Genomic DNA, 72,089 nt, shown 5'->3' with positions numbered 1-72,089 from the left:
ATTACAGCGATGGTGAACTTTTAGTTGCTTCTATCAATGATTCTAAAGTAAGCGAAGAATGAATACTTGATTCAGCCTGCACCTTCCACATGAGTCCCAATCGGGATTGGTTTACAATTTACGAAACAGTGTCTGAAGGTGTTGTTTTGATAGGAAATAATGCTTCGTGTAAAATCCCAGGTGTTGGAACAGTTTAAGTTAAGATGTTTGATGGAGTTTTCAGAACACTTAGTGAGGTACGACATGTTCCAGAATTGAAGAGAAATTTAATTTCGTTAAGTACTCTTGATTCAAAAGGGTACAGATATACAGCTGAAAGTGGGATTTTAAAGATTTCCAAAGGTTCCCTTGTTGTGATGAAAGGGCAAAGAAAAACTTTCAAGTTATATATTTTGCTGGGTTCTACTGTTACTGGTGATGCAGCTGTTGCTTCTTGTTCCTTGTTAGATGATGATATTACTAAACTTTGGCATATGCACCTAGGGTATATGAGTGAGAATGACATGGTAGAATTGAGTAAAAGAGGACTTCTTGATGGGCAAGGAATTTGCAAACTAAATTTCTGTGAGCACTGTGTTTTTGGGAAGCAAAAGAGAGTTTGATTCACTATAGGAATCTATAACACGAAGGGAATATTGAAGTATATTCATTCTGATCTGTGGGGGCCATCCAGAGTGCCTTCGAGAGGTGGAGCTAATTATATGCTAACCTTTATTAATGATTTTTCCAGAAAAATTTGGGCGTTCTTCCTGAAGCAGAAAAGCGATGTGTTTTTTGCATTTAAGTCTTGGAAAATTATGATTGAAAAACAGACGGGAAAATAGATAAAATACCTCCGCACAAACAATGGCTTAGAGTTTTGTTCTGATGAGTTTAATAGATTGTACAAGTCAGAAGGGATCATGAGACACTTGACAGTTCATCATACTCCACAGCAAAATGGCGTTGCAGAACGAATGAACAGAACGATCATGGAAAAGGTTCGATGTATGTTGTCAAAAGCCAACTTATCGAAGTCATTTTTGGGTAGAAGCAGCCTCTACTGTATGTTTTTTAATCAACCGATCTCCATCCGTTGCCATTGAGAAAAAGACTCCACAAGAGGTATGGTCTGGTAATCCTGCTAATTATTCCGATTTAAATATTTTTGGGTGTCCTGCGTATGCTCATGTTGATAATGGAAAATTGGAACCGAGATCCATTAAATGCGTTTTTCTTGGTTATAAAGCTGGTGTAAAGGGGTATAAGTTATGGTATCCTGAAAATAGAAAAGTTGTGATTAGCAGAGATGTTATTTTTGATGAAACTGCTATGCTACCTAACTTATCTCTTAAAGACTCTTCCAATAAAGAAAATCAAAAGTAGGTGGAGAATCAGATTAATATAGAGTCAACTCCTCAAGCCAGAATAAAAGTTGAAAATAGAGTTGCTTCTTCACCACAATACTCTATCACCAAAAACAGAACTAGAAGAGAAATTAAACCTCCAAAGAAGTATGCCGAGGCTGATCTAGTTGCTTATGCTTTAAATGTGGCTGAAGATATAGATGCGAATCAAGAGCCATCTAATTATTCTGAGGCGGTTAGCTGTGAAGACTCAGAAAAGTGGATGTTTGCTATGCAAGAAGAGATGGAATCACTCCACAAAAATAGAACATGGGACCTTTTGAAACTTCCTAAAGGTAAAAAGGTTGTTCGTTGTAAATGGGTGTTTAAAAAGAAAGAAGGGACTCTAGGAGTTGAAGAACCCAGATATAAAGCAAGGCTTGTTGCAAAGGGTTACAGTCAAATTCCAGGAGTGGACTTCACAGATGTGTTCTCTCCAGTTGTTAAACATAGTTCGATTCGAGCTTTGCTTGGTATTGTGGCCATGCATGATTTGGAGCTTGAGCAGTTAGATGTAAAAACTGCATTTCTGCATGGAAAAATTGAGGAGGATATTTACATGCAACAACCAGAGGGTTTTATAGTCTCAAAAAAAGAGGACTATGTTTGCTTGCTGAAAAAGTCCCCTTACGGTTTGAAACAGTCACCAAGACAGTGGTACAAGAGGTTTGATTCCTTTATGACTTCTCATGATTTCAAAAGAAGTAGTTTTGACAATTGTGTTTACTTTAAGAAAAATAGTGATGGTTCTTTTGTGTATCTACTTCTTTATGTTGATGACATGTTGATAGCAGCAAAAGATAAAAGGAGAGATAAGAAATGTCAAAACCCAACTAAGTAAAGAATTTGAGATAAAAGATTTAGGGCCAGCAAAAAAGATACTTGGAATGGAGATTCTCAAAGATAGAAAAACAAGTAAATTGTACTTAAGTCAGAAGGGGTACATTGAGAAAGTTCTTTGCAGGTTCAATATGCAGAGTGCTAAGCCTGTTAGTACTCCTTTAGCAGCCCATTTCAGACTTTCATCAGTTCTGTCTCCACAATCAGATGATGAGATTGAGTACATGTCACATGTTCCATACTCTAGTGCAGTGGGATCTCTCATGTATGCTAGGGTTTGTTCACATCCAGATTTATCATATGCAGTCAGTGCAGTTAGCAGATACATGGCGAATCCCGGTAAAGAACACTAGAAAGCAGTTCAGTGGATTCTAAGATACTTACGAGGTACTACTAATGTTTGCTTACAATTTGGAAGAACTAAAGATGGAGCCATAGGGTATGTTGATGCTGATTTTGCTGGAGACCTTGATAAAAGAAGATCTCTCACAGGTTATGTCTTTACAATCGGAGGTTGTGCAATCAGTTGGAAAGTCACTTTGCGATCTCTCATCGCTTTGTCTACCAATGAAGCTGAGTACATGGCGATTACTGAGGCTTGTAAAGAAGCTATTTGGTTGAAGGTACTCTTTAGTGAACTCAATGAAGACCTTCAAATCAGCACAGTATTTTGTAATAGTCAGAGTGCCATCTTTCTTACAAAAGATCAAATGTTTCATGAGAGAACAAAACACATTGATGTTCGATATCATTTTGTTCGTGATATTATTGCTCGTGGTGATATTGTTGTGAGCAAAATTAGTACTCATGAAAATCCTGCAGATATGATGACTAAGTCACTTCCTATAACCAAGTTTGAGCATTGCTTAGACTTGGTTGGTGTTCATTGTTGAAGTTAAACCTTTAAGGGGTTTTATGGAAGAGGTGGAGAACTTGTTTATTGAAAGTTCGCGATGAAGAACTTGTTCATTGAGAATTTGTGTCAAGGTGGAGATTGTTAGAATTAAGTGACCCAAATTCTTATTTAAATAAAATACGATGGAAAATAAAATAAAAGTAAAATCCATATAGAACTAGAGTTCTTTTATTTTATTTTAGAATAAGGTTTTTTAAACCTTATTAAACTTCATCTATTTTATATTGATTAGGATAAGGTGTTTCAATCCTACTAGAATATGGCTTTATAAGCCTATAAATAGACATAGTCTATTCCTCTTGTATTGATTCAAATTTTCGACATAGTGAATTTTCTTCTCCTCTGCCCGTGGTTTTTTTCCCGAAAGGGTTTCCACGTAAAATTTGTGTGTTTCTTTTTTTTTTTTTTTCACAGTATGTATGCTCTAACATAATGTCCAAACTCTTCATCAGCGACATCATATGATGGCAGCATCTTGCTAAATGTTTGCAACAAAGTGAACTTGATTCGATCCCAGTTGATATCAATCTCATCGATCGAATTTGAGACTAACCAGTTATAATAATTCCTTCAATTGGAAGGCACATGATTAAGACTATATCTTCCAAGCTAATTGAGTCTTTAGCACAAGGAAAATAGAAGGTAAAGGTATCTAGTCTTCACCTTTCTACCATGATTATACGTAGTGGTGATCGCATGTTTCGACACTCATAGATCTCGAGGTCTTCTTATATTAAGGTTAAAATTCCCAATGGTCAAAATTAAACGTAAATACATAACATTATTTACATGAAACTCGACACTCATATGTGTCAAAGTTTTATTCTCCAATAACCAAAATAAAGTACTGATACATGACATCAATTTACGTAAAACACCCATAAATGTCAAGATTTTCTTATATTAATTAAAATTAAATCCCGTAGTAGTCAAATTTGAATACAGATATGTTTAATTTACAAATAACCCAACACCCATAGTATCGAAGTTTGACATTTTGTACTGGATGCAATTTTCTTTACTTTATTGTAAATTTGAGAAATTTTAAGCTTGAAAAATCTGACGGCTTAACATACCATAATAAATATAGAAATACCAATATTTTCAAATTAAAAGCATTTTATTTCAAATGAAGTTGAACATTGAAGAAATGGTCAATGCCGTGCTGAAACCCCATTGACGCAAGATTTCAGTTGGCACACCAATCAAAAGTTTGAAAAATACAGTTTCAATGTGATGGGAGTGTCGCTTAAGCCTGAAACGTGTTCATTTGAAGTGGTATCATCCTGAATGCGGACCTAATATTGGAGTTGGATGCCTTTAGCTTGATGCCCCCACTTCTCCACTACTCCGCATCCAATCAATGTTGTGAAATGTAACAGCTGTGTACCATTGTTGATCTTGGAGCCCCGACCCCCACACACCACATTCCGCCTGTCAATGTCCATTCTCCAACCCTATCAATCTTATTATACATTGTTTCTCTTTTTAATTTTAGGTAATTTCTGTTATTCACCTTTCTATTCATGAATTTGATTATTTTAATATTTATATAATTTTAAAATTTGAAATTTTTATGCAATAAATATTATATATAATTTTATACTAACATGATATTAAAAAGTCATACTTTTTTAGTTTATAAATTTAACAAAAATCATTCTAGATCATAACTCAAATTTTAAAATGTAAAAATATATGAATTAGAATAATTAAATTGAAAATAAAGATTACATCTACAACTTACATATAATATATAACCGGTAATAAATTTTAATTTAATGATTTAATCATTATTATTCAAATTAATATCAAAATTTTAAGATTCAAAAAAAATTGATCAAATTAGACTAAATTCGTAACATAGTGCATAATATAGACTAATAATAAAATTTCACCTTATATTTTAACGTACGTGGGGAAAACTTAAAAAGTAAATAAAATAATAGACGAAAGAGGTTTAAAAACGACAAAGGATTAGCATAGTGTTTTAGGATAACATTGATGATCCTGGCTGTCGCTGCCGCTGGCAAAGGCATCTTCCGTTTGTGTACGTGCGCATTGTGTGCCAACTCATGTCGTTGCAATCAATTCCAATGCCAACCATTCTCTTAAGTCGGAGAAATCATAGCCTGAGGCCGGTTCTAGCTTCAATTTTTGTGAACTTGCTCTGCAAAACCACCCCAAACCATTAACTTGAATTGGTTTAAATATGCCATCAATCCCTATACTTTTCCTAAATTTGAAATTTAGATTCTGTACTCTTATTTACATGAATGTTATCTTTTTTTTTTTAGATTTTAATAGTTAGGTTTATTTGTTAACATCGCTAATTTTTTAGTTAAACTTGTTGGTGCAGAATTTTAAAATAAAATAAAATACTCACTTTGTAATCATATAATTAAAAATAATATTGTAATGAACTTAAATTTAATAAAATAATTTTAACAATAAATTTTAAGTTTTAAATCTAAAAAATATAGGGACTAAACCCATAGATTTGGAGTGAAAATATTAAGAAGTGAAATAAAATTTTAAATCTAGAGATTTAAATTTATTCGAGTTAAATTTTTCAAAAGTAGAAAGGAACATGTCAAAACAAAATTTTATTGACAAGGAGATTACATTTTAAAATGTATAAATTTGAGATTATATATATATTTTAAAAATCTTCCAAAGCAAAATAAGATAAATAAATATACTTTAGTATGATAATTTGATTTGGTAATTTACTTTAAAATTATTTTTTATAATTTAATATTTTTACATATTTTTTATTTTTTATTTTGTATAAATCTCTAGAAATTTATATATATATATTGAACTTTTGAAGAATATATTGTAATTTTTTCTTTAAATTACTCATTAATATTAGAGTCAAAAAAGAATGAGCAAATTAATCCTTGTATATTAGATTAAAAATAAATTAAAATTTTTGCTAAAATTTCATTTATTGTTAAAAATTTATCCATTTTTGAGTTAAGGGGGTAAAATGCAATTTAATTTCTAGTAGATGGGCCTCGATGACATTTTTACCATAAACGTAAGTTGAGAGAAATTGAATCTCAGGCCTTTGACCGATCTCAAAGGCGTAACACTACACTTAACCTTACCATATCCTTCTCCCTTGTCAGCTGCACTGCAACCCAGCGATATTACAGCCTGTTTTCTAATCAGCTCTCGACTTTCCTTTTTGCTTGCAGATCCCTTTGCCCCCTTACCCTTTTTAATATGCTTTAGTCGTCGCATAAGTCGGTAAACTCAACACCAAGTAATTCGCAGGGTTGCAACAGCAGCAGCTGGGAGAAAAGACGATCCAAAACCCTTCCTAAAACGAGCAAAAATAGTAAGAGTTATATTAATGGATCCGTGTCCTTTTGTACGGATCCTGGTAGGTAATTTGGCCCTGAGGCTTCCACTTTCTACAAAGCCCTCGCTTTCAAGGATCCATCCTTCTACTTCTCCATGTTACTGCAAGATCAAACTCAAGAACTTCCCTCACCAAGTGGGTTCAATCCCTTTGATCCATGCAAACACCCAAAACCCAGAAAGCTGCAACTTCTCTTTGCAGAAATCGCTCGCTGCGTGTTTCAGTTTAAGCAAGTTCCAGGTGGATAGGATCATCTCGAAAGGGGGTTCATCATATAAACTTTCCATCGAGGTTTATGCTGACCCTGATGGCAGTACCTGCGGATTGGCATCTGGGAAGTTATTGGGGAAGGTTACGGTGCCCTTGGATTTACGTGGAGCGGAATCAAGGCCGTCTGTTGCTCATAATGGATGGGTTGATATAGGCCGAAACAAAAGCAACAAGAATGGATCCTCTGCGCAATTGTTTTTAACTATCAGGACTGAACCTGACCCGAGATTTGTGTTCCAGTTTGGTGGTGAACCAGAGTGTAGTCCTCAGGTTTTTCAGGTTCAGGGGAGTGTTAAACAGGCCGTTTTCACTTGCAAGTTCGGTTTTAGAAGCTCCAGCGATCGGAACTTGGGATCAAGGTTTGCTTTTTCCTCCTGATCTCTGTTTTTTTTTTTTCAATTATTGTTTGGATTTGCCGTTTAATTTATTGTTGTCCAAGTGTTTCTCAAGGTTTTGTTTTGTCATATTATTTTCCAGGACATCTTTGCCTGAATCAAACACTTCAAGAAATTGGCTACCATCTCTAAAAACAGATAAAGATCAATCGGCCAAAGAACGAAAAGGCTGGTCAATAACAGTCCACGACCTCTCAGGCTCTCCCGTAGCAATGGCATCAATGGTAACCCCATTTGTCCCTTCCCCTGGCTCGGACAGGGTCAGCCGTTCAAACCCTGGAGCATGGTCAATTCTTCGTCCGGAATGTGGAACCTGGAAACCCTGGGGTCGCCTCGAAGCCTGGCGTGAGCCTGGTTTCACTGACGCCCTTGGATACCGATTTGACCTCTTCCATGATGATATTGTGGCCACAGGAACAACAACCACCGTCGCCAGTTCCACCCTCAGCACCAAACTTGGGGGAAAATTCACCATGGATATGACAACAAACATATCAACTCCATCAATAAGCCCGCAAAGCAGCTGTGACCTGGGGTCAGGCTCACGTCCCGGGTCAAGACCAGGATCGGGATCAGGGTCAGATTTCGGATTTGGGTTGCCCCTTTCCCCGCAGAGCATGTACCGGGGTGGATTTGTGATGTCCTCAACGGTGGAAGGTGTGGGGAAATGCAGTAAACCGGAAGTGGAAGTAGGAGTAAAGCACGTGACATGCACGGAGGATGCTGCTGCCTTTGTGGCATTGGCAGCGGCTATGGATCTAAGCATGGATGCTTGTCAGTCCTTCTCTCAAAAGTTAAGGAAAGAGCTGAGACAGCAAAGTCATAACTTTGTAGATTAAGGGTTTTTGTCGATTTAGTTGTTTTTGGATTGGGATTTGGGATTCTTTCGGCAGATTAGCTAACAGCAGTTTTTGAGCTGAATGTAAGGATTAGTTTTGTACAGTGCGGAATGACGAGGCATGAACCTTTTTTTATTTATTTTAAAAAACTTTGTGATTAGTGAATTTGTTGATTGTTTAATTCCTTGTACTTTCTCCTCATAGATATATGTGCTTTTGCATGAGAATCCTATGTTGAAAATGTGGAAGGAAAGGGGTAGTCAAGTAAATCCATTTTGCAAGATGCTGGGAGGGATTCGTGTACTTTCCCTAACTAGATTTTGTCAAATGAACTAGAAATCGGATAGAATCACCCCCTTTCACTTTAACAACAATGTCGATTATTAAAGCAGCAGATTAACTAATATGTTTACTTCAATTCATCAGGCTCCACTAAAACCCAATAAGACAATCTTTTATGTTTTTCGTTCATTTCGTTTTGCTGCAGATATAAGCAAGGGAACCAAATCAAATGGTTAATGAGTTTCATCATTACTGGAGTTTTTAGATTTACAAGTGTGGAGACATGAGAACAGAAAGCAGAAAGTGAAACAGCCTTTAGTTTCTATCCACCTTGTTGGCATTTATTACAACTTTGGTTTGATGTAATTATTGAATGTGCAGAGCATCCACTCCAATTTTTATTTTTAATTTTATAATATAGAATTAAAAGTTTAATATTCATGCCTTCAATGGTAATAATATATTTACATCACACAGTTAGATAATACAATTAAAACTAGCTATTCAAATAAAGGGTTATAATTACTTTTGGAAAATTCAAACTCAAATAAATTTTATGAATAAACAACCCGCTCTTTAAAAAGTTAAACAAGTATATGAAATCTACCCATTCCTCAATGAGAACAAAAATTTAAAATTTGAGAAACATAACCTTTTTTAATTTCTTTTATCCAATAAACATAAACGGGATTTTTTCTATAATAATATGAAAAAAAAAATTAAAATAGGATGTCTTTAAGATTATATACAAAAATGGATCATTAGAAGTGATGGAGGGTGGTGCATATGCGGCACCACCCTCAAATCTAACAGATTTACAGTTCAAAAAAAAAAGAATAGGACGAAAATAATAATAATAATAAAATATGGGTGGAGGTACCCCATAGGCGGCACCAGTGGAGGGTACCCCACAGGCAGCACCAGTGGAGGGTACCCACAAGGCACCGTGACTCACTCTGCACCGACGGGACTCGTCACACTGTCATAAATTTGGGCTGATGCGAGACATTTATTTTGTTTTATTGTGTTTGGGGACCTTAAAATGGTCCCCAATTTCTTTGTGTGCATAAGTGAAGAAGAAGAAAGGGGGAAGGAGAAAAGAAAGAGAAGAGAAGAAGAAGAAGAAGAAGAAGAAGAAGAAGAAGAAGAAGAAGGAGGAGGAGGAGGCGGCATTGGTGAGGGAAGAAAAAAGAAAAAGAAAAAGAGAAGGAGAAGAAGAAGAAGAGGGAGGAAGGAAAAAAAGGTAATATTTTTGTAAGGAAATAATTTTAATTGTTAATTTAAGGAAATAAATGATTTATATTAATTGTTAATGTTATTATTGTTGATTGATTTTAATTTAATTTTTAAATTTAATTTTTGCAAGGTATATTTTGGATAAAAAGAGATATTAAGGTATGTTTGTATTTATTTTAATTTTATATATATTCATAATTTATTTTTAATTTTATTGAAGTAAAAAATCCTATCTATGTTATGTACAAAAATATTTTATTATTATTTTATTTAATTTATTTGGTAAGTGTGTTTTAGGTTAATTAGATATATTTTTATTAATTTTATTTGGCATGTTATATTTTGATTTTTTTTATTTTTATGTGATGAGTTTTTTACAAAAATAGTATAAAAATATTAAAAGAATAGCTTAATAGTATATTTTAAAAATATATTTTAAAAATCTGAAAATAAAATAAAAAGGTCAAAATCAGAGTTTTTTACTAAATTAATATAAATATACTAAAATAATACATATGAAACATTATGTACTAAAATAATAAAAAAATAAAATATAAAAATAGTATATTTTGAAAAATAAAATCCAAAAATAAAATAAAAACAAACGGCCAAAATCAAAATTTTTACTAAATTAATATAAAAAATTAAAATAATACATTTGAAACATTATGTACTAAAATAATATAAAAAATAAAATACAAAAATAGTATATTTTACAAAATAAAATCCAAAAACAAAATAAATAAAACGCCAAAATCACATATTTTTACTAAATTAATATAAAAAACTAAAATAATACATGAAAACTTATGTACTAAAATAATATAAAAATAAAATACAAAAATAATATATTTTAAAAATAAAATCTGAAAATAAAAAATAAAAAGGGCCAAAATCAGAGTTTTTTTCTATATTAATATAAAAAACTAAAATAATACATTTTAAAAATTATGTACTAAAATAATATAAAAACATAAAATACAAAAATAGTATATTTTAAAAAATAAAATCTGAAAATAAAATAAAAATAAACGGCCAAAATCGAGTTTTTATTAAATTAATATAAAAAACTAAAATAATACATTTAGAACATTATGTACTAAAATAATATAAAAATAAAATATGAAAATAGTTTATTTTAAAAAGTAAAATCCGAGAATAAAATAAAAAACAAACGGTCAAAATCGAGTTTTTATTAAATTAATATAAAAATACAAAAATAGTACATTTGAAACATTATGTACTAAAATAATATAAAATAATACGAAAATAATATATTTTAAAAATAAAATCTGAAAATAAAATAAATACTAAAATATATTGAACTACATGCGGGTATATTATATATATTATAATTTAAACCAAAATATTTTACTTATTATCATTTTAAAATAATAATAAAAATATTTGTATTTGAATTGGGTATATTTATTTTTTTAATGTAGTATGACAAAAATATCTTTGTCGAAAAAACGGTTTGGTATTTTTTTGTAATTAAAAGCAATATATAAAATTTAGTTATTTTGACAAATATTTAAAATCCATCAAACATTGAAATTAATAACCGAAATTTATTTGAAATTGCAGGTATGGCAACGGCTTCATTGATTAAGGAAGATCCTCACATAGCTGACACAGTTAATAAAACAGTAATATATTGTTATTTGTTACTCACAGGTTCCATTTAAAAAGATTTATGTAATTTACGCAAATAAATTATGTTATTATAACTTATTTCCGCAATTTAACATTATCAGGAATCGTACCGCGTATTAAGGGGGCCGGGTGAATGGTTTAGGATATTCCCCGGATGAACGACTGATGCCGTACTTGGAGCTAGCTGGATTCGGGTCAGCAGCATTGATCCGGACGTTTGATTTCCGGTACGATTTAATATCCGCATTGGTTGAGCGTTGGAGCCCGGAGACCCACACTTTTCATTTGCCGTGTGAGGAGTGCACTGTCACTTTGGAGGATGTTGCACTGCAACTTGGGCTCCCAATCGACCGGAGTCCCGTAACGGGCGTAAGTGTGTTAGCTGAGCCGGCTGCACTTTGTTATAGCCTCCTAGGAGCTTCGCCCGGCGATGATGAGTCCAATTTATCGAGTTTGAAATTTACATGGTTGAAATCAAATTTTCAGCATTTACCAGATAATGCCACTGAAGAAGAGTTGATGTGGCAGCTCGAGCGTACATTATGCATATTATAGGGGGTGTATTGATTCCCGATGCGAACAACAACAGGGTTCATATTATGTATTGACCTCTATTAACTGATTTGCATAATGTTCGTTCGTATAGCTGGGGCTCCGCAGTTCTGGCTATGTTGTATCGTGAGCTTTGTCGGACGACAAAGCCTAATGCTGCAGACATAGGCGGATGCCTTATATTGTTGCAGTCATGGGCTCTTTATCGGATGCCATTCTTGGCATCGGTTAGTCACCAGCCATACGTATATCCACTAGTTAACAGGTGATAAATTTTAACTTGTTATTAATTGATAGTTTCTTTATAATGATACTATTCTAATGATACTATATTTGTTTGAAATTTGTTTTCATAGATAGAGTATTTATCTGGGTATCGGGAGGTCGTACGCTGTCCCGATATATCGTTTGTTGATTGAGCAACATGCCAGAGAAGAGGTAAGCTATTCCAATATTCGCGACATGTAATTACTTTATATATCTTACTCAAACCGTGTGAAATTTTAACCATGGTATTAATCGTGCAGTTTATTTGGATGCCATATCGTAGACCAAAAGTTGTAGTCGTTATACCATCTTCTGCCTACATTCATTCTCAATTGTGGTGCACTAATGCACCAATTATCAGTTTCAATGTGGTCGAGTGGTACCATGGGGATCGAGTATTACGACAGTTTGGTTGCATCCAGTATATCCCGGATCCGCCAAAGGAGGTGGGGAAGGTTTACGGCATCAACAAGAGAGGGAAACATAGAAGGCATTGGGGGGTTGTGCACCGGAGATATATTGCAGTGTGGGATAATCAGATGGGTCGAAGACCTCGGATGGATATGTCTTCCGATTTACAACTATCTCCAGAGTACATGCAATGGTACTTTAGTATGGGAAAGCCATATTTACTTAGTGCCCAGTTGACTGTAGTCCCCCCGCACGTGTAGTGACCTGGGGCATACGAGCTAGTGGCCGATATAGAGCCTGATCCATAGCTAGATCTCGAGCCCGAGCGAGAGGTGGAGCCTGAGGCACAGCCCGAGGCCGAGTCTGAGCAATCGCATTCACATTCGGCTGATACTTCTTATCATCCGGATTTTCCAGACAATGACTATTTCTCGGGCTCGTTAGGGGGCGAATACCATTACGGGTTTGATATCTTTAGGTCGTCTCCATTGCAAAGACAAAGACTTCTCTCGGCAGTATCCCCAAGATCAAAGACTAGCCTCGGCCCATATCCGCTGCAGTACTCCACTCCTCCTTGGATGTATCCGCTGCAGCATGGCACTCCTCCTGGCTCAAGTTCATTGATGCCATTCGAGCCATATGGTTTTTCTTCCATGTATCAGACACCCTCACCTGCGACTGAAGAGGATGTTGGTCGTCGTGATCACCCACAACGTGAACGTCGACCTCGAATAGGTATACCCTAGGACCACACCATCTAACCATCAACTTTAGGGGTTTATTGGGTTTTGATATTAAAAAGTTTGTATTTCTTTCTATATATTTAATTAGATTAATTGGAACTTTGAAAATTGTAACAAAATTTGACCATAACGTAAATTAGATTAATTTGGACATTTTGAACATTAAAACAAGAAAACTTAACAAACTTAGTATTGTAATATAAATTAAATACATTACAACATTAATCTAATTGGAACAAATTTTGCAATATAATTTTTTTATATAAATTAAATTCATTACAACATAGGCTCAATTCCTACCCGATCGTGACGATTGTCCAATATGATAGTTTCGTTGCAGGCATTTACTCCGATTATGACCAGCTAACCTGCATAATCCACAACGCTTACCATCGGATTTCTCCCTAATGTCTATCTCATTACGAATTCTGGATGATTGCGGACGACCTCTCGGATTCCTGCACAGCCTTCTGTCTAGACAAGTTCGAAAGTCGTCGGAGGCACCTCCCATGTAGATAAGTCAGGTAGGACGGGGAATTCATTTTCCCAGACACGTAATGTGCGCTCGAGTGTGTACACATCATCAACAAATTGTTCAACATTAAGGTTTACCTTAGCACACGCTGCCACGACATGCGCACATGGATAATGAAGTGTTTGGAACCTCCTGCAATCACACCGTCTGTTACGGAGATCAACTCCATATGACCTAGGTGGTATACCGGGTCGAAGACCGATGGTCTCTGTAACACGAAATGTTTTATGGCGTCGTGAATATATTTCTACATTCATCGACCTCGCTATCGATGGTTTGCAACTATTGCATCCCTGACATATTCGACAAACATGTATCCCGCCTCTATCTGGTTGACTTGTTGTAACCCATTCTTGGCATCAAGGTTGCCAACCTGTAAAATGTAGCTGAAAAGACAGATGAAATCTGAAGATGTCGTGTTTTCAACAACACAGCGTTGACCCCCTCCACTAAGTTTGTGGTCATTTGACCATAACGAAAGCCCTCATCAAAACTTTGAGCCAATTGCCATGGCTCCATAGTACCCAACCACTATTGGAAAGATGTGTTCATTTGACCCTCCATGTCACTCTCAAGTCGAGCCATTCTTTGGCAAAAAATATGTGACTCCAGCTTGTGCGTTGTATATGTATTAAAGAAAGATAAGTTACAGTATTGGCCTAAAGCATTAAAACATATGTTGAAAAGATAAGGTAATCATTTACCCATTTTCACAACTTGTCTCTTCCAGTCTGCATTCTTATAATCTCGATGAAAGTTAGCTGCGATATGCCGGATACAATAAACAAATTTCCATGGTACACTGGAACGCCTAATGGCGGCAATTAATCCTTTTCATCTATCGGAGATGAAGTAAATATTATCGTTGCTAATAACATACCTCCGCAAGTTGGTAAGGAAGAATTCCCACGATTCCATGTTCTCTTTATCTACGATGGCAAATGCTATCGGGAGCACATTCTTGTTGTCGTCTTAAGCAACCGCAAGAAGTAAGATCTGTGTATATTTTCCATATAGCCACGTCCCATCTACTTGCACAAACGGCTTGCAGTGAGGAAATGCGTGCACACATGGATCAAACGTCTAGAACATCCGATGGAAAATTCTTTTTTCTGGTTGTAATTGGTCATCTGGCCCGTAATAAGGTCGTGTCTGTAACTCAATGATAGTCCTAGGTACGTACTCCCGCATAGCGGCTATCCATCCCTGTAACTCGTTATACGATGCATCGAAATCCCTATACAACTGCTCTATTGCTAATTGTTTAGCTATCCACGCTTTTCGATATGATACTCGATAGTGAAACCGTGCCTGCATTTCGGCAATCAGTACAGAAACTTTAATGGTCGGCATGTCCTTCACCATTGGCATGATAACCGTACAGATAGTTTTAGAATCAAGTTTTCCATGGTCTTCAGTCATACGTATTGATGTGCACGTGTAAGGCCCAAAAAATTTACGTATCTCCCACATTTGCGATTTTTGAATAAATGCAGCTCGTACACGCCAATTACAGCCTTCCATCGACTTCCAACACTCTCTAATATATAATGTCAGTTTAGACACTGCAACTTTGTAATCCACTGATATATTCATGCTATACCGCTTAATAGCAAATACACATTCTTCTTTGCTTTCGAATCTCTGGCCTACCAATAACTCCTCATGATCAGAATTTACGGCCAGCCGGTGAGCAGGAAGTATTTCAGGGTACTTCGGGAACTCAGCTTCATGCGCCGCGTCGGGGTCTATGAGCGACATGTGTGGCCCAGGGTTATTGTGTATCACAATACGTCGCATCTGGTTCCCCACTGAAGACGCGTTAATGTTTCCATCGTTATTCACATCTTCATCATCAATATCATCGGGGACATCGTCCACATCGGGATCACTATCACTATCGACCTCTTCATCACAATGATCACTATTATCGTATCCATCATTACCAACCACGTCAATATCGGGTGTAATATTAAGATCGATATCGATCCCACGTATAGTCGATTCACTATCAACATACGATATTGGAGCCACCACACATGGTTCTTCAGTTGCATGTTCTTCACTATATGCAGTGAGATCTTCATTTTGCTCCATACCGGCTAACTCAGCAAATAAGTGAATCGGTGAATTTTTGTCACTCTCATTCCCACAGTAAAGAGCTATCATTGTCTCCACGTTTTCGTCTTCTATAAGTTCCATTTCGATGAATTTGATAGGATCTGTCGAAATTAGAAACTTGTAGAAAAAGTTTTGAGATCCTTCTCCCACAACGTCTAACAATTTTTGCGTTAATTCTTCCCTTCATATCATCCAATGAGACATTTCTATTAAATCTCATTGCTATTTGTTGCCGACATTCAAATATGCATCCAACGGTTGTTGTTAAGATGATTCCATCGAAATAAACGCATACGAAAAACTCATTATCCATCTTTAATACTCAATCTGTTAAAAAAATAAACAAAATTTCTCAAAACAATTTCGAACAATAAATAAATTACTTAAATAAAAAATTAATTAATCAATATGCAATTTTTTTCATTCATAAGCCCATACTTTTTCAGTTTTAATTTTGTACATGAACAACATTTATTTTTACATTTAACCACTTATATTGAGTTCTACATTTTCTTCCATCTCCGATCCCGTATCTTCATCTGGGAAATTCTCTACAATCCAATTTAGAAATTCTTGATTCTCTTCATATTCATCTTCTACAATCCAATTTGGAAATTCCTCGGGATCTTCTGCCTCTTCAATCTTTATAACTGGTATTGAATATATAAGTTCTCTTGGTAATTTCCTAACAACTAATTTATCCATCCATGGTTTGTCAAACACATTTTGCTTCCTAATTAACTTTTGTGAACCTATACTTTGTCTCGCTATTTTCCTTGCTCCATAAGATATTATAAACTTCGCGAAGTTTATAACTAGATTCCAATAGGTTCGTGGTACCGATGTCTTCCAAAGTTCTTCTAAAATGATTTGATGCTCCTGTTCTATTAATGTCCTTCTAAGGGTTAGGTATTGCACTTTATTGTTTCTAATCATTTCATGACCCATCCACAACACTTTTTGCATCTTTTGATTTACAGTAATAAGGTGTTGAACAATGTCTTCTTCTGGTTTCATTCTGTAATCTTGGACTTCTCTCATCATCTTATCAACTTTCTCCCTTTGTGCTAAACTTATTATCTCATCAGGCAATACCAAATATGTTGCCATTTCTAACAATATGTATAACAAAAATATTTTTAGTTGTTATCACTAATTAACAATTACTTTATAATAGTTTTACTAACATAAAACTTTCAAATATATTTAAAAATTTAAAACATAAAATTCACAATAAACACATAATTAATCTAAACACAAAACTCACTAACATTTCACAATAAACAAAATAAATTTTAAAACAAAACATAAAAGTAACACTAAACAAACTATATAATACTAACAAAATATTTTTTTCTTTATCATAATCTATTTTATTTAAAAAAAATAACAACAACAAAATTACCTTTTTCTTTTCTTTCTTCTTCTCCTTTCTTTCTTTCTATCTTATTCTTCTGTAATTTTTTTTTTCCAATCTGGTAGTCGAATGGAGGGGGTAGGGTGAATATGTACTAAAGGGGGTCAAGGCTGTGAGAAAGGCACCACTAGTGCCGCCTGTGGGGTACCCTCCACCCTTATTTTATTATTTTTTTCGTCTTATTCTTATTCTTTTTTTTTTAACTGTAAATCTGTCAGATTTGAGGATGGTGCCGCCTATGCACCACCCTCCATTACTTCCAATGACCCATTTTCGTACATAATCTTAAGGACATCCCATTTTGTTTTTTTTTTTTCATATTATTATAGTAAAAATCCCAAACATAAACATAACTTGGAGGCGCGAGGAAGAAGTGAGGCATGAAATATGTTTCCCAAATTAAATTTTTTGTTTCTGGGTTTTGGTATTTCCCTTTTCTTTTAGTTTCTTGTTGCTGTAAAATTTTCTTTTTTGGGTTGATAAATCAACTCCCAAGATGGGTTAATCTTTTTCTCTTTCATTCTTATGTAATATCGTACTTTGCAAGAGATGAAAATTTAGATCTAATATTAACTTGAGCAAATACCCATCTCACTAATTTCAAAACTATGAGCTTCTTTCCTCGCTTTCCTCATGTATGGTACTCCTTTGAGATTGAATATTGCACCTTATACTGTAATAACCAATTAGATCTCCTTCAACAAATGACCTGTAAGATTTTGATAAAGATTACATTATCAGAATATTGGGCATTCAAGTTAACGTCTTTACTGGTTTCAGCTGTTAGATCAATTCATGACATGCAAGTATCTCTTAGAAATTGCAACCGACAATCAAAGGCTAGGGAATTTACTCTGGAAGTACCAAGCCATTATCTAAGCTTCTTTTTCGCCGTCAGACATAGGTGTGTAAAGGGATTGAATGAGGGTTTGTAAGGAGACATATATTCATGTTACTAGAGACTAGCAGTCGGCAACAATCCTCTAGTGTTTGTTGACAGTCACAATGGTTACTTAACGGGTTCACATTATACAACAATTTCATGCACATAAAAACAACTCGATGCGATCCTTAGACGCAGAAGCCATTGTAATCGTTGGCAGTGGTTCACAACAAAAGCTTTCATTGTCACCTTCGAGGGAAGCCCGAGACCGCTGCCTTTTTCGTCCAACTTTTCCATCATGGGGATGAATCCCCCATGCAAGGGTGAGCCAAAAAGAGAATTAATTGAATAAATGGAATCAATTTTATGGAACCAAGTCCATTTGTTTAGTTTTTGGATTATTCAGTTTGCTTATTTGGCTTCATCGTGTTATTCAATCCGTTATCAATTTTAGGGTGTTTTTGTTTAAAGGAAAATAATTTATAGAAAATGTTGTTTATATTTTTTGTATCAGGTGAAAAATAGTTTGGTCAATAGAAAAAAATATACGGTAAATTAAAGATAAGTCCTTTTTTTTTTCTGGGAAATAAGTTTTCATATTAGAAAACACAAATAATTTTTCGAAAATAGAGTAACTCAATTTGTATATAAAAATTAGTTTAAATAAAATCAATGATTATATTGATATTAAAATTTTAATTTTAATTTTTAAAAAATTAAAATTAATCTCAAATATTATAATTTTTAATAGGAATAAACATCAAAACTATACATACTTTGATTCAATGTGCAATATCATATGTGAACTTTACTTTTGTTCAATTTTTTATTTAATTTTTAGAAATCACTAACATTATTGAATTAACACAATTTTACGTCGTTATATACAAATAATTATATTAATTCAATATGAGAAATAATGTACTTATTCATTTCGTAAATGTGTACAATTAAATTAAGATTAAAGTTTTATGTATACATTAATGTTGTCAAAGGCTTTTAAGAACTAAAACATCTATATAGCTTGAGGCGCAAGGTGCAAAAAAAAGCAATCGTCCGAGTGAATCTAGCCACAAGTATATAAATATAAATATAAATGTAATATGCATATAAAACATATGTAAGTGATATATATAGTTAATAAGTATTAATTAATTAGTAAAAGAAATATAAATTATATAATTGTTAGGATTTGAGAACCGATAGTCCAAATGGCTGATAGGATCTGGACCTTCAACCCATAAGATGAATGTTTGCCTACAAGCATAGTCAGCTGAGGATCTCGCAGGAATGCAAGATGTTCACAAAGATAGCTTACGTAAGCTTCGCACAAACAAGGTCGCAAGAGGGAGCTCGCGTAAACCTCGCAAAAACGAGGTCGCGAGCCATTTCTGCAAAAAAGACCTCCCTTCGTGATTGGCAGGTGTAAAGTTTGTTGGGAGAGTCAATCCTAGGGTCAGAAAGGACAGAGTGCTCCACAGGCAAGCGTCTAATAAACCAAAAGAGGCCCAAAGAATGTAAGCACCTGGGACAAAGAATGTCAGTACTCTTGGCCCAAAGGTCATGACAAAACAGTGGATGTTATTGTGAGCTGTAATAGTAGCAATAGAGATTGTGTATAAATATCCCTGTATTTCCATTAATACAACATGAAAAAATATTACTCAACAAATATAATTCAATATATAAATTTAAAACCTTCTTCAGTAGTTTAAATTTAATAATTTAGTTAATGTATTGTAAAATAAAACACAATAATAACGAAATTAAATATCAGCATTAGAATCTAGCTTTAAATTTCCTTCATCTTCTCCCCAAAATTCTTAACTTTTAAGAGTTAACTAGGTTTTATATAATAAAATTTTGTGAATAATTAATTAAAAAGTCATTTGTTATATTTTGTTATATTTTTCTTTTAAAAGTTAAAATAAAAAAATAAATAAGATAATGGAATGGCTCCATAGTGAAATGCGCATTTTTTGCGCCCGACTTTGCAAAAAAGGCACCTGAAAAGCACACAAAGCGCTCGTCTGACGGAAGCCACCTCGCCTTGAGGTGGCTGAGGCGGTAATGGCCACTTTAATTACTTGATTGGAATTCATCTGCTACTTTCTTCTGCCCTGGAAGATGTGAAAAGTGGGTGTGGTAATTGGGTGATTTATTGTAAACATGCCATCATTTGAAGTCGGGTTTAAGGAACAGTTGAGTTAGCCAACAAATAAAGCATTTGAAATTTATGATGCCAAATCTTCTCAAAGACAATATTAACAACAACAATAACAAAAAAGCTTACTGGATCAATCAGCTCGTAGTAATATTAATGATTTTTCTTATGTTCTGCTTTGGTTAAATTTGCTTTGAAGATAATCCACAGGAATAATTAAACCATATACACCCAACAAAAGGAGGTAAGGAATAAACTCCAAAGTCAAAAGTCTTTGCATGTGTGCTAAAAAAAAAAAGGTATCTTGAAAGACAAAGTTATTTGAAATAGAAAAACCCAGGAGAAAGAAAGCAAATTTCTTTGTCAGTTTCTTTATCTTCCTAAACTGTCTTCTGCTCAGGAAAAAACAGCTGAAAAGGTTCATGTTAAGAAGGCCTGAGGGTTTTCCCAAAGCTTACTACTTTTACCTAAATGACCGCAATGCTCTAGTTTATATCCAATGATTCACCAATAGGGGGGAAAAAAACAGGTTAATTGGAGGTCTTAGAGAATATGGATAAACCTTGGTATACAAGTAATTTATTGAGTCACTAAAAAGAAAAGTTAATTTTTACACTGCTTACAGCACATTCTAATAGAAATTTGAACAACAATCCCTTTAAGAACTCATCTTGCAACATTCTAATAGCCTCACATTCCTCTTTGCTTCCTCCTAAAGATATTCCACCAAACATTGCCTCCCTGTTTATACTTTTGTTGTATAATCCCATGCAATATATATATACAATTGAACAACCTATCTTTCCATATTGTAGCCTTGGGTCAATAGAGCCATGAATAACTGTTTGAAATGCAGGGCCTTAGTTATCAGCCTTCTTATCTTGAATCTCTTTCGAGTTTCAGTAGCTTCGGTTGTTTCCACCGGAGACTTCAACAAAGACTTCTTCGTGATGTGGGCTCCTGATCATGTAAACACTTCATCTAATGGCAGGGAAAGAAGCCTGAAACTTGATCAAGTATCTGGTATGATGGCAACAAGAGACAACTTCCTATTCTTTCCTTTTTTTTTTTTTTTTTCTCTTTGGTTTCATATACTTATACATTTGTTGTAATTGATACAGGATCTGGTTTTGCATCAAACCAAATGTTCTTATTTGGTCAAATGGACATGCAAATTAAACTAGTGCCAGGGAACTCAGCAGGGACAGTGTTGGCCTACTATGTAAGCAATTTCCCCTTCATTTCAGTGTTTCTAATTCATTGTGTAATTCGATAAACCAAATTGCTTTGACATTGCAGTTGGCATCGGATCAACCTAATCGAGATGAGATAGATTTTGAGTTTCTTGGCAATGTGAGTGGCCAGCCATATATAGTGCAAACAAATATCTATGTTGATGGTTTCGACAACCGTGAAGAGAGGATTTATTTATGGTTTGATCCAACAGAGGACTTCCATACATATTCCATACTATGGAATCTTCATCAAATTGTGTAAGTTGGTTGTCCTTTAGAAGATAACACATATTTGTGTACTTTGTTTCATCAATCATCACCGATGATATTATTTTCATCTTTATTTCAGGTTTATGATAGATTCAATTCCTATTAGATTATATAGAAACCATGCAGAAAAGGGAGTGGCATATCCTAGGTGGCAGCCAATGAGCATAAAAACCAGCCTATGGAATGGGGACAGCTGGGCGACACGCGGGGGATTAGACAAAATTGATTGGTCAAAGAGTCCTTTCATAGCTTCATTCAAGAATTACACCATTGATGCCTGTGTTTGGAAAGGAAATCCAAGGTTTTGTAGGGCGGATAGCTCAGCCAACTGGTGGAACAAACGCAGTTTTAGCACTCTAACCAGGGTACAGAAGAGATGGTTCAAATGGGTGAGGAACTACCACATGGTTTATGATTATTGCCAAGATAACCAAAGATTCCAAAATAATCTTCCCAAGGAATGCTTCCTTCCCAAGTACTAATACAAAATGTAATAGATAGTTTTCAAATCGGTTCATTGGCTTTAATTGTTGCAGATTTTTCTTTCATAATACTTATGCTCTAATGAACTATTAGCATGTATAGAAACTTTTAGCCTCCAAGCCTAGGGCTTCGTTGCTTAACATCATCTTTATCAGTAGATGAAAGTAAGGTATTGGAACTTTTTATGCATTAGCTGTCTCCACTGGGATGACAATGTTCAATATATTGGTCAAGTTTCTAGCCAGATTCCCTGCAGTAAATGCAACAAATCATTTAATGTCGATGAACAATTATCTTAATTCAACATTCGGCCTTTTCTTATGCATTCAGCAACGGATAAAATGCAAATTCTTGGGCTTTTTCGCCCTTCGCAGGCATATCAACACCATGATATTTTACTAGGTAAACTACTTAATTAGTCACTGAATTTTTCTCGTGTTTCTATTTTCGTAACCGAATTATGAAAATTTTCAATTTGATCACTAAATTATCCGAATTCAGTTTTTTAGTCATTATGTCATTAAGTCTGAAATGGTTGGACGATGTGATTATTATAAACTACATGAATGATCACCTAACTATGAAAATGTTTTTGTTTTGGTTACTCAACTATAAAATTTTTTCGATGTCACTAAAGCTTTCAAAATTAGATTTTTTTAGTTACCATTCTGTTAAGTTGATAATAGAAGTTTGACGTGATTTTTTTTATTGACCTAATAACAAATTTTGCCATTCAATACTTATATGTTGTATTAGTTTAATATGAACTCTAAAGAAATAAATAAACTTAGTCCTATACATTACTAGTATTTGATAATAATTTCTTACAAGTTTTTTTAATGATTTTTTATAATAGTAATATTTGGCTTTTTGAAAAGTTAGTCAGTACCTCATTAGCGGACACACTGATTTCCAATTGGAATTGGTATGTATGGTACTAGTTTGTTTTGGTGTATCATTTCAATTTATCAAGTATTTTAAAAAAAAAATTAATATATGTATATAAATATATTTACAAATATCAAATGGATGATACTAAATAAATTTTAAATATAAAATATTCATCAATTATATAAATGACTCACAACTCAAAAAATAAAATTATATCATTTATATAAATCCAAAATTAATAATAAAAACCCATCATCAATTTTTAGGGATTTAACTTCTCTCTATTTATGAAAGAATTTGAATGGCGAGTGGAGATTTTTTTTTTGATATCAGGTGAGTGAGTTTATTATTATTATATTTTAAATATGAAAGTACGTCCATAAAAACTTTTTTAAACTTTTACATATTGGTAAAGTCCTTTTTGATCTGTCACATCCCAATTAAATCTTTAACATAATAATAAAAAATTAAAAAAATATTTTTTATATTATTTATGCATCGGCTGGTGGACCATGTTTCGGCTAGTGCGATCAGAATTGATCGAAAGAAGTTAGTGCAACTAATACGGACTAGAATTTTTATTGGCACAAAAAAAGGTGATGGTTGTTTCGATTTAGCATTAGAATGGTGTGAACAGACCACCATAGTTTTTGAGCATTAGAGAATCACTATTTTAACATAAAAAATTATATAAAAAAGAACTTTCCAACAATTTATGATCTTTTACCGTCGAAAATTAAAAATCTTTGAATTTTTTAGTGTTGGATAAGCATCGTTTAGTCTAAAGTGTTAAAAAAATTTATCGACCACTTATGATCTTTTTGGTATAGGAGATTTGAAACTTTTAAAATTTCTTGCATTGAATAACATTGGCTAAGAGAATAAAAGAATAGGTAGAGAGAGAGAAAAAAAGGCAATAATTAGGATTAAATTGATAAATTTGGTAAATATTGAAGACTAAATTTATTAATTTTTAGAATTAAGACTAAATTGATAGAAAATATAAATATTGAAGAGCTAAAATTATTATTAGACTAATAAAAATATCACATCAAGCTTTATTTATTAACTTAGCCGCATGATGACTAAATCAAAAAAAATTTATAGTTGGATAAACATTCTCATAATTGAGTGGCCATTTGTTTAGTTTATAACATCATTTAGTTGTTTCAAACTTAACAGTAAAAACAAATTTGGATAGTTTTGTGATCAAATTGAAAAAAAATCATATATTAATGACTAAAATAGAAATTAAAGTTATTAAAACCGAGTAAAAGGAGCCTCACACTACATGAGTTTAAGCCCAACCTGAAAAAGGCTTTCAATATTAAAAACAAGGGCTGGTCCATTTAATAAAAGTGGATAAAGCCCATAATACTTCCCAAATCATGTTAAAACAGAACAAAAAGTAACAAAAGCTCAAACTCTAGTTTACATAAACCCTATAGGCTGCCGACTGAACAAGGAACCGCTTGTTTCTCAACTAAATATACAGATGGGAAGCTCAAGCAAAGATCTTCTACGGTTTGAACACAATAAATCCTCTTCTTCACCCTTAGGTAACTAAGCTCCTATCTAATTTTATGCTAACTTTGTTTTCTATCCATTGAAATTTCATTATCTGTGTGTGTGTGTGTTTGACGGTTTTACATGTTCAACAGAATCCGCTCTACTTGTTTGTAAGAAAAAGGACTCGGAGCCTCAAACTCATGAACCTGATCCTTCCAAGAAACCCCCCTTCACTCCTTTTCCTAAAAGCCAAGGTAAGCTTTCTTCCATCTTTCTTTTTTGAAGTAGTTATTTTGTACCATTATTTATGCTAAACATATATACAGCTTTTAAAGAATCTGAAACTGATAGCATGTGATTTGGGAATGGAATAATGATCATTGTTTCAGACTTGAGGACTGTTAAAAAAAAACTTTGAATTGTAGGCAGAATTATGAGAGGTCCAGCTTGTTTAGAGATGATTACGTGTTTCATGGGCATTAGAATGTGGAAGCTTCTGTTTTGTGCTGAAATCTTCTTTTGAGTATTGCAGTTTTGGGGAAAGTGAAAGATTTCTTGGGAGTCATGGCAGAAGCTAATAAAAGGCTGGAGCTTGATGCAAAGGTTTTTTTTTTTGTCAAATTTGTCATCAGTAAGCACACTTTTTAATTTCTAACCTATATTCTTGTTTATCATAATGTAGAGTAATTCTCAAGCATATGATATTGAAGTACTTAATGGGAATGATTCTGAAGTCATTGAAATGGTAACATTAAAATTGAACCTCTTGAATTGTGCTCATCGAATAGTATATGAGTTTGTTAATATGTTTTGGTTGCATTTTGTAATACAGGATTTGATGTTAGGTGTAGCTGATCTTCACACACCTCAAGCTCTGGCTGCTGCTGAATCTGCAATTGCTGGCAATCAGCCACCAATTATGGTAGCTGGCAACAGTAGTAGTAGCGAAACGGAATCAGATGATAGCAGTGATGAGGAAAGCTATGATGATGGGAATGATGATGAGGAAACATCTTGTCCAACGGAAAATGAAAAATCCAACACAGTCAACGAGGCTGCTGTCTGTGAAGCAACGGGAAAAAGTCGATCAAAGAAGCGGACAAGGATAGTTGAGCTCTCTTGAAAACAATATTTATTTGGTTGGTCAAGAAGAAATGTAGAAATTTCTGAACTATTATATTCCGAAGAATCTCAAATGACCTGTTGAAGTTTCCTGCTAGTGTTGTTGTCCTTGTATTGAATTTTGACCGCAAAGTGAATCATTGAGATGCAAGTTAAATTGGTGCCAACTTCCAGTTTTAAAGCAATCACCCTCATTTTCCAATGCTAAAATCAGTTGTGAACATCTGGTGCAGCATTTGTAGAATTCTCAGAAACAAGATTTAGTTGAACAAGTGAAATGGATGGAGATGTTTCAAATATCTTGAGACAATTACTTTGATAAAATTAATGTTAAACTAAACCCAAACTTTTTTATTCTTTGGTGCAGACAATATAGACCGTGATTTGTAAAAAAAAGAATGATGTTTGTGCCAACTTTCTATCCTCTCCACAGCAAATCTTCCTTGCTAAACTGAGTGCTTCGAGCCTAATACGCTCAACTAAAGCATCAAGGCAATGGCCACTACATATTACATCTTCCGTAAATATTTTACTGTAAAACGATTATAAATCACACATATCCATGGATAATATGGAGATTGTAATTTGATGATGACAGTGACTAATTGTAAAGCCTGCTAAGACTACTATCTTCACTTGGACTTTGATCACATTCACAAATTTATTGGCATATGCTGGATAAAATAGGCATCATTACTGTTAAATGTCCATACAATTTAGACATAAAAGGGAAGGGTATCAAAATAACAAAAAGATATAAAGTAAAAGCTTAAAGTACTCACCTGTACACTTCTACTGTTGGAAAGTGTATACAATACTTCCACCCAGTAAATAAAAAATGACTAGAAAAAACAATAATAATTGAGTTTGGCGTGAATAACAATTGAACTAAATTATTATCATTTTCTGTATCGAGATGGTGTAAGCCTCTGAGTCTTTCCCAAATTTGAAAAATGAAGGGTAAAATTATACGATAAGTCTATATATTTTTCATAAATTTGACATTTAGCCTTTGTATTTTTATTTTTAAAAATTTAGTCATTTTAAATTTAGTTATTAACACTGTTTTTTTTGTTAAATCTGTTAATGCCGCATTTTAAAGTAAAAAAAAATACTCACTTACTAATCATGAAATTAAAAATAATTTTATAATAAATCTGAATTTGATAAAATAATTTTAACAGTGTTAATATTTAAACTTGAATTTTAAAATCTAAAATATAAAAAGACTAAAATCCTAAAAATAAAAAAATTACAAAAATATAGAAATTTATAATATATATTAAGAAAAAAATAAGATGCTGCAAATGCAAACTTTTGATCGCTGAGAAAATGAAATAAGGTGCCATAAAAATGGTAATGAAGAGTCAGGTAAAGATGTTCATGCACAAACACACAAATGTTGAATAATATATATGTACAACAGTTTCCTATTAAACCATCCTATTTTCCACTGGTTGCATGAAGTAAATAATTTACTTGAACCGCTCGAACACTGAAGTGACCCAAATCAACAAATATAGCCTCGGCTTCTATTGTCAAATGTCCATACAATTTAGACATAACAGGGAAGGGTATTAAAATAACAAAAAGATATAAAGTAAAAGCTAGAAGCACTCACTGGTAATGCAAAGTACTACTTCTCCAAGTGATATCCACCAGTTCTTACCGCGTCTTTTGAAGTAGTCCACTATATGCAACGGATTAAACGCACGTAACACACCCCAACCATATGTGAAGAGGTTGTACAAACCAATACCACTTAGCAAGGTAAACCACAGGCATATGATTGATGCAAGTGAATATCCCAATTTGTCAGTTCCAAATCGTTGAATGCAGAACATGATGACCAGAATTACTACAAAAATTCACGCCACAACGTTTGAATATTATTCAACCATTTTTACGTCAATACGTGTATTTATGCAGGCAAAAAATGGTTGAAGAAGGAAGAATTATACCTGAGGTAGATGGTAGTTAGCCCATATACTAGCTAAAGAGGGGCTGAGGAGGGGCGGGAGCACTTAACTTGTACAACGTAGGACATATGTAGGATCACCACTTCCAACACTAATTTATTAAAATAATATGTCTAAAGATCATGACCTTTAGCGACGCTTTTCTTGCAAACGCCGCTAAAAGTCATGATAAAAATTATTTTATTTTAATTAAATAATATTTATTTTATGTTAAATATTATATTATGTTTAATTTTGAAATTTAAACTTTAAACTATATACTTTTAAGGATAAATAAAATATTAATTAAATTAAATTTTCCATTAAAATTTAAACTTCAAAACTAAATATAAAAATTAATGAATTTAAATTTAATACATAAACATTGATTCAATAGGTAATTTAATACATAAAAAACACACACATACACAGAGACACACAAAGTATTACAATTTCTAAAACAAAATTCATCCTGGTGAGAATATAATGCCAAATCATCATCACCTCTAATTGCAATGCCTGTATATATAACTTAGTGAAGTACTTTGATCTTGATCTTGGTTAAGACTTGTTCCAGCAATAAAAAAAATTGTTAAACGGAATCTCGGTCACCTGACTGAGCAAAACAAGGAAATTAGCTATACCATCTACTGTAAAGAAAGTGAAATCAGTAAAAAGTAAACCCATTATAAAAAAACTGATGCTAGGCTAATCGTAAATTCTACTGTCGCTGTAAATAAGTGACAGGCATAAGTCTAGTTTCATGTTGATGGACTTGTAAAGGCCTCAAAAAGAAAATAAGTAGCATATATGAAAAAGACAAAAAGGGTCAAATGAAGGTTAAAGGAGATGTCATGACAAACCTCACTAGATTTGACACATTTTTACCCTTAAAGTCCAACTCTTCCTTCTCCTTATCATCCTTTTAACCTCCATGTTTTAATTATTATCTTCCCATATGATCTCCAGGACATTATCATTCACATCAACTTGCACTTAATTTTCAAGCACTGGAACACAATTCAGACATAAGTCCATAAATGAAACCATATTTTCCTACAATTCCTGTCATTGATTATAGACATATCATTTTCTATTCTTCTAGGTCTTTACTCATTCTAACCTATATAATCATTGAGAATATTCATAATTTATTGAAGCATGAAATTTTTAAAAGATACATCGATTTAAGATTTTCAAACAACAAAAATGTTTGCTTTGTATTTCTAGTCTGACTTCCTTTTGAAAGTTAACCTTTAAAATTTCTGTAGAGGATTTATCCTGAGTAGGAAATAATAAGAGCATGGTAAGATAGTCTAGGTTCTATCTATCTAACATGAGAATTGCAACAAATGATGGCTCCAAATCGTGAGTCATATAAATAAAAACATGCAAAAACATTTAATAATGAAGATAAGAGAATTACTTGTTACAACACAAGTGTGGTAGCCACCACATGCAACTTCTTCTGAATATGGCAATGTATTGATCATGGATGGCATGGTTACATTCTTGGCCTCCCCAAATCCCTAAATATTTTCATTAAGATAACATCACTCAAAAATGCCATATGATTAGAAACATTAGGTGATGTTAAAACTGACAGGTTTAGAACTTACAAGATTAGCTACCACTTTATCCCCAAACACAAACAAAGACCCAGTTTCTGCAATACCTAGACAAATTAAGATCTGAAAACAAAAGTTTGGAATATGTCCAGTAATAAGGTCATAAAAATTGATTGACCATAAGAGAAATCATTTCAAATTACCATCAATGCATGTTGAATGCAACAAGCCAGCTGCAACTCTTTTGACCTAATGCAGGGATAAATAATGAAGCCAAAGGTCCATAGTTAGCAGAAAGAAATTGACACGTCCACCGCAATTTTAGTTACACCAGTAAAAAGTTCAAAGTTACTGGTAGAGATTACCCTGAAGCCCTCTAATTTCTTTATAAGCCTTGGTGTATATTCACTGAAAAAATTATAAATATGTAAACTTAAAAATCTTTACTGTGAGAAAACAGAAAGCTGAAGATGAAATGAAAATAGAAACTCATAATAAAAATAAACAAAGAACTATTAAAAATAATCTGATTTATAAAAGGAAGAGTAAAACAAACAAATATGAAAGTGAAAGAAGGAAAGGACATTATATAAGAGGACATTATATATGCAAAGGATTTTTTTCTTTTCATTTGTGTGTGTAAAATCAGTTTAATCAACCGCACTATATTGATATGAGTTGATCAAATGGAATGGGTATAAAGAGATGACACTGATCACAAGAACCAAATAAATGAGACAAAAATTTTCATCATCAATGTAGCAACATATTGTAGTATCATTCTTCCATCCAAGAAGAAGAAAAGTCTAAATGTAGCAACATATAAAATTGAAGAGCCAAATATTGAGGTACGAATTAGCAGATTATGACACTCAGCAAGAGATTCTGAAGAAAGCTTTCTTGCATTGTACAAAGAAGGATCACAGACCATTTGGCACAATATTAGCTGTTTCAGTTTCAGATGCACAATCAATTTTCTTTCAGATTGTGAGTTCATTGCAACAAAGTAAAATATTTGGGGCAAGGCTTGCCCCATTGCGGGAATTAAAGAGAACAAATTAGAAAAATTCTGCCTATTACAAAAGAAAATTCGTCACTTGGGAGTTGGGACTTGAGAGACAGAAATAGGAATTACAAAAGAAAATGAAAAACTATCAATAGAACCAAAACCTAAAGATACACACTTTAAGTTGCATCAACTCTATTTGGGCAAATTTTTGCATTACTTCTATGAATAAACCCGACTGACCGAAGGAAATATAGTAACCCAAATGACAACCTTGACACCCCAAATCTGGTCAAGATTTTGTTTATTCACCATTCTTAACTGCACCAGTCTTTGTTAAGGCACAGCTATCACAGCATTCAAGCACATACTGCCCCCAAGGAAAGTAGCAGACACAGCTTTCAGTTCTCAAATTAATGAGATCACAGCACAAACAGTGGATAAAATGACTTCTAAGCATTCACAATCCTTATATTGCATACATTACAGAACTACAACACGCCATAGAAATGAACTACATTATCCATAAAAAGTTAATGCAGGACTTGGGGAATTATGTCTTACCAGAATTGTGCCATTTCACTATGGGGAATTTGCTGGTACATTGTTTCATAAAATATCCGCAGTGGATCCCTCTGAAATTCAACAGTGAAAACAATGATAAATTACTCAAAAATTAGGAAAATAAATCCCCCCAAAAAAATGCTTAAGTCCAGGTACCTCCTCAGGAGGATCCCTCTTCTGACCGGGCAAATCATAAACCTTTTTCTCCCGCTTCACTTCCTTCCCAGCAGCCGCTTTCTTTTCTTCCCCCTTTTTCTTCTTTTTCTTCATTTCTTTTTCCTTCAAAAATTTATAGCGGAAACAAAAATACCAAACACATTATCTTTTTTTTTTTCCTACAAATACAGAATAGAACAGAAGTCTTTTTTGACAAAGAGAAAGCAGGAAAGGAATTCCAAAAACCTTATCTGCTTTAGTAGCGGAGCTCCTTTTGGAGATTGGTTTTTTGTCTTCATCGTCGCTCTCTTCCTTCTTGGGCTTGGTCGTTTTAGTAGCGGAGCTCCTTTTAGAGATGGGTTTTTCGTCTTCATCATCAGTCTCTACCAGCTCTTCTTTCTTCACTTTGGCTTCTTTGGGACGCAATTTCGAGTTAGAAATAGCAGCATTATTGCTATTACTCGAGGGTTTCTTCTTACGATTCTCCCCCATCGAACTCAGGCTTTTGAGGTCCTAATTATCCTCTTCGGGTTCCTCCTTTTTCACTAACTTCGAGTCCTCAGATGGCATGCTTAATCTTCAAGAGAACAAACAAGTTTCTGCCTTTCTGCCCCCAAAGAAAATATACAGAAAAGGGATTGGGATTTTCCAATTGTTTCAGTGCAGAATAAATGTAAAAAATCCCTCCGAGCAGCTGGTCGGGTTTTTAGCTTGTGACAATCAGAAAATGGTTGAAGACAGGCCCTCCAAGCCCTAACCAACCACAAGTTACGGGACCTAACGGCATCGTTTAAATGTCCATGACTTAAAGTTGCCTACTTTTCTTTCTCTTCATCGTTTAAATAATTTTTTGTGGAGTTATACTTAACTTTTTGCCACCAAAATTATTTCATTTTAAATAAAACTACGCCGTTTTGCTCTGTTAAAAGTTTTTATTTTATCTACTAAAATTATTAGTTAAATAATTTTATAAAATATTTATTATTATAATTTTTTATAAATTAGTTTTTATAAATAAAAAATCAAGTACTCTGAAAATAAATATTGTGTATTTTAATAAGAAAACAAATAATTAAATGGTCAGTAGTTAATTATTAAGTTAAAATTATCTAATGTAAGCAATCAATCTCTTACATATCAAATTTTAATTTTAAATTTATATTTATAATATTTTAAATTTATATTTTTTAAATTTATAAAAAAAGAATAATATCATTGAGCATTTTAATTTTTCAAAAATAAAAAATAGTTCATGTAGTCTAATTTGATTCATTTTAATTTTTATACTTTCAAATTGGGATAAATATATCAAAGAACTTTTGATTCAATATGCAATTTGATACATGAATTTTAATTTGATGTAATTATACACATGAAACTTGAATTGTGGTTTATAAGTATACATGAAACTTTTATTTTGATTAATTGTACACATTTAAAGAAATGAAAATATTCATTTATTTTCATATCAAATTAACATAATTGTTTGAGTATGCAACATGTCAACATGAAATGTTTATAATTCAATAATATAATTAGTGATTTTATAAATTTGGATCAAATCAAACTTTTATGCTTAAAATCGCACAAAATCGTAATTTATGTATGATATTACACATTGGATTGAAGTTCATGCGTATTTTTTATATTTATCCTTTTCAATTTCAAGATTTAAGTTTTAAGCTTAACATAAACACTAGTCATTAAATTTATTAACTAAAATGTCCTAGGGTTTTTTGTGAGCATTAAACAAAAAAAACAGATAAAAATACACAATAGCATTATTATTTATACAAAGTTACATAACTTTAATAAAACAATTTCTCTATTGGAACACTCTAGTCGTTATAATGTCCACTCTGTAAGAAATTTCTTTATTATATAAACTTGGAAATTATACATAGTTCAACAAATGCTAATTAATATTTAAGCTTGCCACAATCAAAATCACCCTTTCTTAATAGCATCCCAGGTAAGAATCTGGAAAGGAAACTATATCTCTTAAGAAGTTAATAATTGTCACTTCAACCCTAACCCTTAAACCCTAAATCATAATCCCTAAAATTATAATTCATCACAAACCTTCAAATGCAAGTTAACTCTTAAACCTTAAACCCTAAACTATAGTTAACTCATAAACCTGCTTAAACCCTAAACCATATATCTTAAACCATAAACCTTAAACTTTAATAAAACAATTTTAGGGGTTATAGATTAGTGTTTATGATTTTTTGGGGTTTAAAGGTTATATGACTTTTAGCAGCGTTTTACCAAAAGCGCCGCTAATGCTCTGGTTTTTAGCGGCGTTTTACCAAAAGCGCCGCTAATGCTCTGTTTTTAGCGGCGTTTTTTACTAAAACGCCGCTGTTGCTCTATTTTTAGCGGCGTTTTTTGTAAAACGCCGCTATTGCTCTGTATTTTAAAATTTTTGCGGCGTTTTTTCAAAAAACGCCGCTAAAAACGCCGCTAAAGCCCTATTTTCCTGTAGTGACTAAGTATGAGGGGCAGGTTTATATACCAGAAATCAACTACATGCTCATGATTGCTTGTGTTGCAGTCACTATTGGGTTCAGAACCACAGAAAATATTGGTCATGCCTATGGTAATTAAGCTCGTAACCCAAATTTCAACAAATTTGAAATGCAAAACTTAAAATTTTATTTTGAAGTTTATTTGTGTATATGAATTGTAGTTAACTGAAATTAATATCAAGGATAACACTTCATTTCTCTTGGGTTTACAGGAATTGCTATTGTAACTGTAATGGTAATCACAACATGTATGGTTACTCTTATCATGCTTGTTATATGGAAGACAAACATATTATGGATTGCTCTCTTCTGTGTGTTCTTCGGCACTATAGATACCATATATCTCTCATCAGTCTTGTATAAATTCCTTGAAGGTGGCTACCTTCCACTGGTCTTCTCACTTATCCTAATGACAATCATGGGAATATGGCACTACGTCCACCAAAAAAAATACGAATTTGAGATCAACAATAAGGTTTCAAACGAATACATTAAGCAACTGGGAGAAGATCCAAGGATAAACCGGGTACCAGGAATTGGTCTTTTGTACTCAGAGTTGGTTCAAGGCATACCTCCCATCTTCTCTCATTTCATTTCCAGCATTCCTTCCATCCATTCAGTTCTAGTCTTTGTCTCCATTAAGAAACTTCCAATCAGTAAGGTAACACCAGAGGAGCGTTTTCTCTTCAGACATGTGGAACCAAGAGAGTATCGAATGTTCCGTTGTGTTGTAAGATATGGTTATAAGTGTCGAAACCATTTTTTTAAAAAACGGGGATCGACTTTGTTTTGAAAGTGAAAATTAAAACGGGAGTCGCCACCGATCTTTATTGGGCGTGATCGGATCACCCTTGTTTTAATAAAACATTTTAGTTTACTAAAACGATATTTTGGTTTACGAAATTTGAGAAAACGGGTTCGGGAGTCGGTTACGTACGAGGAAGGATTAGCGCCCTCATAACGCCCAAAATTGGTACCTAATTGATTAATTAATGTCTTAATATCGAAAATTGAAAAGCTTTAAAATAAATTTTGAAATACGATCCCTTTTTATGAATGTTTAGCTAACTTGAAGTGGATATTAAGATTCTCTTATTTTGAAGGAGTAAAATATCACATCCAACACGTAGGACACGACATTTCCAACCTTCGATACCCAAAATCATCTCATGATTTCCAAATCTCATGCATTGAAATTTTAAAAAGGATATCCGTTTATTCGGTCAAATGATAAATCGAAACCCAACACGTAGGGCATGATTTCTCGAAATTTCCAAACACGAAATATTGCCTTATTTGCAAAAAATCTTATCTCAAGGTAATAAGATGTCACATCCAGTAAGTTAGGACACAACACCTAAAATCTCAGAGAGTAAGCATTTTATTTAAAACTCGTATTATGATTTAAAAGAATATGCCGTTATTTAGGTTAAATGAGAAAAATCGAAACCCAGTAAGTTAGGACACGATTTTCTTGAATTTCCAAGAACGGAATATTGCCTTATTTTATTTTTGTATATTCAAATAAATATGTATACAATGTTTAAAACCATGCATATCATTTGAGTTTCAGTGTAAAGAATGAACCTTTAACATGGCTCATGATATGATTGGAATAATAATAGAATGATAACACGAATAAACAACATAACGACTTATCTATAATAATAAAACAATGAGTATGCGGGGCAATTAGCAACTAAATCTAATATTAATTAAACCATGATATACATAAGAATAATAATGAAAGAAAGTGGAATATGTATAAAAAATGAATATGAAAACATCAAAAGAAATAAATAAATAACAAAGAAGGGTTAAAATAATATAACAATGACGATAGTAAGATTTGGTGAAAACATGAGATTATAAACAATCATATTTAAGAAATATATGTAATAATGAACAAAAAGAAAAAAAATCGAAATTATATAAATAAATAAATCAAACAACTTGAAGTAATACAAAATTTAAGGATAAATAGGTGTGCGATAATATTACATTTAGAAATAAAAATAACAAACAAATAGTTAAAGTAATGTTGGATAATAATCTAGGTAGAGTATTAAAAGGAATAATAATAAAAATACTATGATAGTAATGATGACAATATTAATAATCAAATTGCAACAACAAAACAAATAAAGTGGCTCAAAATAAAATAAAAATCAAAATAGGAGGTGCATAATAATAAAAGATAAAATATAACATGAAGATAATAATAATAATAATAATAATAATAATAATAATAATAATAATAATAATAATAATAATAATAATAATAATAATACGCAGAGAGAAAACACAAATAATCTAGATTTTAAAATATACGTGTATATATATACATATATATAAAAGTACTTAAATGGAATATTATACAAAATGTTAGGATAATATAACATGAAAATTCCAAAACAATGATTTTTCAACAAGGCAAAACCAATAAAGCAATCTCGGCAAAAAGAGGAAAAAAATAAATAAATAAAAATAGTAATAAAAAATAAAAAAATTGAATGAATCCTTTTGGAAATAAGTATTGAATAGATAATAAGCCTAATTAAAATAAATTTAAAATAAAAGGGGTAATCTGAAAATAAAGAAACCAACATGGGGGACCACTGTGTAAGGTGCGCAAATGCACAAGGACTAAAACTGAAAATAATCCAGGTCCCATAATGTAGTGCTTAGACGCGGACCGAATTGCCAACATGCGTAAATTTTGAAGCCAAATTAAAAAAAGGAAGTGAAATAAATAAGGCATGGTTGAGTGCTTGCACAAAGGGGGAGGACTCAATGTGAAATTCCCCTATTTTCAACTTAAAAGGCGCAGATCAGGCCTGTTAAACAAGTTGAAATGCGGGCCTTCCTTTTTACAAATAATTTAAAACCCCTTTTTTATTCCCTTTTTCAAATGCAGCCACCTTTTAACTAAAAAAATCTATAACCCTAAAATCAATTAAACATTGCAGCAAAAAAACAAAAAAGGAAAGAAAAAGGGGAAACCCAAAATGTTTGCCCCCATTTGGTCTGCTGTTCAACCACCATCAGTCCACCATGAACGATGGATGGTGGTCTACCAAAGCGTTCCCCTTATGCCTTCATTTAAAGCCCAGCCTCAAGGCTCATCAATTTCGGCCTCAAAACCCCTCTCAACCTTTGACGTCGGTGAAGAAGACGAGGATTTGGTGGCTCGTTCTCAAAGTAAGTCTTCTATCTTCTCTTTATTATACTAAAACGCATGCAGAGCAAAAAAAAAAAATGAAATAGACCCGAGAAAAACAATGTACAAGACTTTTGAAATCCCTTTTTTTCTTTTTGATTGCTCTTTTTTTTTATATTTCAATCTTTGTGTGTATAAAAATACAATGTTTTTTTTATTCCCAAAAAAATTCCCCTATTTTCAATCGGTTCCCTCTCCCCAAAATACAATCGATCCCCCCTTTCAAAATTTCTCCCTTCGGTTTTATAACCGATTACAATAACAATAAAAAATGCTCTCATTCCTCTGTTGTGGCTGCTATTTTTGTTGTTTGTGTTTGCAGGGTATGGGCGTGTCAGACGCATGGAGGGAGCATATGCCGGTGGTGGTGCGCGAGGCGGCCATTGGTTGGCTTAGTGTGCTGCTGAGGCTTGAGGGCTGCTGCTGTTTTCTCTTCTCTGCAGGGGGCTAAGATTTGGGCTTTAGGGTTTGTATTTAATTGGGTTTGGTCTTTTAGTTTGGGGTGGGCATAATTGGGCCTGTACAATAAGGATTTCATGGGAACACCTGTAGAGTTTGAGCAACAACTGGTTGAGAAGTTGAAGGAATTCATCCGTCATGAATATTTCATAGCTGAAGGAGAGGCCGTTGCTGTAGAGAACCCGCCCCAGAGCTCCAATATTCTAATAAATCAAGGAAAAGACAAAGGAAGTAGTAGAAGGGTAGTTTTTGTAGAGGAAACACTAAACCAGCTTAACCAATCTTGTCGTTCCTCAGCCTCCATCCAGTCATTCAATGAGGCCAAATCAAATAACTCGTTGAGTGGGATTGTTTCAGCAGCACCACCCATACTGGTAGCTGAAGAAGAGATTCAGTTTGTTCAGAAAGTAAAGGATGAAGGAATTATTTACCTCCTAGGAGAAGCTGAAGTGATAGCTAAATCCGATTCTTCCTATACAAAAAGGATGATTGTGGATTATGGGTATAATTTTCTGAGGAGAAACTTCAGGCAAGGGGAGAAAGTGATGATGATACCACAAACCAGACTTCTAAGGGTTGGAATGACATACGAGATTTAGAGGACTTGATGAAATGATAAGTGAGTTTACATATAATATATATGTAAGTATAGTGCAGTAGCTTTGTCAATAAAATATATCTTTGCTTCGGGTAAATTAAAATTACAATGCTGCTACACACGCAGTTGTTAAGCACAACACATTTATGACACCCATATGTTATATGATCTTTTATATTTTGTTTTCTTCTATTTAGACTTTGTCTATAATTTCAAGATAATGCTAAAACAAACAAAACAAATTTTTTGAGTATTGCAGTTTTCTTCTTTTGAGTGCTACAGTTTTGGGGAAATTGAAAGATTTCTTGGAAGTCATGGCAGAAGCTAATAAAAGGCTGGAGCTTGATGCAAAGGTTTTTTCTTTTTTTTGTCAATTTTGTCATCAGTAAACACTCTTTTTAATTTCTAAACTATGTTCTTGTTTATCATAATGTAGAATAATTCTCAAGCATATGATATTGAAGTACTCAATGGGAATGATTCTGAAGTCATTGAAATGGTAACATTAAAATTGAACTCTCCTTCACTCTCTCTTGAATTGTGCACATCGAAGAGTATATGAGTTTGTTAATATGTTTTGGTTGCATATTGTAAAACAAAGTTTGATGTTAGGTGTAGCTGATCTTCACATACCTCAAGCTCTGGCTGCTGCTGAATCTGCAATTGCTGGCAATCAGCCACCAATTATGGTAGCTGGCAATAGTAGTAGTAGCGAAACAGAATCAGATGATAGCAGTGATGAGGAAAGCTATGATGATGGTAATGATGATAAGGAAACATCTTGTCCAACGGAACATGAAAAATCCAACACAGTCAACGAGGATGCTGTCCGTAAAGCAACAGGAAAAAGTCGATCAAAGAAGCGGACAAGGATAGTTGAGCTCTCTTGAAAACAATATTTATTTGGTTGGTCAATAAGTAATGTAGAAATTTCTGAACTATTATATTCCGAAGAATCTCAAATGACCTGTTGAATTTTCCTGCTAGTGTTGTTGTCCTTGTATTGAATTTTAATCGCAAAGTGAATCATTGAGATGCAAGTTAAATTGGTGCCAACTTCAGTTTTAAAGCAATCACCCTCATTTTCCAATGCTAAAATCAGTAGTGAACATTTGGTGTAGCATTTATAGAATTCTCAGAAACCAGATTTAGTTGAACAAGTGAAATGGATGGAGATGTTTCAAATACCTTGAGACAAAATTACTTGGATAAAATTAATGTTAAACTAAACCCCAACTTTTTTATTCTTTGGTGCGTGCAATAAAGACCATGATTTGTAAATAAAAAAGAATGATGTTTGTGCAACTTTCTATCCTCTCTGTTAGAATTAAGTGATCCAAATTCTTATTTAAATAAAATACGATGGAAAATAAAATAAAAGTAAAATCCATATAGAACTAGACTTCTTTTATTTTATTTTAGAATAAGGTTTTTAAACTTTATTAAACTCCATCTATTTTATATTGATTAGGATAAGGTGTTTCAATCCTACTAAAATATGGCTTTGCAAGCTTATAAATAGACATAGTCTATTCCTCTTGTATTTGATTCAAATTTTTCGACATAGTGAATTTTCTTCTCCTCTGCCGGTGGTTTTTTTTCCGAAAGGGTTTCCACGTAAAATTTGTGTGTTCTTTATTTTATTTATTTTATTTTATTTTTATTTTTCACAAATTGGTATCTGAGCTTCCGGGTTATTCATCTCGATCACGGTAATGGCGTATTTGAAGTATGAAGTTCCGCTGTTGGATCGCAACACCAGATTTGCGTTGTGGCAAATTAAGATGCAAGCAGTTCTTGCACAGATGGATCTGGAGGATGCCCTGCTAGGGATAGATAAGATGCCTTCGACATTAACAGACGAAGAGAAGAAGCGTAAGGATCGAAAGGCATTAACACAATTACATCTGCATTTCTCCAACGAAATTTTGCAGGATGTGATGAAAGAGAAAACTGCCGTTGCATTATGAAAGAGGCTAGAACAAATATGTATGTCGAAAACTCTAACAAGCAACTTGCGTATGAAGCTGCTTCTTTATGCTCATCGTTTGGAGGAAGGTGCGTATGTACACGAACACTTAACAGTGTTTAAAGAAATTCTCTCAAACTTGGAGGCCATGGAGGTTCAGTATGATAAGGAAGATCTAGGGTTGATTCTACTTTGTTCGTTGCCTCCGTCTTATTCAACCTTTAGAGACACGATTTTATATAGCCGCGAGTCTCTCACAGTTGATGAAGTTTATGATTCTTTAACCTCGTATGATAAGATGAAACATTTTGTGGTTAAACCCGACTCTCAAGGAGAGGGTCTCCTTGTTCGTAGGAGACAAAATCGAAATGTTGATGATGATCATGGTAGGACACAGGAACGGAATCCTCATGGTAAATCTAAGGGTAGATCGAAGTCTTCAAACAAAGGTAAAACTTGCAACTTCTGCAAGAAGAAAGGGCACATTAAATCTGAGTGCTATAAGCTACAAAATAAGATTAAAAGAGAGGCTGCAAATCAAAAGGGAAAACAACCAGAAATTCCGGTGAAGCTGATGTTGTAGAAAACTACAGCGATGGTGAACTTCTAGTCGCTTCTGTTAATGATTCTAAAGTAAGCGATGAGTGGATACTTGATTCAGGCTGCACCTTCCACATGAGTCCCAATCGGGATTGGTTTATAATTTACGAAACAATATCTGAAGGTGTTGTTTTGATGGTAAATAATGCTTCATGTAAAATCGCAGGTGTTGGAACAATTAAAGTTAAGATGTTTGATGGAGTTGTCAGAACACTTAGTGACGTGCGGCATGTTCCAGAATTGAAAAGAAATTTAATTTCGTCGAGTACTCTTGATTCAAAAGGGTACAGATACACAGCTGAAAGTGGAGTTTTAAATATTTCCAAAGGGTCCCTTGTTGTGATGAAAGGGCAGAGAAAGATTGCCAAGTTATATGTTTTACAGGGTTCTACTGTTACTGGTGATGTAGCTATAGCTTCCTCTTCCTTGTCAGATGATGATATTACTAAACTTTGGCATATGCACCTAGGGTATATGAGTGAGAATGGTATGGCAGAATTAAGTAAAAGAGGACTTCTTAATGGGCAAGGAATTTGCAAACTGAATTTCTGTGAACACTGTGTTTTTGGGAAGCAAAAGAGAGTTCGATTCACTAGAGGAATCCATAACACGAAAGGAACGTTGGAGTATATTCATTTTGATCTGTGGGGGCCATCCAGAGTGCCTTCGAGAAGTGGAGCTAATTATATGCTAATATTTATTGATGATTTTTCCAGAAAAGTTTGGGCGTTTTTCCTAAAGCAGAAAAGCGATGTGTTTTCCGTATTTAAGTCTTGGAAAATTATGATTGAAAAACAGAAGGGAAAACAAATAAAATACCTCCGCATAGACAATGGCTTAGAGTTTTGTTCTGATGAGTTTAATAGATTGTGCAAGTTAGAAGGGATCATGAGACACTTGATAGTTCGTTATACTCCACAGCAAAACGGCATTGCAAAACGAATGAACAGAACGATCATGGAGAAGGTTCGATGTATGTTGTCAAATGCCAACTTACCGAAGCCATTTTGGGCAGAAGCAGCCTCTACTGCATATTTTTTTATCAACCGATCTCCATCCGTTGCCATTGAGAAAAAGACTCCACAATAGGTATGGTCTGGTAATCCTGCTAATTATTTTGATTTAAAGATTTTTGGGTGTCCTGCGTATCATCATGTTGATAATGGAAAATTGGAACCGAGATCTATTAAATGCATTTTTCTTGGTTATAAAGCTGGTGTAAAAGGGTATAAGTTATGGTATTCTGAAAATAGAAAAGTTGTGATTAGCAGAGATGTTTTTTTTGATGAAACTGCTATGCTACCTAACTTATCTCTTAAAGACTCTTCCAATAAAGAAAATCAAAAGCGGTGGAGCATCGATTAATCTGAGTCAACTCCTCAAGCCGAACAAAATTGAGAATAGAGTTGCTTCTTCACCACAATACTCTATCTCCAAAAAAGAACTAGAAGAGAAATTAAACCTCCAAAGAAGTATGCCGAGGTTAATCTAGTTGCTTATGCTTTAAATGTGGCTGAAGATATAGATGCAAATCAAGAGCCATCTAATTATTCTGAGGCGGTTAGCTGTAAAGACTCAGAAAAATGGATGTTTGCTATGCAAGAAGAGATGGAATCACTGCACAAAAACAGAACATGGGACCTTGTGAAACTTCCTAAAGGTAAAAAGGCTGTTTGTTGTAAATGGGTGTTTAAAAAGAAAGAAGGGACTGTAGGAGTTGAAGAACCCAGATATAAAGCAAAGCTTGTTGCAAAGGGTTACAGTCAAATTCCAGGAGTGGACTTCACAGATGTGTTCTCTCCAGTTGTTAAGCATAGTTTGATTCGAGCTTTGCTTGGTATTGTGGCCATACATGATTTGGAGCTTGAGCAGTTAGATGTAAAACGCATTTGCATGGAGAACTTGAGGAAGATGTTTATATGCAACAACGAGAGGGTTTTATAGTCTCGTAAAAATAGGACTATGTTTGCCTCTTGAAAAAGTCCCTTTACGGTTTGAAACAGTCACCAAGACAAAGGGTACAAGAGGTTTGATTCCTTTATGACTTCTCATGATTTCAAAAGAAGTAGTTTAGATAGTTGCGTTTACTTTAAGAAAAAAGTTGATGGTTCTTTTGTGTATCTACTTCTTTATGTTGATGACATGTTGATAGCAAAGAAAAGATAAAGGAGAGATAAGAAAGGTTAAAGCCCAACTAAGTGAAGAATTTGAGATAAAAGATTTAGGACCAAACAAAGAAGATACTTAGTATGGAGATTCTCGAGATAGAAAAGCAAGTAAATTGTACCTAAGTTAGAAGGGGTACATTGAGAAAGTTCTTTTGAGTTCAATATACTGAGTGCTAAGCTGTTAGTACTCCTTTAGCGACCATTTCGGACTTTCATCGGCCTTGTCTCCTCAATCAGATGATGGGATTGAGTACATGTCACATGTTCCATACTCTAGTGCAGTGGGATCTCTCATGTATGTTATGGTTTGTTCACGTCCAGATTTATCATATGCAGTCAGTGCAGTTAGCAGATATATGGCAAATCCCGATAAAGAACATTTGAAAGCAGTTTAGTGGATTTTAAGATACTTACGAGGCACTACTGATGTTTGCTTACAGTTTGGAAGAACTAAAGATGGAGTTATAGGGTATGTTGATACTGATTTTCTTTGGAGACCTTGATAGAAGAAGATCTCTCACAAAGTTACGTCTTTACAATCGGAGGTTGTGCAATTAGTTGGAAAGCCACTTTGCGAACTACGCTTGCTTTGTCTACCATCGAAAGTGAGTACATGGCGATTAATGAGGCTTGTAAAGAAGCTATTTGGTTGAAGGACTATTTAGTGAACTCAATGAAGACCTTCAAATCAAGACAAGATTTTATGACAATCAGAGTGCCATCTTTCTTACAAAAGATCAAATGTTTCATGAGAGAACAAAACACATTGATATTCGGTATCATTTTGTTCGTGATATTATTGCTCGTGGTGATATTGTTGTGAGCAAAATTAGTACTCATGAAAATCCTGCAGATATGATGACTAAGTCACTTCCTATAACCAAGTTTAAGCATTGCTTAGACTTGGTTGGTGTTCATTGTTGAAGTTAAACCCTTAAGGGGTTTTATGGAAGAGGTGGAGAACTTGTTTATTGAAAGTTAGCGATGAAGAACTTGTTCATTGAGAATTTGTGTCAAGGTGGAGATTGTTAGAATTAAGTGACCCAAATTCTTATTTAAATAAAATACGATGGAAAATAAAATAAAAGTAAAATCCATATAGAACTAGACTTCTTTTATTTTATTTTAGAATAAGGTTTTTAAACCTTATTAAACTCCATCTATTTTATATTGATTAGGATAAGGTCTTTCAATCCTACTAGAATATGGCTTTGCAAGCCTATAAATAGACATAGTCTATTCCTCTTGTATTTGATTCAAATTTTTTGACATAGTGAATTTTCTTCTCCTCTGCCCGTGGTTTTTTTCCCGAAAGGGTTTCCACGTAAAATTTGTGTGTTCTTTATTTTATTTTATTTTTATTTTTCACACTCTCCATAGCAAATCTTCCTTGCTAAACTGAGTGCTTCGAGCCTAATAAGCTCAACTAAAGCATCAAGGTAATGGCCACTACATATTACATGTTCCGTAAATATTTTATTGTAAGACGATTATAAATTACACATATCCATAGATAATATGTAGATTATAATTTGATGATGATAGTGACTAATTGTAAAGCCTGCTAAGACTACTATCTTCATGTGGACTTTGATCATATTCACAAATTTATTGGCATATGCAGGATGAAATAGGCATCATTACTTTGAAATGTCCATACAATTTAGACATAAAAGGGAAGGGTATCAAAATTACAAAAAAGATATAAAGTAAAAGCTGGAAGCACTCACCTGTCATGCAAAGTACTACTCCTCCAAGTGATATCCACCTGCCCTTATCGCGTCTTTTGAAGTAATCCACTATATTTGTAACATCCCAAACCTGGCTTAGACATTATGGCCAAATCTGGCGATATCACATGTGAGTGGTTTCTTTAAAAACCGTTTCGAATCAGGAAAACTGTTCAAATTGTTATCTTTTTCTTAGTCGATATCGTATAACAGTCAAATTATTTGAAAACATTTCTTTATCATGGAAGCTTTTGAAACCAATTTATTTTTTATTTTGAAAACTCTTAGTTTATTTTAGGAAAACCATACTTGGGCGTTGAAGCTTATAATTCATGTTCTCAATTCAAAAACCCAAATTAAAAACCAAAAGTCCAAGTCCAAAATTACATCAAAATATTCCCGAAATAATGAATAAAACAAAAGCAGCAAGTTTATAAACCAAATATATGTGAGCGTGGTCACTATCGAGTCCTCCACTGCACCGATTCACCTACTGTTGGGGATTACCTGAACAGATAAAAAAAATAAAGGTGAGTTTTCGCAAACCTAGTGTGTACATCCCCACAATTTAGCATACATACAAACATGTATCAGAGTATAGTCATAACTCGGGCTTAAACCATTTATATAGAATCGGTGTGGGCCTTGGCCCACTCAGAAACAGAATTAGATACAAACTTAGGGCCTTAGTCCATCTCAGATATAGCATGCATAACAGATCAGAATAACAGAAACATGTCTACCAACCCTGCACACCAACTCCGTCCAACCCAACACACTATGTGGGGATAAAATCGACCCACTCATCCCTGCACACCAAATATGGGGATAAAATCAACCCATCCAACCCTACACACCATAGAGTACCGTAATGCTGCACATGTCATAAATATGCAGCTTAGCTGCCAGATAACAAGCTTATGAAGCCTTTCAGTAACTTCCTTCACTTCATCAAACCTACCCCGATGCAATGCATCATACAAGAATGGCATGCTATAATGCAGATTAACAGACATATACTTATAATTAGAATAGAACATATATACATACTAAGTGTAACATGTTATCACATACATCACAATATCATATCACATAACAGAGGTCCAAATAATGCTTACTGACCCTACTACATGTCACAGTCGTCTTGGACGACCCGTGCAACCTTTCAAAATATTTAAAAAAAATGGGCTCACATGCCCATGTGTCCAGCTCATGTGGGCCCGCATGCTTGTGTGGCCCACACGGCCCAATTGGTCGAGCCCATGTCTTGCACACGGCTTTGCTAGCCATCACATGGTTGTGTCCGTAGTGCCCATGTCACATTCGCACGACCTGGTTCGTCGATCACACGTCGGTGTACTACGACACGGCATACCACACGGATGACCACACGCCCGTGTGACGTTGACAGAATCATTTTTTACTTTCAGTGATTCTCATTTTCTACGCAGTCGGAGTACACACCTGGTTTCGATTGAAGCCTCAAAGATCACCGAGTACTCTGGAACCTACAATGAACAATAACCCTTAAATAAACGTTCTCAACGCACACTTAAATCGAAACTAAACCGAGATTTTTCTCCAAAAATGTAACCATGCTTACCTTCAATCGAATACTAGAGATGTCGTAACCCCGCGACAACGATTGGAATCCTACAGCAGCTTAAAAGCCTCCTAACCAAAAATAGAACCCCGTTAGGGAAAAGAACGTTCAACTAAATGATGATTATAACAATAAAACTTATCGAACCCGCGTCCCAAAGATGTATAACAAAACTATTTGAAGAAAGAAACAAAAGAAGAGGAGAAACAAAATAGTAGAATTTCGACAGCAAAAGAGATAATGGAAGGGAAAATCGGCAGGAAAAGAGAAGAGAAGGAGAAGGAGATAGCCAAATTTTACAGAGGAAGGAAGCAGTGTTGAACAGAAACTATTAACCCCTTAACTCTCTCCACCAAATTCCCCACTATTCAGACTTCCAATCCAACTCAAACTCTCTTCTAAGTGATTGAGCATAAAAATAATGCCCACACCACGAATCGAACACAGAACCTCCAACATACTAACACACAGCTTAACCACTAGACCAGCAAGCCCATTCTAATAAGCTTTTACAAATAAGTACGTATTTACCAAATAACCAAATACCAGGTTTCATTCAAATAAAAACCAAAATTTTGCCAAAGCTAGGTTTAGAACTTAGGACCTCACACACATACCCAAAATACTTAACCACTGAAGCAGATACACACTTGTACCAAATTCTAACAGAATCAGAAATATAGATTTTGGGGTGTTACAATATACAACAAATTAAATGCACGTAATACACCCCAACCATATGTGAAGAGGTTGTACAAACCAATACCACTTAGCAAGGTAAACCACAAGCATATATGATTGGGGCAAATGGATATCCCACTTTGTCAGTTCCAAATTGTTGAATGCAGAATGTAATGACTAGAATTACTACAGAAATTCCCACTATAGCGTTTGAAAATTATTCAATCATTTTTATGTCAATACGTGTATTTATGCAGGCAAAAAATGGTTGAAGAAGGAAGAGTTATACCTAAGATAGATGGCAGTTGCCCATATGCTAGCTAAATAGGGGTTGAAGATAGGCGGGAGCATTTACCTAGTGGAGACTGTGCCGAATTTTGATAAGCCATAAAAGTAACATGTTTTAATCCTATTCTTGATGCGTTTTTGGATGATTTATTATATAATTGAGTGAATTTGATGCTCCTAACTCTTTAATTTCATGTTTATATACTTAGGAGAGCATAAGGGAGCAAAATGAGTGGAAAATGGGCCAAAATCGGACAAAACAAGCTATTTTCAGGAGCCACATAGCCTGGACATTCCCACACGGGCTGAGTTCACATAGGTTGGCCACACGCCCATGTGCCAGCCCATGTCGATATCGCTCTCTGTTTCACAAACACTCAAAAAAATCAAATTTTTAGGGTTTTTGAGCATTCTAAAGTCTATAAATACACACTAGAAGAGGATCTAAAAGAGCACGCAAAGTAGAACGAAGAAAATACTCGAAGAACGCCATTAGAATCAACTCATAAGTAGGATCTCCTTCAAGATTGAATATCTCCATTCAATTTCTCTAGAAGTTTTTGGGTTTCTTTATGTTTTGTTGTTTTCCTAAATTTGAGATGTTTTCCTCGCAAAGTATGAACTAAATTCCCTATACACCTAAAGAATATGAAACCTATGATGGATCTTATTATTTAATTTTCTAGATTATATGATAAATATTTGTTCTTGTTCTCAATTATGTACGCTTATTTCTTGCTTTAATATTTTTCGAATATTAATTTAAGTGTGATGTGCTTATTTCAGTAGAGCAAAAGTCCCTGTTTAAGAGTAGATATGGCATAATTGAGTGGAGTTACATACAATCCTAGAAATAGGACAACATAAATCTATCAATTAGAGTCAAATCTAATAGGGGAATCTATAGATTGAGTTACTGCGACAATAGGGGTTTTAATTAGAAAGAGATTTTAATTAATCAACTTAGAGTCAATTGTTCTTACTCTCAAAAGAGATATTAATATAATTTAGGGATTTCTACAAATTAAGACAAGTGAGCAAATCGTTTAATTCATATTCAGAATAATAAGTGAAGTCTAGGTGGATTCTTTCCTGGGTATTGTCTTTTCTTTTGATTATAATCAAGTACTTTCTCATTCTATTCTCTGTCGCGTTCTTAATAATTAGTTTAGTTAAATTTAGATTAAAATATCCCCTTTAATTTATAGGCTAGATAATAAAAAGATAGTAATTACTAGTACTTTTAGTCATCATGGATACAATATTCCCGACTTACCATAGCTATATTACTATACGATAGGTGCGTTTGCCTTTGTCATAAGTTTAGTTAGTTTAGTGACGTCATCAAGTTTTTGGCGTCGTTGCCGGGGACTAAGATATTAGGAACATTAAATTTTAATTAATTTAGCCATTTTTACTTTCATTGCATTTTGTTCTTGTTTTTAGTTTAATTTTTGTTTTTCTAATTTTTCTTTTGTTTGCTTTTGACATGTTCCTTTAGTATATGACTAGAAGAAACCCATCAGGACCTTTAGTATTCGATAGTGAGATCGAAAGTACAGCTCATAGAAACCATAGAGAAGCGAGACAAAATCGATAAAGTACAGTGGAAGAGCAAGAGGATATCATTACTATTATCGAGGAGATGGCTGAAAATCAGAATAATCAGCTACCTCCTATGGTTGCCGCAAATCCTGCTTCTCGTACCATGTACGATTATGCCAAGCCCAATTTAACTAGGGCTGAATCGAGTATTGTGAGACCTGTAATTGCTGCGAATAACTTCAAACTGAAGTCGAACACTATTCAGATGATCTGACAATTTGTTCAGTTTGATGGTTTGCAATATGATGATCCAAACACTCATTTGGCTAACTTTTTGGAATTCTGCGACACTTTTAAAATAAATGGCATTTCTGACGATGCCATTCGGCTACGTTGTTTCCATTCTCATTAAGAAATAATGCTAAACAGTGGTTGAACTCCCTACTACAAGGTTCTATCACTACATGGGAGCAAATACCGAAAGTTTTTTACTAAAGTATTTCCCGCCGGCTAAGACGACTAAGCTGAGGAATGATATATCTTCCTTCGTACAAATGGATTTAGAAACTCTATATGATGCATGTGAGAGATATAGGGACTTATTGAGAAGGTTCCCTCACTATAGGTTCCCTTTATGGTTACAAGTTCAAACCTTCTACAATGGTTTGAACCCCTTAATTAGGCAGTTAATCTACCCAGCTGTTGATGGGACTTTGAATAACAAAACACATGAAATGGCTTATGATTTTATAGAAGAAATGTCACTGAATAATTATCAATGGCAAATCATGAGAACGAAGCCGATGAAAGCAGTCGGTGTTTTCAACCTAGATACAGTCACCATGTTATCAAACCAGGTAAAATTTTTAAATAAGAAAATTGATGGTTTATATGGTTCTAAGTAGGTACATCTGGTGATGCAATGCGATACGAATGGAAGAGGGATAAACAATCTAGAATGTCTATCCTACAGCCTTAGCATAGAGAACGAACAAATTAACTATATAAGTAATAATTCTAGACCTCAGAATAATCCCTATAGTAACACTTATAATGCATGTTGGAGGAACCATCCCAATTTCTCTTGGGATGGTCAAGGAAATCAGAGACCACAACCCCCTCCTGGCTTCCAACAACAACCTTACCAGCAAAAAAAGAAGCCGAACCTAGAGGAGATGCTGACGAAGTTTATTTTGATGACAGAAACCCATTTCCAAAACACCGAAACCGCACTAAAAAATCAACAAGCATCAATTCAAAGGCTCAAGAATCAAATTGGTCAGCTTGCTAAGCTGATTTCAGAAAGACAACAACGTAGATTACCCAGCAACACTGAAACTAACCCAAGAGAGTAGCTTCATAGAATTATGGTTCGAGATGAAGAACGGTTCATTGAACCTGAACCAGAACTAAGGCAAGAAAGTGCAGTAAGTCAAGGTAAGGTTTAGGTAAGCCACAGTGAACAAAAATTGGTAGACAAAGAATATAAACCTCGTGTGCCATATCTAGATGCGACAAAAAAATACCACACAAATGAACAATTTGGTAAATTTCTTAAACTTCTTAAAAAATTACATATTAACTTGTTGTTTATTGAAACTCTTTCGCAGATGCCCAATTCAGTAAAATGTTTAAAGGAGCTTTTGGCAAACAAACGAAAGTTGGGTGATTCATCACATGTGGAGCTAAACGCAATTTGCTCAGCTATCTTACAGAACAAACTACCCAACAAATTGAAATATCTAGGGAGTTTTACTATTTATTGTTTAATTGGCAGTTTAAGTGTTAATAATGCTTTAGCTGATTTAGGGGCAAGTATTAATGTCATGCCCTATAAAATGTTTAAACAACTAGGTCTTGGGAAACCCAAACAAACTAAGATGAGCATTCAATTGGAAGATAGAACCATTAGATTTCCTAGGGGTATTGTTGAAGAAGTATTTGTTAAAATTGATAAATTCATATTCTCAGTTGATTTTGTTGTTCTGGACATGGATAAGGATAGTGACGTACCCTTAATTCTAGGTCTGACCTCTTTAGCAACTGTAGAACCATCATTGATGTTGGTACAGGTGAATTGATACTTCGTGTAGGTGATGACACGATTAAACTCCAAGCTCGTGATTCTACTAAGATATCTAGTGATCGAGATGATTATACAATATAACAGTCTGGTTTTAACTAAATTAGAACAGTGGTTTTAGAACCAAAAATCTGAGGTTGTAAAATTATTTTAATATTATTTTTTGTGTTTACAGCATGTGAATATATATGTGTGAAAATTTCGTGAGCTAATTTTAGCGTTTAAGTGGTTAATTTGTGAAGATGACTTAATCGCGTAAAATGCAAAAGTTGCATTCAATATGATAAATGTGTCTATTTGCTATGGCTTATTAAATGTGAGGTCCTTATGTTTTAAATAGACCATTTATAGTGGGAATGGACATAAATGGGCATAAATTTTATGTTTATTAATGTTTTAAATCAAGGTCAAAATTGTAAATTAGTAATTAATTTATGTTTTAATTAAAACAAAACAAAATGTTCATCATTTCATGCATTCATCAACCGAAATATCAAAGAAGAAGAAGAACATTTAGGGCTTGAACTTTCGGCACCTTTAATCCTTGATTAAGATATGATTTTTGATCGGTTTTTAATGATTTCTACGTTTTTGTGATCGTTGCTTTGAGTACTAGCTAGCTCGTACCTTAATTTTTGAGTTTGTTAGTGATTTTGAAAAATTCCATTGATGAATCCATGAGTTTTATGATGTTTGATGATGAATTATGCAAGCTTGGTGTTTGATATACATATTTTGTAAAGTGACTTTTGATAAAAATGTCAATTAGAGATTAAATTGAGAAAAGTGTAAATTGAGGGGTTAAAAGTGTGAAATAAATGAAAATATGGGCTATTATGAAGCTATAGAGAATTCGGCTAAGCATGGGCCATATTGAATTTTGTGATTTTTGTGTATTTGTGAAATAAAGACTAAATTGTAAAAATGTGAAACTCTAGGGGCTAAAGTGAAAAAATTCCCAAATATGTGTTTGTGACTAAATTGAATATGTTGATGAATAAAAGAGTTAATTTTGAATGTATATAGATCAAGAACAAAAGAAATCAGATTTAGATCGGGGGAAATCCAAAGTTATCGAATAGCCGATCTAGTCCCTCTATTGTCATGGAAATGTTATAAATGTTGAACGAGCATTTACGAGCAAGAATTGATGAAGTTATGATATCTAAAAGTCCCGACGGACCTTAGGAATAGTATAGGATACGAATGTCATGACATTAGGTTACTGATATATAATTACATGTAAGACCATGTCTGGGACATTGGCATTGTTAATTGATTTCGTGTAAGACTCTATCTAGGACAGTGGCATCGATATGCGATAACATGTAAGACCATATTTGAGATATGACTTTGTACGAGCTTATGTGATTTTTGAGTATCCTTAACAATTTCGAAACGTTCAACGGGTAAAGATAAGTAGAGAAAGAATGTATGAATGAGTTAAATGACTAAGGTATGTACAAGATTCTTGCGAGTATTGAAAAGTGAAGTAAATGATGAACTTGATTAAGACATTGAATTTATGTTCAATGAGAAAGGTTTGTAAATTTGAATGTGATTAGATATGTTTTAAATATTGAATTGATATGCAAATATTCATGTGATGACTTTATTTGTATATGGCTTACTAAGCTTTTAAAGCTTACTTTGTGTGTTTTTTCCATATTTTATAGATTATCTAAGCCAGCTCAAACTCGGAGATCATTAAGAAACATCACTACACTATCAATCATCTCATTGGTACTTTTAGAGCTTTGTGTATATGGTATATGGCATGTATAGGCTAGTGTCATTTGGTATGTTTTGAGTTATGATATTAGCCATGAGATTTGACTTGTAAATGTTGATATGTATGGCTATTTAAGTTGGCTTGGATTGTGTTTGATAAGTGATAGGTAGGTAATGTACATAATGCCTTATATGTTGGCTTATTTTAGTATGTTTGCCATAGTTATTGATATAGCTAAATGTTTGTTCTTTTGATTGGTTATTAATTGTTGTACTAATGTTTGGAAGTTGGTATATTGTGGTTTGATTTGAGATGATGATATAGTGTGTTATGTGACTTGAAATAGAAGATAAGTTGATTTAATGCAATTAGAAATTAGGTAAGTTGTGATGATTTTGGCATAATGATTTGGTATGTTTGAATATGGAATTGAGTGGTTGAAATGGTTGTGAATAGATGACATGATATGTGTATGAATTGGCATGTTTTCGGTTGCCTATTTATGTGTTAAAATGATACCATTTTGATGGCTAGGTGAGCATGAGAAAAGGGTGGCAAATTGGCTTTGCAAATGGCCTATTTTTGTCCACACGGCAGAGACACGGGCGTGTGTCTCAGCTGTGTACGACACACGGTCATGCTATACGGCCGTGTGTCTTCTGGGGTACCCTTTCAAATTAAAGCAGTATACCCTACAAGTTTGACACGACCTAGACACATGGGTGTGTCTACTGGTCGTGTATGGTACATGGGCTGGCACATGGATGTGTGGTTGGCTGTGTGACCCAAGTCAATAACCTCTCTAGTTTTTCCACAGCCATGGCACACGGACCTGTCTTCGGCCGTGTGGTACAAGTCAGTATGTATGTCCTGTTTTCACATGGCTTGTGGCACAGACATGTCTGGTGGCCGTGTGAGGCTCACGGCCTTTGATACGGATATAGCACACGGCCTGTTCACACAGGCGTGTGATCCTTAAATCAAAGAAAATTTTCTAAGTCTCCCAAAGTTTGCAAATGTTATCAATTTAGTCCCGAACCTCTTCTAAGCATATTTTAAGGTCTCATAGAGCCTTATAAAAGACAATGTGAATTATTTGAATGAGTTTTATATATGAATGCATAAATGAATAGGTTATGTATGTGAATGATGTGTATTGATCGGTAATGCCTCGTAACCCTATTTCGACGACGAATATGGGTTAGGAGTGTTAATACAAGTTCTGTTAATAAAAGTAACACTGTGGCCCAACATTCTATGTAGGAAACACCTCGAAAAAACGTGATAGAGCCACTATCCAACTTATATGACAATAGCATATCGACTCATGAAGAATGAAGGTTGCAGATCGATAAACTAGATGAATGGCGAACACATGTCAGGGAGAAACCGAGAATACACGATGCAGAGCCCAAGCAGCACCATGACGAGCATATGGATGGAAAGAACCACTTAAAGGTTAGGGACCAGGTACTGTTAGATGAAACAGACCCTCGAATTACCACTTCAAAGCTTAATGCGAACAGAGCAAGTCCTTTTACGATACTCAATGTCTTTCCATAAGGTACAGTCGAGGTAAATCATTCTAAATTCGACACTTTTAAGGTAAATATCACTCGACTCAAACCTTATTTTAATAATAGAATTGACAGTGAGAAAGAGGAGTTTCAACTCCGTGAACCACCGTGACAATGCGAATACGAGGTAAGTCGAGCTTATACTTTAAATAAATGCTTCTCGGGAGGCAACTCGAGTGTTAACATTGCTAATTTCTTAATTCTATCTCATGATATTTTTAAAATTAATTTAATTTAAAACAGTGTGTTTTTCAAACCACACGGCCTGGACACACGAGCATGTCCTTGGCCGTGTGGATCCTATGACTTAGCTTTAAAATGTGAAGAAAATCGACAGTGAGTTACACGGACATGCTACACGGCTGTGTAACCCACATAGCCTAGACACACGTGCGTGTCCTTGGCCGTGTGACGCCTGAGACTTAATTTTACCAAACATCGATAAAGACACGGCTTAAAATAGTCTACATAGGCGTGTGACACGACCGTATGGACCGCACAGCCTAGATACATGGGCGTGTCCTAGACTGTGTAAAATCTGGAGCTTAATTTTTCAAATTTAAAACAAGTCAGAGAGTTACACGGGCAAGGCACATGGCCGTGTGAGAAGTCACACGAGCGTGTGAGAGGTCACACGAGCGTGGGAGAAGTGAAGAAAATTGCACACGACCGTGCGACACGATCGTGTGGACCACACGGCCTGGACACATAGGCGTGTCCAAAGCTGTGTAAAGATTGGGCTTATTTCATTAATCGTACAAGGGCTGAACAGGAGACCGCAAGGGCATGTGACACGGCAGTGTGGCCCAACATGGGCCTCACACGACTGTGTCCCCTTTAAAATCCCTAGCCCTAATTTTTTACTTTTACTTTTGTCTTCTTCTTCTTCTCTTTAACTCAAGCCACCGGTCTCCCCTTCCCCTCATAATCCGGCCACTGGCGATCGCCCCTCGTCCTTGAAAATCTGGTCACTGCCGCTTTCCTTCCTTTCATCCCTTACACCTACTCCCTAGCCCTAAATTACATACCTAATCACAACTCCATCCCCGACCAAGTCACAACACCAACCCAACACCCTCCATCCGCATCGGCCTTTCTTTTCCCCTCTCCTCTCCCTCGTCTCTCCATCCCAACGCACTATTCCAATCCCCAAATAGCCCCTCACCCCTATCCATTTCCCTCCCCTCCTTTCCACTATCACACCCAAGCAACCCTACAACCGACCCACTAACGCCTCCAACCCCCCAGCACCACCACGTTTTCCCCGGCGCGCACGACATGCCTGACCCACCACCGCGCCTCGATCGCTCCCTTGTCAACTTTGGCCTCCATCCCTACCACCATCGGTCCATCCTTGTTCTTTTTGCTTTAGTATTTTTATTATTATTATATTTATTCTCATTATTATTTTGATTATTATTATTATTATTAATTCTTTATCTACTTCTTTATTATATTTTTATTTTTGGTTTTCCTGATTGCTTTATTCATTCTTGTTATTTGGTTTCTTACTTATTGATGTTATGATTATTCTTGAGTTCTGGGCATACTTACTATTTGTGTAACAGCCCGATTTAGACCCTAATTAGAATGGTGGTTTCAAAACCACGAATCCGAGTCAGAAAAATATTTAAAAATTATATTCTATGTTTGTTTTGTGTGAATTTATATCTGTGAAATTTTCGTCATTTAATTTTGTCTTTTAGGTATCTGATTAAGAAAAAGGACTTAATCGCGTAAATTGAAAATTTGGTAGTTAAAAGCATAAAGGGTCGAATTGTTATTGGCTTATTGACTGGAAGTGCTTAAGTTGTGCATAGCCCATTGACATAATAAGTGGACGGTAAAGGACATATTATATAGTTTTGATATTATTTCATTAAGGTTATTTAAGTAATTTAGTTAATAAACATATATTAGTTAATAACAAAGTTATCAAAATTATTTAGTTTCATTTGTTCTTCATTGCCGAAAGTTAAAACAAGAAAAAAGAAAGAAACCAAGCTAGGGTTCGGTTTGTTCTAAGCTCAATCAAGGTAAGTGTTCAGCTCGGTTTTTGATCATTTTTACGTTTTTAAGATCGTTGCTTCGAGTATTACAAAACCCATGCTTGAATTTTTGATTTTGATGAATATTTTGAGTTATGTCATTGATGAGAGCTTATGATTTTTGTTGTTTGATGATGAAAAATGAAAGATATGTTTTAGATTAACATGTTTTGTATTGGAGTTTTTGATGATTTTGAGTAATTAGGACTAAATTGCAAAAATAATAATTTGAGGGACTAAAATGTGAAATAAATGAAATATATCGACTTTTATAAGCATGGGTAAAATTCGGCCCAACATGAGTATAGGGAAATTTTGTGTATTTTGTGTTTTGTACAATAGGGACTAAATTGTAAAAATTGTAAATGTCAGGGGTGAAATGGTAATTTGCCCATTTATGTGTTTTTGGACTAAATTGAATGGAAATATGTTTGAATGAGCTTAACTTGAATATGTTTAGATCAAGAACCAAAGAAATTGGATTTGGATCGGGGGAAAACGAAAGTCGTCGACTAGCTGCCCTGTTCTGTTTATAACGTCCAAGGTAAGTTTATAAGTAAATAGACGTACTTAATTTTAATCTAATGTAAAGAATATATGCTGATATGAAATATATGAATTAATATGTACTAATGTCGAATGTGTAAGCATGGTAACTATGTTCATGAAATCATTTCGATCGAGTTAGGATGTCTGAAAGCCCCGTATGAACCTTAAGAATAATTAGGATACATATGTCATGACATAGGATTTCGATATATGTGTGCGAGTAAGACCATAGCATCGATATGTGATTCCGATATGTGTGTACGAGTAAGACCCTGTCTGGGACAGTGGCATAGATATGTGGCTACATGTAAGACCACGTCTAGGACGTTGCCATTGTACGATTTATGTGATTATCCGAGTGTCCTATCTGATTTTGAATGGTTCATCGGGCAAAGATAAGCTATGATTGAATGTGTAAAATGAGCTATATGCCAGGTATGGATTAACTTGTTACCTATTCAAGGTAAGGTAAGTAAGTATTTAATGTTTGATACAAATGACTTATGAGGTAAATATGGAATGTGTAATTATAAAAGTGTAATCGATCTTGATAAGATATATATTGTGATTGTCTTCGAAATGATATGAGATATGTTTATTGATGTAACAATGTGTATTCGGCTATTTAGGTAATGTGTACATGATGATATATTAAGATGCTTGAGTTGGTGTTTATGAGTATAAGTATATTTGATTGTCTAATGATTTATTGGCTTTGTAAGTGAAATGTGAATTACTCATATTGGTTATATAGGCATTCGGCCAAAGTGGGAATTTTGTATAAAAACAAAAATATCATGTATGAAATTGGTAGGTTGAGACTAAGCATACTTATACTAGTATAATTCGGTTAAGTTTAAAATGAGTTGGTTATATCACTAGATTTTTTATTTGTTTATGGCTTACTAAGCTATGATAGCTTACTCTGTGTGTTATGTTACTCTGTTTTATAGATTTTGGAGTCAAGCTACGAGCTCGGGGACTGTCAGCTAAGTTCATCACACTATCTACTATTTTGGTACCTTATAAGCTAAACTTAATTTATGGCATATATAAACTGGCTTTGGGGATTAATTGTTTTGAAAATGTTTGTATATTAGCCATACGAAAATGGATTAACTACTTTGCTTGATTTTGGTTTCGTTTTAGTTATGGTTTAAGTCTATTTTGGGTCAAGATGCCGTATGCTATGAGCATTTATAAATGGTGCTATGTGATTGTCTATTAAGGTTGGTTTATGACTTAGTAAGTGACATGGTAGAATCGGTCATAAGCATGTTAAATTAGTTTGGATGTGATTAAGTTTAGATGAAGTGTTCATATGAGAATTTGCTTTATATGCTTTGGCTTAGGCTTGTATGTGCATAGATATAATACTTAGTGAGCTTAGATTTAAGTATTACCATTCGGTGATGAAAGGTAACAAGTATTAAATACATTTTAAAATTATTTTGGTTAATTATTTGATATGTACGCATAAGTTAAGTGTGGCCTTAAAATTTTGAATAAAAGAGCATTAGTTATATATATATATATATATATATATGTATTGATAGTAGGTACGACCATGTTATATAGCACTAATGATGCATATGTGATTTTTATTTAAATTATGTACTATGAATTCTTTTAGTTTAAATAGAAGTGTATGCAAAGGTTGTTATTGTGATTTAATGGCAGCTTGATAATAAAATGAATTTTGGATGATGTGATATTAAATTATTGTCAAAACCATTTTTTTGAAAAACGGAAATCGACTTAGATTTTAAAAATGAAAACGAATAGAGGAGTCGCCACCAATCTTTTTTGATGAGGTGTGATCGGGTCACCTCATAAAAGTGGTTGTTTTTAATAAATGGTTTGATTTATTTAAACAACGATTTTGGTCCACGCAAATCCAGAAAACAGGTTCGGGAGTCGGTTACGCACGAGAAAGGATTAGCACCCTCGATACGCCCAAAATTGGTACCTAGTTGATTAATTAGTGTCTTAGTGTCGAAGATTTGAAAACTTAAAAGAATTTAAAATACAATCCCTCTTTGTATTAATGCTGATTTAAAAATGATCGAATAAATTAAAACGGATGCTAAGGACCTTCTCATCTCGAAGTAATAAAATGTCACGCCTAGTAAGTTAGGACACGGCATCTCGAACTTTGAGAATGAGCTTGCCTTTATTTAAAATTCATGTATTTTAACTTTTTTTTAAAAAGGATGTTCGGTTATTTAGGGTAAACGAGAAAAGTCGAAACCCAGTAAGTTAGGGCACGTTTTCTCGAATTTCTTAATACCGAATATTGCCTTTATTTGCAAAAGCTCTTATCTCGAGATAACAAGATGTCATATTCAGCAAGTTAGGACACAACACCTCGTATCTTCAAGAGTAAGCATTTATTTCAAAACTCGTATTGCAATTTAAAAGAATATGCCGCTATTTAGGTTAAACGAGAAAAATCGAAACCCAGTAAATTAGGGCGCGTTTTCTCGAATTTCCAAGCACGGAATATTACTTTATTTTAGAAAGCACAATTGTTTGATCGAGTGAAAGACTAATGAATTATGATTTTATGGCCAAATGAGAGAACGAATTATAATACTAATATGTGCAACAAAGAACGTAATAAACATAATAACGTAAATAACGATGACAAGTGCAAAATAATCAATAAAATAAATAATGAGTTAAATAAAAACAATAAGTGAATAAACAAAATTATTTGATAAGATAAAAAGAACTCGACTAACAAATAATAAAAAGCTAAGCAAATAAATGTGAGAATAATAAAAAGATTAAATAAAACAAACAAAAAAAATGATAATAAGAATAATAATAATACAACAAAGAATAATTATAATGATACCGAATAATGAAAATAATACCTTAATAACAATGATATATTAATAATAATAGTAATAGAGAACAGCAATACATTAATAATAATATATGTTAATAACAATAATAATAAAAACATGTAAAAAAGGAATAATAATATAGTAAAAATGATGATAATGTGTTAATAAAGAATAATAGTAGTAGTAATAATAAAAGATAATAGTAATAAAATAAAAATAAAAATAATAGTAATAATGATAATAATAATAATAATAATAATAGTAATAAAACAGAGGAAAAAAACAACATAACAATAAAAGTAATAATAATAACTATTATAATAATAACAATATAAAATTAATGATATAATAATGTAATAATAATAGGCAAATAAGTATAAAAAGAAAATATAATCATAGTAATAATGGTTGTAGTAATAATAATAACAGTAATAATAAAAATAATATAACAATAATAGTAATATAACTAAATAATAATAATAATAATAATAATAATAATAATAATATAGTTAAAAATAATAGTAATAGTGTTAGAGGTAATGATAATAAAAAATAGTGATAGTAAAATAATGATATTGGTACATAAATATAAATAGAGATATAATACTTTAAAATATAATAATAATAAAATATAGGAAAATAAATTAGATAAAATAAATATAGATGAAAATATACTAATAGTAATAATGATAATAATAATTATAGCATGTTAAATAATAGTAGGAATAATAGTTATAATAATTATAAGAACGATAATGATAATAAAGATAAATAATAATAATACTAATGTTAATAATAATAAAATAAAAATTATAATAATAGTAATAATAAGAACGTAATAAAAGAAAAGAAATGATAACATGTAAATAGAAATAATAATATAATAATAATAATAATAATAATATATGATAGTAATGACAATAATAGAAAATAATAAAATAATAAAATAAAAACTATGTCAATAAGGATAATAGAAATAACAGTGATAATAATAATAATAAATATAATAATAGAAAACAATAATGAAAATAATTAATTTGAGAATAAAACAGCAAAATAATGAAAAAAGGACTAAATTGAACTTAAAGTAATAGATCAGGGCCAATTTAAAAATAAATAAAGACGAAAATGACCAAATTGAACCCGCAAACAACGAAGAGGGGCCAAATCGGGCAATAGACCCTCTCTCCAAAACGCTCAGCATCAAATAGGACCCGATTGAAATCTAAGCACAAATTCGGGGCGAATTTAAAAGGAATCAAAACTTAATTGCAAAGTCAAAAAAACGGAAGGACTGCGCACGTAAATAACCCAGAAACAAAAAACACGCCGATCCCTGGAGCGGATCAGGTCAAGGCACGGGTCCTAAGTGAAACAACGTCGTTTTGGGGCTTATGGACGCCAACCAAAACAGCGTCGTTTTGAGTAGCTATTTAAATTAGATTTTTTTTTTTAAAATTACATTCTTTCTCTGTTTCTTAAAAAAAAAACACCCCTCCTCTCATTTCTTTCTCTGCAGTAGCCCTTAGTCCGGCGAGAGTCCCGATCGTCGGTCGTTGGGTCGACCACCGTTCGTCGGCGCCGGTGCCGCCGTATGCGGCGTCGAAAATGCCAGAAATCCCCCTTTTCAACAAGATCGAAGGTAAATCCCCCTTTTTTACTTTTTACACACTATATATATGTATATTTATTTAAAAGGAGATTCAAAAAAAGAAGTAAAAGAAAAAAAGAGATGAAAAAAGAACCTTTTTCACACTGTTTTTGATCTTTTTTTTTTCTTGTTTGTTTGTTTGAATCTATTTCGAATTGTATTCCAAAAAAAAAGTCCTTTACAATGGATTTTTGAAGGCTTTTTATAGCCTTCTTTACATGATTTTTTTATTGTTTGTTGTCTCTTCTCCTTTAAATCCTTGCAGGTGCAAGTGGCAGTGGCAGGTGGCTGACAAGCGGTGGAGCAGGTGGCTGACAAGGCTAGGACAATGGCTGTAGGCAGTGCAAGTGGGGTTAGGGTTTGGCATTTTTGTTTGACTATGGTTTGGGTATTGGGCTGTTAGGTTTTTTTTTTTAATTTTGTGTTTATTTTGGGTTTTGGTTATTGGGCTGTAATGGGTTAGTTGGGTATTAATGGGCATGGGCAAATTTGGGTACCTACAATTATCATTAGAGTTCTTTAACAGGTTTATGCTAAATGGTAAAATGTGTTTGAGCTCTATAACATATATTGCGTCTCTTATGTAATGGTGATTTATTAAATTGAAATTATGACTTGCCTTATAGTTTTATTCGGTTATGTTTAGTTATACCTACTTACATGTTTATATATATTTAATGGGTGTATTAGATAGCCTTAATGTATGACCTATGAATAACATAATAATTAATAAAGTAATGTCACATGAATAAATAAAATGAAGATAATGACATTTGTTTTAATTAATGTAAAATTTGTGCATCTGCGTGACATTTATAAAACAAGTCAATATTCAATAATGAAGTTATGGATGTGTTCCATGTTTTGTATATGTATAAAATGTTTAACTTATATATATATATATATACATTTTGGGTCGTACATTATTTATGCTACGTTGTGCATGTTAATTTTATTTTTTTTTAAGATTTGATATTGGATTGAGTTATAAGCATATATGTGATCTGAATCTCAAATTGCAATTTATAATGAACATTTGTATGAATAATAGTATGACCGGTAATACCTCATAACCCTAATCTGGCGACGGATACGGGCTAGGGGTGTTACAATTTGCTTTGATGATTTTCTTTAATTTTTTCTCTTCAGTAGTACCATGCATAACTTTTGTTTAGTTGATTTTATTCTTGTCTTCTTATTTATTATTATTAGAACTTTGTTTGGAAGTAGCATTCTGTTGATTAGTTTTATCTGTGCACAATTACTTTCTTTCTTAGTCCATTTGATGAGCTAACTTAGATTTTTTATTAGCTTGCATTGATTATATAGATTCGTTCATTTAATTTATTTTATTGCTTTATTGCAGGCACACCATGATAAAAACTCGTGGCAAGCCCAAGACTACTGTCCCTGCTTCGAAAAAGCGAAAGACCCATGGTGCGACTTCTTCCTCGAGTGCTTCCGTCGAGGCTCATCACCCCTATCTCTGATTTTTAGCGGGCTCCTAGGAGGAATTATATCAGCTCCTCCAAGAACAACTACTCGACCTTGGCCACTATATTGATTAGGCCGCATTGGAGCAGGTCCGACTCGCTGATAATATTCGCGCATTCATTACCACAGCTCCATGGGATAGATTTTTCACCATCGTCGAGCCCACCTATATGGAGCTTAAATTGGAGTTTTGCGCGACATTTCTTGTAAAATAGGTCATGACGGTTCATGACGAGCCAGGCACCATTACATTCTGACTTGGTGGTTTGGTGCGTCAGCTCAGTGTTCCCAAGTTCGACGCTACTATGAGACTTTACACAGAGGATTTTATGAGCTTCAAGAACTTCCTTCGACTTTATTGACACATCCATTACGCTCCATCTCGTTGTTGGACTAAGCTTACAGGGAGTCAGACACCATATGACGCGAGCCGCTCAAAGGTGACTTCTCTCTCTCCAGCCTTATGGTACATTCACGCACTTTTAACTCACACTTTGACAGGTTGAAGAGAGAGCGCCGGAGTCATTAGCACTCATGACGCCTATTTCTTATAGAGCATGGCCACCGGGCATATCTTTAACTTGGCGTACTTCATTGCCTTAGCCTTTCGCCATCAGACTGACCGCCACAGAAAGGGCCCCATCTATTTAGGCCGTTATGTGACTCGCTTCGCTCGACACTTAGGTCTCTTAGACACACCAGAGCAGTCCTCTACACTCACACTATTAGGCCAGATGTCCCCTCAGGGAATCTCGAGCATGATACACATGAGGATGATCAAGCGGAGTCGTGGAGTGGACCCCCCTCAGTATCGATTGTTTCATTCTGATGCTCAGAATGAACCAGAAGACTTCACTGATAATGTTCCTTCCTATCACGAGGATCCACCACAGCCTCCACCTTCGAGTCACCGACCTGCTCCTTCTGTTGCCACTTTAGCAAACCTCACCGAGCAATTCACTAGCTTCCATCAGTACTGCGATCAGAGGTTTCACAGTATTGACGCGACATTTCAACAGATATGTCAACATTTTCATATTTCCCCTCTAGCACCGACGACTCACGACACCAATGTGTCTGATGATGAGGACCATTGAGTCCACTTATTTTATTTTCTTTTAAATTTATTTTTATTTTTATTTTTATTTTTAGTTTTATTTTTATTTCTATTTTTTTGTTTAATGTATTTTCGTAGGCTTCTTTTGCTTTTTTATTTTGAACTATATTTTATTATGGTTGTTCTAATCGAGTTAGCAACCCTTTAATCTTCTTCAGCATTGTGTTTATTTTCTTATTAGTTGCTCAGAATCATTCATTACATCTACATTTACATACAATTCCGCTTTTCACTATTTTGGGGATTTCATCCAATATTCAAGGCAGTTTCAATTCTCTCCCTCTCTTATGATATTCTATTTATACTGTGTCTATTTTTTTGTATGTATGTTGAGGACAATGTACATCTTAAGTATGGGGAGGTTATTTATATGATTATTAGAAATCCCTGAATTATGTTTTGTGTTCAAGTAATTTTCTGATATTACTATTAGAATGAATTCTTATTGATTTATAATTTCTGTTGATGTGCTTTAGATTAAATTGATAGGTAATTGTACATTGATTGTTTAAACTTTAAGACATGAGAGAATCAAGCATGATAAGTCTATTTTCAGAATTAAAATTTGTTAGGTTGTTTCCCTAAATTGAAGTATTACCTTGAAGTTTGAGATTTGCAAGATTGATATCAAAACCATAATTTTTTGTGAGATTTTGAGCCTTTAGAGCATTCACTTTTCTTGCTCATTTTATCATTGGTTATGAGTGTGTCAATATTGATTTGTTATTCTAGAACTTGCTTCGATTATGCATGTCGAGATCATACCTTTGATTTGATATACTGAGATGATAAAGGCACTTAGGTTTTAACCCACTTATCCCATAAAAAGCCTATCTTCATAATTAACAGTTAGTGAACCCCTTTGAGCCTAACAAACCGTTTCTTAATTTACCCATTAATGTTAACCTATAACTCTTTTTTGATTCGTTGAGAATTGTTCCTGTTTTATTGACTCCCTTTTTTTGTCAAGATTTGATTTGGTCAGTTGCCTAACTATGTTCTTTTGTTTCAATTGTTAAATTATCTCTTATTATCGATTGTTCTAAAAACAAAAGTGAACAAAAAATAATAAATAAGTATATGTTGATTATTACTAGTTCTATGTTATTTGAGCTTAAACAGTTAATTTCATATTTTAAGAAGAAGCTCGTGTTATTCTGGATAAGTTTTCAATTGATGTAATTATTCAACATTAGTTTATTTTTCTAGTTTGGCAATTTATCAATTTAATCTTGATTCTAACCCTCTTTTTCAGCCTTTATCCACACTTTTAACCCAAGCCCTATTACCACCTGTTAAATACCTTTTGATTTGTGTATCATCTCATTTTATAATGGTGGAGATTCAATTTTCATGCAAGCCTATGGTAATGACTTTTCATGTTTGACTATTGAGTGCTTATTTTTGAACCTTAAACACTTTGAGTGATTTGAGTGAATCTTTAGTGAGGATATCAATTCGTGACGATTTTTGAATTAAGGGTAATTACTTAGATAAAGGGAAATACCTATGTTTTCGTGCTTTAAAAATGTTCGACTTAGGTTGCTTGTGCCTTTAGTGCTCTTTTAGTTGAATTATCAATGTGTGATTATTTGTCAATCATGATAAAACATTATCGATGAGAATTATGAGTTGGGAAAGATTAGTTTTAATTGTGAGTTCAGGATTTTGCTTGAGGACAAGCAAGCGGTTAAGTGTGGGGATATTTAATAAGCCATAAAAGTAACATGTTTTAATCTCATTCTTGATGCGTTTTTGGATGATTTATTATATAATTGAGTGAATTTGATGCTCCTAATCCTTTAATTTCATATTTATATACTCAAGAGAGCATAGGGGAGCAAAAGGAGTGGAAAACAGGCCAAAATCAGACAAGGCGAGCTATTTTCAAGAACCACATGGCCGGGCATTCCCACACGGGCTGAGAACACGCCCGTGTGAGCCACACGGGCTAGCCACACGCTTATGTGCTAGCCTGTGTCACTATCGCTCATTGTTTCCCAAACACGTGAAAAAGCTAATTTTTAGGGTTTCTAAGCATTCTAAAGTTTATAAATACACACTAGAAGAGGATCTAAAGGAGCACGCAGAGTAGAACGAAGAAATTACTCAAAGAACGCCGTTGGAATCAACTCAAAAGCAAGATCTCCTTCAAGATTGAAGATCTCCATTCAATTTCTCTAGAAGTTTTTGGGTTTCTTTATGTTTTGTTGTTTGCCTAATTTTGAAATGTTTTCCTCCCAAAAGTATGAACTAAATTCCCTAGATACCTAGGGAAGATGAAACCTATGATGGATCTTATTATTTAATTTTCTGGATTATATGATAAATATTTGTTCTTATTCTCAATTATGTACGCTTATTTCTTGCTTTAATATTTTCAGGATATTAATTTAAGTATGATGTGCTTATTTTAGTGGAGCAAAAGTTTCTGTTTAAGAGTAGATCTAGCATAATTGAGTGGAGTTGCATGCAATCCTAGAAACAGGACGACATAAATCTACCGGATTAGAGTAAAATCTAATATGAGAATCTATAGATCAAGTTAATGCGACAATAAGGGTTTTAATTAGAAAGAGATTTCAATTAATCAACCTAGAGTCAGTTGTTCTTACTCTTGAAATTTATATTAACATAATTTAAGGATTTCTACGGATCAAGACAGATGAATAAATCGTCTAATTTAGATTCAGAATAATAAGTGAATTTTAGTTGGATTCTTTCTTGGGTTTTGTCTTTTCCTTTGATTATAATCAAGTATTTTCTCATTCTATTCTCTATCGCATTCTTAATAATTAGTTTAGTTGAATTTAGATTAAAAACATCCCTTTTAATTTATAGGCTAGTAATAAAAAGATAGTAATTACTAGTACTTTTAGTCCTCGTGGATACGATATTCCAGACTCACCATAGTTATACTACTATACAATAGGTGCGCTTGCCTTTATCGTGAGTTTAGTTAGTTTAGTGACGTCATCAGATTATGTGAGGGCCGCTGTGAAAACAGACCAGTTTGGTGGCAAGGGGATATAGTAGATTACGTGCGTTTAATCGTTTGTATATAGTAGATTACTTCAAAAGACGCGGTAAGAACGGGTGGATATCACTTGGAGGAGTAGTACTTTGCATTACAGGTGAGTGCTTCCAGCTTTTACTTTATATCTTTTTGTTGTTTTGATCCCTTCCCTTTTACGTCTAAATTGTATGAACATTTGACGATAGGAACTGAGGCTATGTTTGCTGATCTGGGTCACTTCAGTGTTGGAGCAATTCAAGTAAGTTATTTACTTCATGCAACGAGTGGTTTGATAGGAAACTATTTTACATATACATTATTCAACACGCAAATTTATTTGATTTAACTTATACCTTATGATTTTGGTTTTAATTTCTATAACTTCCTTACTTTAGTTTATTTTTAATACACAAATTTATTTGTAGTATAATTATTATTTATTAATATTTACATATTTATTTTTTCAAATTATTCACATACAAGACTGTAATGTAATGATTCATTTATATTAAATTATAAAAAGTGTGGAACAACTAACATAAATTAATTCTACAGTGATTATTATTTAATTTTATGATTTAATTTCTAAAATGTTATTTTTCAAACGGTATAAATTTTAAAATATATTTTAATACATTAATATAATATTTTAAAAATATTTTTAATACTATTTATATCTTAATAAACTTTTTTTCATAATATTTAAAGTATTACAAATATATTATATTCTAAATAATTTATATACATGGTAAACTTGTGCATCGTGTAGATAAAAAAAACTAAATTATATATATATATGAATTTGGGAAAAATTTAAAGTGATATTGATACTATACATTAAATTGAAGTTGGATCTTAACTTGAATAATTTTGGATTGACATTAATGTTATATCTTAGCCTGGATGATGAACATCTTTACCTGACTGTTCATTACCATATCTATGGCACCTTATTTCCTTTTTTCAGCGATCGAAAGTTTACATTTGGAGCATTTTTTAAATATATGTTATAAATTCTTATATTTTTGTATTTTTTTATTTTTAAGATTTTATTTTTTTTATTTTTATATTTTAAAATTTAAGTCTGACCATTAATAATGTTAAAATTATTTTATCAAATCTAGATTTGTTATAAAATCATTTTTAATTACATAACTAATAAGTGAATTTTTTTTACTTTAAAATGTCACATTAACAGATTTAAAAAATAGTGTTAATAACTAAATTTAAAAAGACTAAATTTTTAAAATAAAAATATAAAGAACATAAAGACTTATGGTATAATTTTACCCTTTATTTTTCAAATTTGGGAAAAGAAATACTCAGAGGCTTATACCATCTCGATACAGAAAATGATAATAATTTAGTTCAATTATTATTGTTTTTTTCTAGTCATTTTTTATTTATAGGGTGGAAGTATTGTATGCCCTTTCCAACGGTAGAGGTGGTTGGTTGAAGTGTACAAGTAAAAGTAAAAAAGGAGGTTACCTACGGCGACGGTATAAAGGAATCACTACTTTATGCAAATTTAAATCAGAATGGCTAATTACATCATGCTTACTCTAAAGTCTTTCAGTTTACACTTAAAAATTAGTTTCATTCCAAATCTTTTCAGAATAGAAAATTAATATAAGATATTTGTTAACACAATTAAGGTACAATAGTGTTATGTTTACAGAGTTTTGCCCAATGAATGATTTTATTCAGTAATTGTCTATATCACTTATCTGTTTAAGTGCAATCTACACTTTCACAAAGGAATAGTTGCAACCTTAATACCATCCCAATCGTTACAAATCACTCGCTCAATATTCCTCACAATACATTCAATAAATCTCTCCAAACAATGCCTAAAAGATTACCACAAAATAACCATAAAAAATAAAAAAAATAAACAAAATTGTCAACAAAAACACTAAAAAAAACTGCTTTCAGCACAAGAAAGAAATAAAGGCTGATAATGAAAAAAACTCAAGAAAGCGAAATATTTCAACTCTCTGTCATTATTTACCAAGGGAGAATGAAACCTATTTATAGACTATTATAATAGCAAGATAAACTCCGGGATAGATCCTTAAAAAACTTCCTTGAATAAATATGATATTTATATCTAAAAATTAGTTCTTTAATCATCAAGATATAAGAAGATTTCCATGCTAATTAAACCACCTCAAGGAAGTCTTTTGAGAGATTTAGTATCCAAGTCTACTTATGTTGTGTTTTATCAAATATATTACACTCAAGTGGACCGAATTAATTTAATCGAAAGATATAGAAGGCCTAGCACGATAACCAAATAGAGAAACAATTTTATTATAACAAAACATGAAGTGAGTAACAATAATTTCCCAAGTGAATTTTACAATTGTTTTGATTGAATATATATATATTTTTATGTTTATTAATGTTTTAAATCAATTAACAATGCCAATGTCCCAGACATGGTCTTACATGTAATTATATATCAGTAACCTAATGTCATGACATTCGTATCCTATACTATTCCTAAGGTTCGTCGGGACTTTTAGATATCATAACTTCATCAATTCTTGCTCGTAAATGCTCGTTCAACATTTATAACATTTCCATGACAATAGAGGGACTAGATCGGCTATTCGATAACTTTGGATTTTTTATCAATATTTTTTAAAAATATATGTTATTTTTAATCAATATTACAGATTCCATACATATAATAAAATCATGTATAATATTTTAAAATAAATATGCTTAAAATTTTAATATTAAATTAAATTTAAAATATTAACATAATTTTTTAAAAAGTTAAAATATTTTTAAAAGGTTTAACTAGAATATTTTAAAACAACTTTATATTTTTCAAATTTTATAAAAGTTCACATAAATGCTTTAAATGTGTTTAAAATAGGTTAAAACCATGCTACTATTTGTTAATTAAATGTATATACATATTAAATATATTTTCTATTGTATTGTATTTAAATAAATATTCCACTTAAAACTTATTTAGATAAAAATTTGAAATTTGTTTTAAGAATTTTTAAAGCTTCATTTAAAAATTTATAAGTTATTAAATATATTTTAAATTAAACACACTATCACATGAGCTAAAAACTAATTATATTATATTATAAATAAATTATATGAATTTAATTATGGAAAATATATTTATATTGCAATTGGATAGAATAAAAGAGAGGAAAGAATAATTCCTAAGTTGCTTCAAAGAGTTTAGTATGTAATTTAAATTTAAATGTTTTAAAAGGATATTTTGATTAACCACATTTACTAGATAATTTAGACTTTATACTTTGATAGATAGATATTACAATTGAGTATATAAAGGAAATAATAAGTACTAAACTATTTCTAATATAAAATTAAATGTTTTAAAAGATTATAATGTTTGAACACATGTCATCCAAGATACCTAAGAGCTCTAACTATTGTTTCAATCAAGATTAGTATTTGGTAGACTAGTTATGTATTTTTTTTTTATTCCACAATAAGCTTTAAAAATTTTTCATGTATCTATTTTTTTATATTTTATTATACCCTTATAGGACACTTGCTAACTCCCCGACTCTCCTTGTGGAGTTTAAAAATGTCACACCCCAAAATTTAGGGGCTTAATTGAAATAATTAATCAAGAAATTGAATTGGCTTGATGGTTAACTAGTTAGTGCCTTCCTAGAGATCTTAGGTTTAAGCTTCACTCCCCTTATTTTCTTTTCATTTTATTTTTAGGAAACCCTGAAAAAAACCACATTAAAGCATATATTGTTCGGAATAAAAACTAAAAAGAAATGGATAGCAACCTAATGGTTAAGCATGAGTCTCTCCCCTTTAGTGATCTAGGTTTGAGCCATTCTATCCCTAAATCCATTTTATTTTTATTTTCAACCCAAAACTTTGGGATAATTACCCTTGTTGCCCTAGGGTTTCCAAACCCTAAACTATTTAACCCTTCTTTTCCCAATTGAATTAGATTTTCCCCTTTTCAAATCCCAACCAGACTTCTTTCCATCTTTTTTATTTCTCCTCTTATTTCTTTTCTTTTCTCTTTTTTACATAAAATTTTACATAATTTTTGCTGTTGAATATTTTTGCTTACCAAATCAAATCAATCCTCGTTCAACTCGTTTTTCTTATCGGTTGGCAATTTCACCATTGATAGCATACGTTTCTTTTCATCAAAAGTTCGATAAGTACATTCGGTCCAATTTGCAGAACTTGTATATTCCACATAACACCGAACCACGTTAATCTTTGTATTAGATTATGATCTTTTTCGATTCTTGCTAAAATCTTCCATTAATCTTGATTGAATCTTGATAACCAACGTTAACTCATGTATAACCATTGTTTGAAGGACCCGTTTTAGGTGCATCATATCAGATTTGATCGTGAGGGACGTCGTTCGGGCTTCTAGTGAAAGGTATGTGTTCTTTTACAAGCGAATGGGGACAAATCGTGCCTAGGATAAGGGCCACACAGGTGGACCACATAGTTTGTCAGACAGTCATGTACCTTTGAACCCTAAGACAGTTTGAATCTCCCACAGCCTGCCACACAACTTTGTCTCCTTTGTAGGTTAATTTTTGCAATTGCTACACAACCATAGTCTGTTACACGAGCTAGACATATGGTCGCATGCCCCCTGTTTTACAGTTTTGCCCAAAAATTTAAGTTATGTGCAATTCAGTCTTTGGATATTTCCTGAACTGTTTTTAGTGTTTTATTTCATTCAATTGAGCCCTTTACAATATGGAGAATGTTACAATCCATGTTTTGATTGACTAAATTACTATTATATATGCATGACATGTGAAAAATATATATGTCATTTGCATATGTATTTCTAATAAATTATTACTGTATACGCATGATAATATTACATGCCATTTTCATCTATATTTATGAATGTATGTTTAGCATGCTCAATGATACTGTTAAACCAAACCTATGATAAACATGTCTTTGCTACTGATTTGATTAAGTTAAAAGCATATCGAATATTGCTGCCATATTAATATGTTATAAGCATACCATATTGCATTGCATGGGGTAGGACTCTTTGAAGGGAGGAAATTTTGACAGTTTAATAATATGCAACTCTGGTGGTACATCCACAGATTTTCTTGACAGCTCTTATCTACAAATACATTGTACATTCACAACCATTTGACAGTATATTAACCTGCAACACTGGTGGTTCATCCACCCATTTGTAGCAGCTCTTATCTACAAATACATTGTGCATTTACAACCATCTGGCCGCATATTAACCTGCAACATTGTTAGTTCATCCGCCCACATTTTGGCAGCTTTCATTTGCAAATAAGTTGCGCATTCACAACCATTTGTTAGCATATTAACCTACAATTTCCGTGGTTTATCCACAACCCAATATGTAGGTATGAACGAGTTCTAGGGAACTCTTATTATAATGTGTAGTGGTAGGGTAGGATTTTTTTATTAAATGAAAATTGTATTGCATTCATAAAGCATGTGCATACAATACTGAGATGATATATATATGTATTGTTGAGTGA

General features: G+C 33.3%; 5 protein-coding genes, 1 long non-coding RNA gene and 1 other non-coding gene across 14 annotated transcripts; 4 read left to right on the top strand and 3 right to left on the bottom strand.

The window, feature by feature from the left end:
- Positions 1-6,278: 6,278 nt before the first annotated feature.
- On the top strand, positions 6,279-8,180 carry LOC108462660 (uncharacterized). Its single transcript, XM_017762584.2, has 2 exons — positions 6,279-7,140; positions 7,259-8,180. Exons 1-2 carry the CDS (start codon positions 6,503-6,505, stop codon positions 8,013-8,015), a joined length of 1,395 nt encoding a protein of 464 aa, XP_017618073.1. The 5' UTR covers positions 6,279-6,502; the 3' UTR covers positions 8,016-8,180.
- Positions 8,181-20,944: 12,764 nt separating this feature from the next.
- On the top strand, positions 20,945-22,514 carry LOC108466736 (probable xyloglucan endotransglucosylase/hydrolase protein 10). Its single transcript, XM_017767107.2, has 4 exons — positions 20,945-21,305; positions 21,404-21,504; positions 21,582-21,775; positions 21,867-22,514. The coding sequence occupies exons 1-4, from the start codon at positions 21,116-21,118 to the stop codon at positions 22,267-22,269; spliced, it is 888 nt and encodes a 295-aa protein (XP_017622596.1). The 5' UTR covers positions 20,945-21,115; the 3' UTR covers positions 22,270-22,514.
- A 2,041-nt stretch (positions 22,515-24,555) lies between these two features.
- LOC108467009 (uncharacterized) lies at positions 24,556-25,959 on the top strand. The gene is made up of 5 exons (XM_017767444.2): positions 24,556-24,720; positions 24,823-24,924; positions 25,203-25,273; positions 25,353-25,415; positions 25,503-25,959. Exons 1-5 carry the CDS (start codon positions 24,657-24,659, stop codon positions 25,791-25,793), a joined length of 591 nt encoding a protein of 196 aa, XP_017622933.1. The 5' UTR covers positions 24,556-24,656; the 3' UTR covers positions 25,794-25,959.
- A 1,148-nt stretch (positions 25,960-27,107) lies between these two features.
- LOC108467012 (uncharacterized) lies at positions 27,108-27,920 on the bottom strand. Its single transcript, XR_001868747.2, has 2 exons — positions 27,754-27,920; positions 27,108-27,650 (listed from the first exon to the last, which is right to left on the bottom strand). It is a non-coding gene; the product is annotated as an uncharacterized LOC108467012 (long non-coding RNA).
- Positions 27,921-28,066: 146 nt separating this feature from the next.
- On the bottom strand, positions 28,067-31,889 carry LOC108467008 (uncharacterized). 7 transcript variants are annotated; one of them, XR_008279010.1, is made up of 8 exons: positions 31,291-31,888; positions 31,045-31,167; positions 30,889-30,959; positions 29,684-29,726; positions 29,522-29,567; positions 29,370-29,441; positions 29,177-29,279; positions 28,067-28,366 (listed from the first exon to the last, which is right to left on the bottom strand). XR_008279010.1 is itself a non-coding variant. In XM_053025118.1 (8 exons), the coding sequence occupies exons 1-8, from the start codon at positions 31,534-31,536 to the stop codon at positions 28,359-28,361; spliced, it is 696 nt and encodes a 231-aa protein (XP_052881078.1). In that variant the 5' UTR covers positions 31,537-31,889; the 3' UTR covers positions 28,067-28,358. The 7 variants fall into 7 exon arrangements, 5 of the variants coding, with proteins under 5 accessions (XP_052881078.1, XP_052881075.1, XP_052881076.1 ...); XM_053025118.1 differs by having other exon boundaries at positions 29,370-29,425; positions 31,291-31,889; XM_053025115.1 differs by having other exon boundaries at positions 28,067-28,362; positions 29,370-29,425; positions 31,291-31,889.
- A 4,603-nt stretch (positions 31,890-36,492) lies between these two features.
- Positions 36,493-38,898, top strand: LOC108467011 (potassium transporter 5-like). 2 transcript variants are annotated; one of them, XM_017767445.2, is made up of 5 exons: positions 36,493-36,776; positions 37,118-37,873; positions 38,112-38,205; positions 38,289-38,351; positions 38,454-38,898. In XM_017767445.2, exons 3-5 carry the CDS (start codon positions 38,198-38,200, stop codon positions 38,740-38,742), a joined length of 360 nt encoding a protein of 119 aa, XP_017622934.1. In that variant the 5' UTR covers positions 36,493-36,776; positions 37,118-37,873; positions 38,112-38,197; the 3' UTR covers positions 38,743-38,898. The 2 variants fall into 2 exon arrangements, with proteins under 2 accessions (XP_017622934.1, XP_052877358.1); XM_053021398.1 differs by lacking the exons at positions 38,112-38,205; positions 38,289-38,351; positions 38,454-38,898 and having other exon boundaries at positions 37,118-37,955.
- A 10,059-nt stretch (positions 38,899-48,957) lies between these two features.
- Positions 48,958-49,064, bottom strand: LOC128289868 (small nucleolar RNA R71). Its single transcript, XR_008279510.1, has one exon. It is a non-coding gene; the product is annotated as a small nucleolar RNA R71 (small nucleolar RNA).
- Between the last annotated feature and the right edge of the window lie 23,025 nt (positions 49,065-72,089).

This window comes from Gossypium arboreum, chromosome 2 (genome assembly GCF_025698485.1).
Source record: "Gossypium arboreum isolate Shixiya-1 chromosome 2, ASM2569848v2, whole genome shotgun sequence".
NCBI classification, from domain to species: domain Eukaryota; kingdom Viridiplantae; phylum Streptophyta; class Magnoliopsida; order Malvales; family Malvaceae; genus Gossypium; species Gossypium arboreum.
The sequence above is the reverse complement of the archived record's forward strand: the minus strand, read 5'-3'. Positions and strand labels throughout refer to the sequence as shown.

What these genes read in the sequence shown, in the direction of transcription:
- LOC108467009 (XM_017767444.2), top strand. Translation starts at nt 24,657, where the DNA reads ATGGGAAGCTCAAGCAAAGATCTTCTACGGTTTGAACACAATAAATCC. An exon ending in ATCCTCTTCTTCACCCTTAG is followed by an intron (nt 24,721 to 24,822) that starts GTAACTAAGCTC and finishes CATGTTCAACAG; the next exon opens with AATCCGCTCTACTTGTTTGT. An exon ending in TCCTTTTCCTAAAAGCCAAG is followed by an intron (nt 24,925 to 25,202) that starts GTAAGCTTTCTT and finishes TGAGTATTGCAG; the next exon opens with TTTTGGGGAAAGTGAAAGAT.
- LOC108462660 (XM_017762584.2), top strand. Translation starts at nt 6,503, where the DNA reads ATGGATCCGTGTCCTTTTGTACGGATCCTGGTAGGTAATTTGGCCCTG. An exon ending in GATCGGAACTTGGGATCAAG is followed by an intron (nt 7,141 to 7,258) that starts GTTTGCTTTTTC and finishes ATTATTTTCCAG; the next exon opens with GACATCTTTGCCTGAATCAA.
- LOC108467011 (XM_053021398.1), top strand. Translation starts at nt 37,332, where the DNA reads ATGGGAACACCTGTAGAGTTTGAGCAACAACTGGTTGAGAAGTTGAAG.
- LOC108467008 (XM_053025115.1), bottom strand. Translation starts at nt 31,536, where the DNA reads ATGGGGGAGAATCGTAAGAAGAAACCCTCGAGTAATAGCAATAATGCT. An exon ending in AGAGGGATCCTCCTGAGGAG is followed by an intron (nt 30,960 to 31,044) that starts GTACCTGGACTT and finishes GTTGAATTTCAG; the next exon opens with AGGGATCCACTGCGGATATT. An exon ending in CCACACTTGTGTTGTAACAA is followed by an intron (nt 28,363 to 29,176) that starts GTAATTCTCTTA and finishes TTGCTCAGTCAG; the next exon opens with GTGACCGAGATTCCGTTTAA.
- LOC108466736 (XM_017767107.2), top strand. Translation starts at nt 21,116, where the DNA reads ATGAATAACTGTTTGAAATGCAGGGCCTTAGTTATCAGCCTTCTTATC. An exon ending in GAAACTTGATCAAGTATCTG is followed by an intron (nt 21,306 to 21,403) that starts GTATGATGGCAA and finishes TAATTGATACAG; the next exon opens with GATCTGGTTTTGCATCAAAC. An exon ending in TGGAATCTTCATCAAATTGT is followed by an intron (nt 21,776 to 21,866) that starts GTAAGTTGGTTG and finishes TCTTTATTTCAG; the next exon opens with GTTTATGATAGATTCAATTC.